Source organism: Dermacentor silvarum, chromosome 2 (assembly GCF_013339745.2).
Source record: "Dermacentor silvarum isolate Dsil-2018 chromosome 2, BIME_Dsil_1.4, whole genome shotgun sequence".
Taxonomy (NCBI): Eukaryota; Metazoa; Arthropoda; class Arachnida; order Ixodida; family Ixodidae; genus Dermacentor; species Dermacentor silvarum.
In genome coordinates, this window is record NC_051155.1 from 127,578,301 (window position 1) to 127,646,239 (window position 67,939).

General features: G+C 48.3%; 1 protein-coding gene across 1 annotated transcript; it reads left to right on the plus strand.

The window, feature by feature from the left end:
• Positions 1–8,170: 8,170 nt before the first annotated feature.
• On the plus strand, positions 8,171–41,525 carry LOC125943526 (endothelin-converting enzyme 2-like). Its single transcript, XM_049662884.1, has 5 exons — positions 8,171–8,399; positions 10,419–10,841; positions 24,642–24,883; positions 34,599–36,275; positions 39,398–41,525. The coding sequence occupies exons 1-5, from the start codon at positions 8,171–8,173 to the stop codon at positions 39,602–39,604; spliced, it is 2,778 nt and encodes a 925-aa protein (XP_049518841.1). The 3' UTR covers positions 39,605–41,525.
• The last annotated feature ends 26,414 nt before the right edge of the window (positions 41,526–67,939 follow it).

A 67,939-nucleotide genomic window follows, 5' to 3' on the forward strand; every position in this document is an offset into this window, starting at 1 on the left:
AGCTAGGAACTTGCTAAGCAGGACTTATTACCACCCGTCCGTGAATGCTCTCAGGAACTGCGCCTCTGCGCAACAGCCACGACTCTCCGGCAGCACAATCATTCGGAATGACAGTCCTCACTTGCATGCAGTCACTCACCTTTGAGATTTCAATAGTGCGGTTATGCGTCACATTCGAACGGAAACGACTATTCGGCATCGTACACACACACATACACACACACACACACACACACACACACATACATACACACACACACACACACACACACACACACACACACACACACACACACACACACACACACACACACACACACACACACACACACACACACACACACACACACACACACACATATATATATATATGTATATATATATAAGATGGTTTTGCCTGCTCTGCATATTATTTCTGCGAATGCGACTTTTATTTGCAGTATTCACTAGTAAGTGTGTTTGTTACTGCAAACACGTGCGCTTATTCCGGTCGGTAGTTCTCACTTTTTCAATTATTGCATTTAGAAGATTTGTTATTTTTCCCCTTACATTTATATCGTGAATATATATATCTATGTACCCTCTGATTTAATTACCTAGAAATGCATTAGTCATTCTTCGCGCCACGCAGTTAATAAACCTAGTTTATATCACTCTAATATTGTTTTCTTCGATCATTGCCCCTGATCAATATCCAGCAACAAGAAGCGCGCGTAAAATGACACGGTATCAATAATAAAATTTTCAACGTAGCCTTCATGGTGCAGAGATACCAGTTACTTTTAGAGGACAGTGGTAAAAACAGCAGTTCACATGGCTAAAACTACATTTGGTACAGGCCGTCAAGAGTCATGGGCACACCGAAGCAACCAAAACATTAAAAAAATGTACTGCACAGAGGTTCTGCGAGAATAACTGGGCGTCCCGCGCTCGCTAGCAGACGACGCGCTTGACAACGACAGCAAAATTGAAGACGTCGCGTTGTATAATCCATGCCTCAAATATATATGTTTGGCAAAATGGTGTGAACATAAATTTGCAGTTGAAATGAAGCACTATTTTAAGAGCGTACTATGCGCAATCGGCCTCGGCGCCCGCAGCGAAAGTACGTTGAATATGCCGCGGAGCGCGTCTCCGCCCCAATCCAGTTCGCTCGCAGCGCCCTCGCACTGTTTTTCCACACGCGGCCGTTCGGCCCACTCGACCATTGTCTAGTACACTCTAGTATAACCAGAAGCCGACTTCCGCTTCCGTTTCCACTTCCGCTTCTGTTTCCACTTTCGGTTCCGCTTCCGGTTCCGGAAGCCAGCTTCCGGCTTCCGGAGAACGCTTCCGGCGTTTTTCTCCCTCGTCCGTAGCTAGGTGCGCTGCGGTGCACAAGGGCGTTCGTTCCCGACCCGCGTTCTCTTTCTCTCGTTCCCGCCGAGCGCTCTCTTTCTCGTCCATAGCTAGGGGCGCTGCGGTGCACAAGGGCGTTCGTTCCCGACGCGCGTTCTCTTTATCTCTCGTCCGTAGCTGTGGATTACCAGAATGATCCCCCGGTGCTTCGCCCACTCATCATCATTCACTTCGTGGATATGCTGTGATTTTTTGTAGCGTTAGCTACACTGGCCTAGCCAAGCCCATTTCGCGCGGCACATCAAGAGCCGTGCTGCGCATGCGCAAGGATCAGTGATGTCACACGGCTTGCGCACCGGAGCCACCGGAGCCGGCACCTCTCGCGCACTCCGCCGCCGCCGGTCTGCGCATTCCAGAGGAGTGACGTCGTAGCCGTGGTAGACGCACTGGCGCCGGCGCGCGCTCGCTGTGCAGTCGCCGTCTGACACTGCGCTGGAGCCGCTGCGCTTCTGACTGGCGTTTGCCAGTGTGGTATAGCCATGGAGAAGGAGAGCGCAAATGCTGCTCAACAGCGCAGAACGGAGAAGCTTGACTCATCGGATCCCGAAGTAGTTGCCTGGCAATTAGCGGTTGAGCGTAGGAGGAATGAACAGAAGAAGGCTATATACATGTGCCACATAATACGTATACCGCGTGTGTGTCATTGGAGCAGCCGTAAGCATGACAATCAAGCTAATCCTTGACAATCTAGACAACCAGGAAAACTAAGAATAATCAGCTGAACCTTTGCTAACGCTACGTATATCCTGGCATAGCCGAGCTAAGCCACTGCAACTTTTTTTTGTGTCGCCGTCAGCGCCAAAGCAAAGACGCCAGCGTCTCGACCAGGAAAAAAAAAAAAGCACCGTGACGATCGGAGCGCTTGCTCGCCGGCCCCGCCCCGCTGGCTTTACCACGTCACCTTGACGTTCACGCTGGCGGCGCTGTCATTGGCTGCGGCCGTCCGACCGATCGGGCAGTCGTACGACTATATTCAACAGGTTGGTCGCATGCGGTGGCGGCGATCCGCCGCCGCGTGCGGCAGAATGCGTTGAGAACTTGTTGAGTGTGGCGGCCGATGCGGCGCGTCGTACGACGGAGCGCACGCAAAATCGCATCGTGTGTCTCGCCCTTTATTTGGATCGACCTTGCGCAGGCGAAGTGATGGGGGGCAGCGAACGACGCGCGGCATGCGCCGCTCCTGCTCCAGTTCGCGCATGCGCTTGGTTTTCGTCGCTTCCCATAAAATGGCGCTGCGCGGAGCACGAGTCACGCGCCCGCGTGTTCCCTCAGAGTAGACCAACCTGTACATAGAGATATCAAGAAGCACATACAGAAAAAGAGAAAAGTTTACAGATTCCTATCAGTAACAAACAGATTTCCTCGGGAACACTCACAGGAACTAGTGCAGCGTTGACACCAGAAGAACCCTCAGCAGTGTTTTTTTTATTTTGCGCTTCGATTTCAGAACATTCGCAGGAAAATAATTGCCATTGGTATTTTTAATAGTTCTATCAACGCCTCCTATAAAGGAGGCGTTGGCTCTATAATCATCATCATCATCATCATCATCATCATCATCATCATCAGCCTATATTTATGTCCACTGCAGGACGAAGGCCTCTCCCTGCGATCTCCAATTACCCCTGTCTTGCGCTAGCGTATTCCAACTTGCGCCTGCGAATTTCCTAACCTCATCATTCCACCTGACTTTCTGCCGTCCTCGACTGCGCTTCCCTTCTCTTGGTATCCATTCTGTAACCCTAATGCTCCACCGGCTATCCATCCTACGCATTACATGGCCTGCCCAGCTCCATTTCTTCCGCTTAATGTCAACTAGAATATCGTCTACCCCCGTTTGTTCTCTGATCCACACCGCTCTCTTCCTGTCTCTTAACGTTACTCCTAAGATTTTTCGTTCCATTGCTCTTTGTGCGGTCCTTAACTTGTTCTCGAGCTTCTTTGTTAACCTCCAAGTTTCTGCCCCGTGTGCTAGCACCGGTAGAATGCAATGATTGTACACTTTTCTTTTCAACGACAGTGGTAAGCTCCCAGTCAGGATTTGGCAATGCCTGCCGTATGCACTCCAACCTAATTTTATTCTTCTGTAAATTTCTTTCTCATGATCAGGGTCCCCTGTGAGTAATTGACCTAGATAAACATATTCCTTTACAGATTCTAGAGGCTGACTGGTGATCCTGAATTCTTGTTCCCTTGCCAGGCTATTGAACATTATCTTTGTCTTCTGCATATTCATCTTCAACCCAATTCTTGCACTTTCTCGATGAAGGTCCTCAATCATTTGTTGTAATTCCTCTCCATTGTTGCTCAATAGGACAATGTCATCTGCAAACCGAAGGTTGCTGAGATATTCGCCATCGATCCTCACTATTAATCCTTCCCAGTCTAAGAGCTTGAATACTTCTTCTAAGCATGCAGTGAATAGCATTGGAGAGATTGTGTCTTCTTGCCTGACCCCTTTCTTGATAGGTATCTTTCTACTTTTCTTGTGGAGAACCAAGGTAGCTGTGGAATCCTTGTAGATATTCGCCAAGATATTCACGTATGCCTCCTCCACTCCTTGATTACGCAATGCCTCTATGACTGCTGATATCTCTACTGAATCGAATGCCTTTTCATAATCTATGAAAGCCATATAGAGAGGTTGATTGTACTCCGCAGATTTCTCGATTACCTGATTGATGGCATGGATATGGTCCATCGTAGAATATCCCTTCCTGAAGCCAGCCTGTTCTCTTGGTTGACTGAAGTCAAGTGTTGTCCTGATTCTATTGGAAATTATCTTGGTGAATATTTTATACAATACTGAAAGTAAGCTAATGGGTCTGTAATTCTTCAATTCTTTAACGTCTCCCTTCTTATGGATAAGTATAATGTTGGCGTTCTTCCAGCTCTCTGGTACACTTGAAGTTGTGAGGCATTGCGTATAAAGGGCCGCAAGCTTTTCAAGCATGATATCTCCTCCATCTTTGATTAAATCTACTGTTATTCCATCTTCTCCAGGCGCTTTTCCCCTGGTCATGTCTTTCAAGGCCCTTCTAACTTCATCGCTAGTTATAGAAGGAGCTCTATAATACCCACCATCAAAAGATAATGGTTTTTCCTGCGTCGCTCGCGTCAAAAAGTTTCTTTATTATTTATTTGCGCGACCTTCCCGAAATATATACGTACCACTCAACAAATTTTCGTGGGATGCCGGCCGCTGGGGGTGTATGCCACGTCTATAGCAGGACAAGAAGAAGTAAAAGAAGTATCATCATTGTGCGCTACTGCTATAATCTGCAACCGTTGTTGTGCGGAACAAAATGAGCACAACTCCTAGGTTGGCCAGCGATGCACTTCAATCTCCAGTTTCTCCGACCCCCTCCACGCCAGTGCCTCAAGTTGAGAAGAATGCCTTCTGCACGCTTCCATGTATTGTGGTGTCCACAGCATCCTTCGTACTGGTCCTGGTGACGTTGGCCTTCCTCAGCTTCAGTGGCGGACTGCAGCGCGTTTCGGTAAGCCGGGTGCCCAGCTGCTGCATGCGTGAAATAGAGGCAATGTACCAGCAGCTAAACTTCTCTGCGAGCCCCTGCAGCTTCTTCTACCACCACGTATGCGATTCCTACGGCGACGATTCAACATATCCCGCCATCAGTGCTTTCAAGTATTACTTCAGAAAGGAACTGTACGAGGCCCCTGAGCACCGAGCTGGCAAGGCTTTTTACGAGTTATTCCAGTCTTGTCTCAAAGCCACAGTCAACGCACACAACCTCGGTGGCTCGACAGCTGCTACTTACATCAGCGTACTACAAGCCGATAGGGCTATGCATGCACAAAGCACACAGGAGATTCTCGCATTTATTCTCAGAATGACTGTCAAGTACGACATCTGGGCACATCCCATCCTTGCCATCTACGGTCGCGGTGGCTACCCCACATTTCTTTTCTTTGCCGGCATCACCAGTAAGAAGGAGTTCCTGGCAGTTGTCGTGAGAAAGGCCAAGCTTCACCTGGAACCAGCTCTCGCCAACGGGTACGCTATTATGCGTCGAGATTGCCTGGAGAAGATTAATGAATTATTGAGGATGAATGTCACACTGCATGTGATAGAGCAACTCGAAAGGGAACTGGATCTGGGAAATACAGAACTTCGCCTGTCCAGTAATTCTATTCTGGCTGAAATTGCGCCTCCGCTTACAATCGATGACTGGAACTCAATAGCGTGGAACGTCACCGGTGATGGCCTACCAGCAGAGATTTACCATGCGACGCCAGGCGCACTTCGCAAAATATTCTCAGTTGTTCTAAATATAACACGCAAGTCGACAATACTGGTTTTTCTGATTTTCAAAGCCATTGATATCTTCCTCACAGACCATATCCAAAAAAGTATGCGCGACAGTTCTAATAGGGGCGTGTTCCTATTTTGTGAAGAAACACTCGCGAACTATGGCATGGTTGCCGTTTTTGGCTGGCTCGAGCGAATGAATAAAAATCAAGACGACGATGCTGCTTTCCGCCACATGTTCAGGAATATGGTGCAAATAATTTTGAAGAAAACCAGCGCAATAATGCCACCGAAGGATCAGCAAAATATCTCTTCTTATCTCGCCTCCTTGAAGATGCTTTTGCCCAGCGAGGTCTTCCCGTTACAGAGGTCCATCCCTAATTTAACCGGTGACTACGTCAAAGATCGAATCGCGCTTTTCAGCTCAGGATGGGGTTCTATGTCGTACAAACCGCCACCCGGAGTCTCGAAGGAAATGTCGCAAGCCGCGACATCGAAGCTGATCCTTGTGGTAAACAGGACTGTAGTAGTCCCTATTTTGTACTACGGTGCACTCAACATCAGCAAGATCAAGGAACCAACGTTGATCATGTCCGCTATAGGAGTCAAGCTTGCGGACGTGATCTGGAACCACATATTTCTTTATCACAATTGGAGCGACGAAGCAACCAGGATTATCGCTAACTATAAGGTCTGTCAGCGCAATATTAGTCTCTTGAGCATTCGCAATATTTTGCGATGGCCCCTACTGAGCATTGAGACAGCAATTGAACTGTCCACGGTTCCTAACTGGTTCGACTTGTTCCGAACACCTACATTGTGGGCTACGTCTCGAAGCCGTTTGTTCTTTTACTTGGTGGTTCATCATCACTACTGTGACGGCCATGTAGCCAGGAAGGATATACGTGCGAGAGAGGTTAAGTACATCACCTCAGCGACAAAAGAATTTCGTCGAGCATTCCGGTGTTCCCAGCGGAGTACTTCAACTGCGTTGTGTTCCTTCGGTGCTAGGGAGGGGCGCTGAGCTATTGTAAACACTTTATTGAGCACTCTGGCATAGCGAAAATGTTTTTTTTTCTAGAGAACACGCATCAATGCAAATAAATTAGCCTCAACGCATTACTTCTATGAAATTTATTTCCACATTGAACTGCCAATGGCGCGTGCGCTTGGGTGCGACGTAGAGAACAACGTAACTAAGGGCGCAGCCAATGGAGACGTTTATCGAAACATGGGACGAACGGTTCTTCGTTTCGCCTAGCCATATACAGCTTTCGCTGTAAAATCCCAGCCGCACCCAACATTTCTTTACGGCGTGGTGACTGCGTTGGTTCTACTACACATTCCCTGCCTTCGCTCCCTAACCTCCTCTCTGCTATTTTATCTACCTCCCCTCTGGACTGATGCGCGTTAGTACAAATGTAAGCGCTGCAGCTTCTGCAATGCTTTTGCGGGGGACTCATGGATAATTACAACAGTGTAGAGGGCATTGTGGCGACGCGATGGAAAGGTCCTTACGAGTTCATCCCGTTGCCTTTCCCCTCTGCTGTGGTCCCGCCATGTACGGGGTGATCATACTTAAGTTTTATGCAATGTCGAAAGAACGCCTGTTCCGGATAACAATTGTTGTCCTTGAGCTGGATTATTCAGAGAGACGGACATTACATGCACGAGAAATCAAAACACCTATTCAACTCATCAAAACAGTTCGCTAATTAAATTCTTAATCAATTCCCTTGCGGCACATATACAATTTACAAATTGTAGCCGGTGAGATTCCGAGACGTATCGACTTGGAATGAATTTACAGAATGACAGCAGTTTGGAGATATGCGCCATAAAACTCGCCGTAAAAATGCATTGCTGTTTCACTTACTTATTTTAGCAAGACGGGCTTTTATGCATTCAAGCGCAAAAGTTACTGGAACGCCCATGCATTTCGTCCCACACCTTAGGAAATAATATTTCGAAACTGATGCGTCCTGGAAATTGTCCCGGTTGATGTGTCCATACTTTCTCTGTTCCACATACTTTGTAGGGCGGTTTTGGAATCAGCGAATATGCGAATCAGCGAATCACCGTCCGAAGCACATACATAAGGCCTCCGTAATTCCACAAAGGTCGGCGATATCGCTCGTTCAAGACAACGGAGCTTGGCGCGTTTGCTAGATCAGTTTATGTCCTAGTAAAGTGGGCCGGTAACATAGACGGTGTCTTGAAAACTCGGCCCATACCGCAGACCGTGTAGCTCGGGGTCGCATGAGTCAAGTGCGTCACGTGGGTTCGCAGAAAATGAACAGTTTTGTTTCATTTTTTTTGGACCGCTTCACTAATTCCTTAGTTTACATAGATTTACATGTGTGTTCTGGTTCGGCACATATTTTTTTTTCTCCTTCTGGTGGTGAATCGTCTGCGGAAAAGAAAGAAGAGGCCAGATGCGGAACGCGCCAGGTAACGTGGCAGAAGAAGACAAAGAAGAAGCATCGCTCTCTGCCAGTCATGGATCCCACGACGGATGCCTCTACGAAATTGAAGAAATCCCGCTTCCGGCGCCGTCGTTCGTCCAAAGTATCTGCCACCTCTCCGGTGGCGGACTCTGAGGGAATGGCCGAAGAGTCGACCCGCCAGACTGTAAACCTCAGCCGTACGAAAAAATCGAAGGCAAAGCGTCGTTCCCGCAATCTTCTCTCGTCGCCGGACATCGCACAGAGCCCGAGTTCGGAAGAAGGTAAGTGAAATACGGCTTTAAAAGCTTCGAGACTCTTCGCTTTTGAGCGGACACGAAATCTGATCGCGCCATCCGAGAGGCAGACGCGTTTTCTCGTACGTGACAGAATGTAAGGCGTCTAAATAGCTGCAGCAATGATCCAGTGTCGGTGCTTAGGGCGAATAATAATTATACTAAAATATAAAAAAAGTAAAAGAAGCTAAGGGGAAATTAAAGAAGCGCAAAATACTTGTGACATCGCCACCGTGGTGACAGCTCAGCATAAGGATCCAACAAAGAAGCGCGCGCTCAGCGGGTGACGCAGCAGCCCGGAGGCGCAGTTGAAAAGCGGTATAACCACCTTCATTCTAACAAAACAGCTCAGTTTTAGTACTCCAGGTCATGTCAACATCAGCTTACAGAAATGGGCAATAAAGACACCTTTTTCTGGATACCGAAGCATTAGGTTGATGTAAACTACGATGCTATAATACCCATTCCCCTAAAAAAATTGCCTTCACACAAGCACTTCTCGACGCTTTTGGCGCTAACAATATGTTTGCACAATATCGGAGTTTAGAGAATGTTTGTTCACTTTAACAGTGCTTCAGCAGCTTTATTATTATTGCGATAGCAATTATATGGACACTCCAAGCGGATTTCCGCCGTCGGCGTCGCCGTCGTTGTCGCCGTCGCCATGAGGTTTCGTGTAAGAGCAACGGCGATTAAATCGTCGGCGCGCGCCGTATGCTGTATGTGCGAGTGAAAGCGCGTGAAGGACGCGCGCTTTCACGGGGAGTGAACGCACGACGGAGAGCAAACGCGACTTCTGTCGCGCGAAAGGCCGTGGGGACACGGGAGGGAGGGGAGGGGATGCCTTTCGGGTGAAACTGCGACAATTTTATTCATCACATGGCAGTAGCGCACCCAGGATCTCTGCCAGGGGGGGGGGTTGACAGGTTGCCAATACCATCTAATTAGCACTAATTTCAATGTCTTCACGGAAAATTGGCAAAAAATGCGCTTTCTGCGAGTGTGCAGATGATTGCGCGTCTTGCATCTTAGTTACAGTACTCAAATGCGCAAGGGAAGAATAGGGGTTAAACAAAACGGGGGGTTAAGTCGGCCTCAGGGGGGGGGGGGGGGGTTACAACCCCCGAAACCCCCCCTCCCGTCGGTGCGCCACTGTCACATGGGCAGTATAGCTGCAGAAAGAAGCAAAATGGGCTCCTTCACGGCATGTCGTGCATACATGATTAATATGCCACCAATATGAGTCTCGACCATCGCGAAACCGTGACGAGCAATATAGCTCGTGCCGTTGCGTCTGAATTTTCACGGTATAGCTCAGAGCGCTTTTATAAACTGAACGCCAAGCTCGAAGTACTTGTCTTTTCACTGTTGCACATGATATTCTTGCAACACTAACTCCAGACCTCGGCCAAGCAGGTGCAAAGGGACTCTTTTAACTAGCTACGTCTCCATAAACAAAATAACGACGGGTCTGGCAGGCTTGTCGGAGCGAAATGCGATCGTTGGGTTCATGTAATAGCCGACGGGTCGGGCCAAATGAGCGCCGAAGTGGGTTACGCAAACCCGCTTGCAAGGGTTGAGTTGACTTGGCAAACCGGAAATTAGCACTAGCAAAGGATATATGAAGATTTCCGCGATAAATGTAATAAAGGCCGTATACTCGACTAGTTAACTGTGCCGGAATGCACTTCTGCATTACGTGACGTCCAGCAAAAGGCTTCGCTAGGGTAACCGGCAGTTTGTACTAAAATATACTAATAATACTGGCTTATACACTCAACGAGCATTTAAAATTATATGCCTAATATATATAATCAATGCAGGTCCTGGGACCATGAAAAGGCCCCCATAATTTTCTAGTGGTAACTTCTTGAATACTTGGTGTGCTCTCCTCTCCAGGAGTAAATAATTTTATCAGTGGTAGCCGTGCGTGAGTTTGCGAAGCAATTCGCAGAACTTTCTGGTGTGCATTTTAGATAAGATTGCATTGGCGCTGCCGTTTTACAGCTGCCACATCGAACGAGTTGGCTTCCGGACCGTCGTCACCGCTACTGGAGTCGAAGCCTGGGTTCAAAAATGAACCCGGCGAGCGTCAGCCGTCGTCCTTTGCCGACAAGATCAAATCATCGCTGCCAGACCCGACTGCGGCTAGCACCTCTGCGTCGCCACTGGCCGCGAAGTTGGAGACGACTCTGGCGCCACCTGGCAGAGACTCTACGGTAGGTCCGACGGGCTCAACGCGCGGATCCACGACTACGAAAACTTCGAAGGGTGCTTCCGCGGTTGGTTGCCGACCACCCAGCACCTCAGATGTCCAGACCGCACTACCAGGAACCTGGGGGAAGCCGGGAACTGGAGCGATGAGCACTGCATCGCAGAGGTTTGAAGTGCCAGAAAAAGCGGCAGAGCCACAGCGAGCCCGCGAAGCAGGTATATAGCTACCTACCCATTTGCCTTGTAGTAAGTAGCAAGTGGGAATGTAGGAAGAAAATGATTAAAAAGAAATTCTGGGGTTTTACGCGCTAAAATAGTGATCCGATTATGCGGCACGCCGCAGTGAGGGTGGGGTGTAAAGGCGACAGCCTTTTCGAAAGAAAGAGCAGGCTTCGTCGTCGGGAACAAACAACCCTTGATACAAAGAGACAATACCTAAGCTCGTCTTCAAGGTTTCTTTTAAAGGGACACTAAAGGTAAATAAAAAGTCAAGCTAGAGTGATAGAGTAATGCTCTAGAATGTGTACGTCGTCAATATAATCTCGAATAGAGCTTTAGTAATCGAGAAATTGAGATAAATGCAGGACACGATAAGTGACTACTCAGGGACATTCAGGTATTTAGCCGATGTCGAAGGTACTCCTCCAAAAAATTATGTCACGTACTCAACCACTCGGATTAATCAATTTCGTTGGATTAAAAGACAGAATAAAATGCTACTTGACTACTTCTATTAAATTCTTGGAAAAAAAAAGCCGGCAGATCCCACGCCCGGTGGGAATCGATGTTATGCGAAGCAGTGTGCGGGGAGCCTACCAAATTAACGAAACGACCATGAGAGCACCAAGAATTAGGCGGCCCTTTCATGACCTACATGACACGCATGTCACGACATTCATGTCATGAGTCTTCAGGAGTCCCTTTAGCTACACCTAAGAGACCTTAGGGCGAAAGCCTTACTCATACTCGTGACTATGACTTCTACCAACATCCTATCGTGTTTACTTCATTTAGTACCTACGTCCGAACCAATTTCAGTGTTTTTCAGTGTTAATAATTTTTTCGCTGAGTCATTGACGTTTTCTTCTGAGTCATGCTCATGACTATGACTTCTACCATCATCCTTTAGTGTTTCCTTCACTTGTACCGACGTCCGAACGAATTCCAGTGGTTTTTGAGTGCAATTTTTTTTTGCTGAGTCATGCTCATGACTATGATTGCTATCATCGTCCTTTAGTGTTGCCTTCACTTAGTGGCCACGTCCGAACCCATTCCAGTGGTTTTTGAGTGTTAATCTTTTTTCGCTGAGTCATTGTCATTTTTGCTGAGTCATGCTCATGACTATGGTTTCTACCATCATCCTTCAGTTTTTCCTTCAATTAGTGCCCACGTCCGAACCCATTCCAGTAATGTTTGAGTGTTAATCCTTTTTCGCCGAGTCATTGTCATGACCTACATGACACGCATGTTATGACATTTATGTCATGACCTATCACTTATGTTCGCATACACTCCTGTCATAATAAATCAATTTTGGTACCTACCAAGTTAACGAAACGACCATGAGAGCACCATGGCGTAGGCGGCTGTTTCATGACCTACATGGCACGCATGTAATGACATGAACGTCATGACATATCATTTGTGTTCGTCATATACTCTTGTCAGAGTATGCCAATTTTGGTACATCACAGGTTAACGAAACGACCATGAGAGCACAAAGTTGTAGGCGGCTAGATAGATGGATGGATAGATAGATAGATAGATAGATAGATAGATAGATAGATAGATAGATAGATAGATAGATAGATAGATAGATACGGTCAAAGTAGCAATATTTCGCCAAGAAATGCTTCGCATTTAAAACATTTTGGTGCTACCCTTGATAACGAGATTGGTGGTGTAAAGGTTTCGTTTTCACTCGACTCTGACCGCGCGCTTTCGAGTTTCAGTAGTTCTGTTATCGCGTAGTGCTGCGCTGGTGTTACTGGCTCGCTAAAGTCGCACTTCAAATTGCAAGCAGCAGAGAATGCCCCGTCCATGTGATATCGCGGGATGCCCGAACGGTCCGCGTGACGGCACGTCCAGACGGTGACCAGATTCATCGCCCGACGTCGCACTGCTGGAGTCCTTGCTGCTTTCGCGCCCCGAAAAGCCGGTGTCGAGGCCGCCGTCGTAGTACGCAACGGCGCCGGCAGCGCGAGCCCTCAGCAGCATGTGACGTTCATCGGAGCTTAAGTCGCTGAAATCGAGCCCAGCATCGCGAGCCAATGTGCCGTTGTCAGCGTCGTCAAGAAGGTCCATTGCGACGAGCGTCGAAGATCATCATGAGCCGCTATTCTGGACATTCCGCCATTTTCTTCGAGACGTGACGTAGACGCGACGCTTACAAAATGGCGCTGATGGCCCCGATTTGGTTTCGTCACGTGACGCAAATTTGACGTTTCGCCTAAGAAACTGTAATCTAGGCATTGAACAGCTTTCTTGATAAAGCAAAACAGTTTTCCTCCCCAGTAAAAATAAAGCAGCTAGCTCAAACCGTACGATTATTCCCTCAAAATCGTTTCTAGCTTCCGTCGTCTGCATGCGCACAGGCTGTCGTCCGCTTCATTAGCTAGGATGCGTGTCCTCCGAAAACGGAATGAGTCCTTGTATGTTGGCGCCCACGCGCTTGCTTTCTACCTTGATACAACATACGCGACCTACCAGTGATGATGAGCGCACGCTTTAGGCTGCGTTATCGCTATCTCGTGAAACGCAAGTGACTCAGCCCGACTCGTCTGGCTGAGAAGCGTCCGAATATCATCGATAGCGTTGCGCGCGCCAAAGGTATCCGCTCGCGCAACGCAAGCGCCGGCGCTGCCATCTCTTGTTCACTTCGCTGCTTACTCGCTCCGCGAGGCGCATTTCATTTTCCAGGGAAGCTGGGCCCTCGGACTGTGGCGCCGCCACACGGGAGAACGTGAACCATGGTGGCGCCTCGGATCTGTGACGCTTGAACGTATTCATATGGTTCGCATGAATGCAGGCCCCGTAGGCGTGCTTATGTGGCCTAGTGGTTTTCCTTCGTATCGCCATTTTCTTTTTTTTTCTTCTGTGTTCGGCGGTGCAGTCGGTTGTACCCAGGTGCCGTGGCGGAAGCCGCGGTGCTGGGCGCCGATGCGAAGAGGTGGTCGAAGCAGTGGTCGGCGAAGCGGTGGTCGAAATAAAAAAAGTTGTCGCAGTTTCACCTGAAAGGTGAAGCATCAATTGCGATAGCAAATTTGTAGAGAGCTATACGGAGTAATGATATTAGCTTTATCAGCTGTATAAACTTGGACATGCAGCAGCACCGGCAACACGCAGAACTGTTGTCGACGCCATCGGCGTTTTGCCCGCGTTCGCTCAAAATGCGTGCGGCGTTCGGTGACTGTTGCCGGAGCCTCTGATCATAGCCTCCTCGATACTCTGTGCCTGCCAAACGGCGCTCGATCGGCCGTCGCTTTCCCCTCTCCCTATTGGTCGTTTCCACCGAGAGATGGCGCCACCGACGTTGACTAGCTCATGACTCCTGCCGTGTGCCCGCGTCTCCGTCTCTCCGTTACCTCCAGCTGGGATCGCAAGTCGGGTGCATTGTTTTTGTCGGTTTTTCTCGTGCAGTACGGTCAAACCTCGCAACGTTGGTGCGGTCCACGCATTTTAAGCCTTCTTGGGTGATCGTGGACCTGAGCTTAACGCTGAGCGACCGGGATTGCTAGATGCTTTTGACGTGCGATCACGTTATTAAAAAAAAAAGAAAGAAAGAAAGAAAGAAAGAAAGAAAAAAAAAAACCTTCGAAGAGGCCACGCTCTTTCACAGACATCATGTGCGGGTTAAGCACCGTGAACTTCTTCACGTGGATACATATGTAACTTCGAGCAACGCATATATAGTGACAGAAGCGCCCTCGGGATTTTGTATGTCTGAACTGTTTGCATCTCGGGATTTTTTTTTTTTTGTATGTCTGAACTGTTTGCATCTCGGGATTTTGTATGTCTGAGCAGCATGCATCGTATAACAAAGCGTTTGCAATAAAACTATTTGCTCGCATATTGCCTATTCAAGGCATGTGGCGCTCTTTCTATAGGTCCTCAAATATTTGTTTCTATTTTTCCTGGTCGCCAAGGCACACGGACGTGGTAGAAAGTGCGAAGGTTTCTGGGTATAAATATTCACGTCGGCCACAACAGCTCACCTGATGCAAAAGAACTTGGGGAAAACTTGTCTGAAAGTCGTAAAAATCGTATGCTACTAAGGTGCGACGAGGCCCGAAAGACGGCTCACTATAAGAATGAAGGAAGAAGAAGAAGGACGGCTCACTATAGAGCAGCGTCGCAAGCAGTTTTTGACAAGATATAGCTGTAAGAACGCTTGAGACTTGCGTATTCTCTGCACTTTACTACGATAACTAAGAGCGTATTAACCACAATAAACAAACTCGGGCTTTTTTTTTTTTTTTTGCTACGTGCGACGCGCAATCCACTTTGACGCTGCAGTTGCTACAAGTGCGCTCGCACTTTCACAGACTGTATTCGAGACACTACCATGGTGCTCTACAGCGTTATAAACAAGGCTGTGGTCACCCAGTGGATCGTTGTTCCACCATCGCAGCAATTAAAACAGTCGGCGTCGCGCCCGCCGCGCAGACGGTAGGCGCGGTGGCACTCTACGTCGGTGGCGCCCTCAGCAAAATGAGCGGCGGCAGTTTGCAACTCTGCCGACGGCGCCTCCCTATTGTTCTCTCGGCGTCTTGACAGGCACAGAGTTTATCGAGGAGGCTATGCTCTGATATAAATAGGCACTTGGTGCCGCAGCTAAACGTCGCCTCCCTTCCCTCCCCCTTCCCCCCCTCCCCCACGGCCTCTCGCGCATCGGAAGAAGGCGCGTTTGCTCTACATATATGGTGATTGTAAAGGAGGAAAGAGACGCCTACTTCTCCAGCCCTTAAGGAAGCACGGCGCAGAACGCGCGTTTGTTCTCCGCCGTGCGTTCACTCCCCGTGAAAGAGCGCGTCTCTCGCGCCCTTTCACTCGCACATACAGCGTTCGGGCGCGCCACGATTTCATCTCCATTGACGTCATACGGAACCTCACGGCGACGGCGACGGCGACGCCGACGGCAGAAATCTGCTTTTGAGTGTCCATATAATTGCTATCGCAATAAAAATACTGCTCCAGTCAGGTAGACAGCTCCCTCCCTGATAGTGAGATTATATTTGGATCATCAAAACAGAGACGCGTTTATTTAGGAATAGCATCGTTCCCTTAACAGCAGCCACAGTTGTGCCTACACGTCAGGCAGGTGACCGTGGTCTGCATTTTCCTGTCCTTGGGCTATTCCTAAATAAACGCATCACTGTTTTGATGAACGACCGCCGCTTCGCGTCATCGCCCGGCACGGCGGCAACCGGGGCACAAAAAGATCCGAGGCGCCGCTGTGGTTCACGCTCTACCGTGCGGCGGCGCCACAGTCCGAGGGCCCGGCCAGCTGCCCTGGAAAATGAATTACGCCACCGCGAGAGGAAACTTCAAGGCGCCGCCTTGCGTACATTTATTTTTATGAATTAAAAAGTCGCCATCGTCATAGCCTTGATGACGCGCAAAGTCATTTTTATTGATTACAGTACAAATGTAGTAGTGAGAATTAAGTGCAAAAAGTCGCAGAAAGTTTGCTAGTTTCAACCAATATTATTTCAATATTATTTCAACTAAACCTGTCTTTCGATGGGGGCGAAATGCGAAAACACCGGTGTACTTAGATTTAGGTGCACGTTAAAGAACCTCAGGTGGTCCAAATTTCCGGAGTCCCCCACTACGGCGTGCCTCATAATCAGAACTGGTTTTGGCACGTAAAACCCCATAATTAAATTTTTTTAACCTGTCTTTAATGAAAATGATGGTTCGAAACACAAATGACAACACCACCCAAGAGCAATGCAAATGTGATGAGCACGCGTTGTGCACAAAAGATTGTCATAATGACGTTTACGAAACTGCCCTTCCTGTGACGCTCCTCAAGGAATATTCTTTCTGCCAATCAACAAGCTGATATGCCGGCTATCTTGGAAAGCCACCACTGCAGTGCCTAGAATATAAGTATATTCTAGGCACTGTACCACCACATATTCGCAAAATTGCAGATGCATTGCACGGGCTTCTGCACGCTACCGTCCAATTTCTTTTTAAAGTGCTAAAGTCGCAATATAAGTGCCAAGGACCACAAAAAAGTATTAGTCAATGAAGTTTGCAGCCCCACGTCATGTTTCGTCATTCTGATGAAAACGCAAAATTAAACTGCCGTTTCCCGGCAGAAATTTTAAAAGATCTGACCTCTGGACAGCCAATGAGAGAGTAAAGATGGCGGATAATGGCGGCCGTGCAACCGCCATGCGTGTCGAGAATAGCACTTTATGTTTACAATTCGGCGCACGCTTTTCCTTCCGCTTTCGCACTGCCGTCTGCTCTGTCATGCGTCAGCGTTTTCCGCAAAAAAGCCGTAGCGCCGTCTGCGGGCGGCGTTTTACTCACCGGCGGCACAACGTCACCATGAGACCATGACGTCACCACTCCTTGCTCGGGAGGGCGGGTGATTTACGGTACGCGGATGAGCGGTACGCGGACGCTTCAAACGCAATTTTCTCATAAAAGAAGTCTTTTCTTGGCACGAAATAACCGTTTCAATGTTTGTGGGATCGTATTTTAACATTCCACGTTGACTTAATATTTGCTTTAAGTGTCCCTTTAAGTGCGAAGCACTTCCCGGGCTGTCGGTGGTATCCGTAGCGTGTCTATATTACGCTCAAAAACTAGTTCTCAAAACATGATCAAAATAAGTGCAGAATTGATCAAAACCGGTTCAAAATAAACGAACATGATTCAGAATAACGTAGAAGACAGGAATAATCAAGCATTAATCAAATTAATTAGCAGAAACTTGTCAAAAAAGTTGTCGCAGTTTCACCTGAAAGGTGAAGCATCAATTGCGATAGCAAATTTGAAGACAGCTGTACGGAGTAATGATAGCAGCTTTATCAGCTGTATAAACTTGGACATGCAGCAGCACCGGCAACACGCAGAACTGTTGTCGACGCCGTCGGCGTTTTGCCCGCGTTCGCTCAAAATGCTTGCGGCGTTGGTGACTGTTGCCGGAGCCTCTGTTATAAATAGGCACTTGGTGCCGCAGCTAAACGTCGCCTCCCTTCCCTCCCCCTCCCCCCCACGGCCTTTCGTGCGTCGGAAGAAGGCACGTTTGCTCTACATATATGGTGATTGTAGAGGAGGAAAGAGACGCCTACTTCTGCAGCCCTTAAGGGAGCACAGAGTTTGTGGAACTGAACGGAATCTCCGCCCATCGCTAAGCGCTCGTCCCTAGCAGGCCATCGCCTCCATCACCAGCCTCCTCCATGATCGGATGAGACTCTTGCTGCTTCTTCTTCTCTTCCCTTCCTTTCAACATCTTTATCTCCTTTATCCCCTTCCCCTGACGCTGCGCCGTGCTCCCTATTGGGCAGCAGAAATAAGCGTCACTTTCTTCTTCAATAAAATCACTACTACAGAGCAGAACGCGCGTTTGTTCTCCGCCGTGCGTTCACTCCCCGTGAAAGCGCGCGTCCCTCGCGTCCTTTCACTCGCACATACAGCGTTCGGCCAACCTTTCCCTTTCCCTCAAGAACCACTTACCGGTGCGACGCGACGATTTCATCTCCATTGACGTCATACGGAACCTCACGGCGACGGCGACGGCGACGGCGACGCCGACGGCAGAAATCTGCTTTTGAGTGTCCATATAATTGCTATCGCAATAAAACGTTTCCGAAACGCCAGACTGGTACCAGCGCAGCGCAAGAGAGGTCGCCACCACCTCACATGAGTTCGATTGTTTCGCACTTCTCCAGGATTCACGTTAGTGGAGTTGCATTAGCGCTGGATTTGAACTACACAAGTTCGAATTTGACCAGAATTTGAGGTACATTAAGCGCTGGATTTGAGCAGGATTTGAGCTGGATTGGAATTGCATTTGATTTGGTGCGCAGAATGATCTTGAAGTCGTTCTGAGGTAGCGGCGGCACGTCTATCGGGGCGAGCTCTGCGCGTTCGATGCGGACGCGTCGCGCGTCGCTCGATCGATTTTTCTTCTTTTCTTTTCTCCCGTGTCTATGCACCGCATTCCGTGTGCCACGCGCACTCCCTTGAACCTCTTTCTCGTCGGCGTCTATGCTCGGCACGTGTAGGAGACGACGCTACCACTATACTTGAAACAGCCGTTTCAACACTCCCGGCGCGAGATGTGCTAGGGCCGCATTTCTAGAGGCTACAAACGCTGCACTGGTCACAAGACTACCTGGCCGTTCGACAATCTCAAGCGACAGGCACGAACCACCCCATCATCACAAGGAAAAGCCTCCATTACTTTTCCCAGCTTCCAGCCAACTCTTGGCATAGTTTCATCTTGTATAATAACTATACGTCATTTGTCTTTATTTGCGTTGGAGCCATAAAGGGTCTATTATGGGCGTTTCTGAGCAAAATAAGATACTCTTTATACCACTGCTTCTACAAGCTTTCTTGAATTTTTTGCCATTGAATCCACGTTTCAAGCAGCTCAGCATGTGTCGTGGGTTCTACCTCAAATGTTTTTAAATTTTACAAGGACAGTGACCCTCCGATCGTTCAAGAAATGAGCGGGAGTTTACACTTCTGGTTCATCCGGTGATCCAGTGTATCATTGGTTCATCCGGTGTATCCGGTGTATCATTTTAATTGCATCAATTTCCACAAGAGTGCCGTCAAACTGACTCGGCAGTGCAAGTTTAACCATCCTTCGTTGTGCACTGCAGCTGGGACTTTGATGGCCAAAGACGAGTATGCATAAGTCTACTTCATGTATGACTTCGAGCTTCAGTTTTCGCGATAGTTCTTGGCTAAGAAAAGTACGTTGGCTGCCGCTATCAAGAATGCCTCGTACATAGCAGCAAAGATTGCGGCCCGTCATACATGCTGTGAATGTCTGAAGTAGAATAGTAGCGTCAACTCCACAACGGTTCTTGCTGTCTATACTTGCATAGCATCCATCGACGCACTGCTGAGAGACTGCTTCGGTTAAGGAATAACCACCTGCGATCTGTTCTTAAAACATAGATGACGCATGTCTGCCGGCGCAGTGGGTGCAACTAATCTTGCGGCGGCAATGCTGGGCTCGATGTCCCTTCGTAGTGCATCGGAAACAGCTGTCGCTTGCCATGAGCAGACGCCTTTTCTCGTTGTGGTCCGAGGCGGAGTAGCACTCTGACGTTGCATGATGCTTCGCGCAAAAGACGCACTTTCCAATGGCACTGTTCTTAAGCACTGCTGCCGATGAAGCTGGTGTCTTTCGGCGACCGAATCGGGGCATCCGGTAATGTCTGCTGGAGACCTCTAGTGGACCGTGTGCTGTTCTCTCCCTGCAGTCAACCTCGACACGAAAATACTGCAGCAGATCTTCGAGGTCTTCCTCCACTGTTGGCCTTAGATTCCGATGGTTATTTGCCTTAAAGGGCTCCTAAACCACACAGTGGTCGAAATTTAATTGTTGTGTTGCAGTTATGCACGAGTCTACAACGAACACATAGCCGCGAGAATTTTTCGAAATGGTGGCGTAATAGCGGAATTACACGCGTTTGATTGTCGAAACACGGCCCTCACTCGTTTCGCTCTTTCCTTTGCTACTCTCCTCGTCGGCTGGTCTCTCCTCCTCGCCGAGTGATCCTCCAAATGTCACATGATATACGTCATCGCCAACGTGCTTCTCAATACACTGTCCACTTCCGGTTAAGGCACGTCCAGGCTAGCGGCAAATACACCAACGGCGAACCAGCCCCCAGTGCCGTAGAACGTCTGCCGCGCGAGAGGTGTCCAAAGTACACGGCATTTCGGCCGGCGCACCGCCCACCGCACGACCGACAGGCCAATCGACTAACGCAAAGCTGCGTGCCTCCGCCACCGGCGACGCAAACATCGGCTGCAGCTTCTGATTCAAACAAAATAATTTCCCCTAGATAAAGTGATGCGTAAATTGTAAATATTATGAAAAAAGTTGTCGCAGTTTCACCTGAAAGGCGAAGCATCAATTGCGATAGCAAATTTGTAGAGAGCTATACGGAGTAATGATAGCTTTATCAGCTGTATAAACTTGGACATGCAGCAGCACCGGCAACACGCCGAACTGTTGTCGACGCTTTCGGCGTTTTGCCCGCGTTCGCACAAAATGCGTGCGGCGTTGGTGATTGTAAAGGAGGAAAGAGACGCCTACTTCTGCAGCCCTTAAGGGAGCACGGCGCAGAACGCGTGTTTGTTCTCCGCCGTGGGTTCACTCCCCGTGAAAGCGTGCGTCCCTCGCGCCCTTTCACTCGCACATACAGCGTTCGGCGGCGCGCGGCGACGATTTCATCTCCATTGACGTCATACGGAACCTCACGGCGATGGCGACGCCGACGGCAGAAATCTGCTTTGGAGTGTCCATATAATTGCTATCGCAATAAAACGATTTTTATCAAACCTGAAACACGAACGAAAGCTCCGATACTTGTCGAGCCCAGCTGCAGTGCACGGCTACCGACGGCAGAAGACCGGCTAATATGTGCTCGCATCGCAGCCATATAAGAAGAGAATAAGCGTATTCTCTTCTTTGCGTACAATTATTGCGAAGAGCGACAACGGTAAGAAAACATTACGGCTTGTGAGCGTCGGCGATTCATTCCGAAGCGTCGTTCGCTTTAGCTTAAGTGAACCGGAGAAGGCCTAGCGACGATATCGGCGCCGTCGAGCGGTCGGCGGCGTTGGCGGTGAGGCTACCGCACAAATGGGTCGTGATCTCATCTTCTCTACGGCAAGGAAATCTCGCCGTTCGCCAGGAAAACCACCGTCGAACGGCCGCCCGCGAATGTCAAACAGCATGCGGCGAGTTACCGTACCGGTAACGTGGACGGGCCGACTCAGCGCTTCTCGGCTACCCGCTGTTGCTGCGGTTCCGGCCCGTGTTTATGCGACGCGTGCCGCTATAGACGCTGCCTTGCGCGCACGTCTAGAAAAGCCAACACTGTCGTGTCTCTGTTCGCGCAGCTAATCTGACCGCTAAGCACGACTGTGTTCGAACGTGACTGGTTTGGCACTTGCATTGCGGGCTGTAATTACCGATTCGCAAGGGCGGACAAGCGAGCAACACGACGAAGAAGAGTAGGAAGCGCGCGTACCTGCTAGCAGACAAACCGGAAGTCCTAGGTACTTGTTCGACCAATGGGCATCGTCACCGCCGTTGACATTACCAGATGCACCCTGCTGACATCGTTACGACCGCTGGGGATACCGGAAAGGCCAGGAGAGGAGGACGGCATTGTTTTTTTTTAATTTTGTGGCGCACCTGCGGCGCGTAGCGCTGCAGCGTTTGGCATCGTTGATCGTGACGGCATTCTGAACTCGATGCGCGTGTTTATTTGAAATGGCCAAAAATATCTGAGGTGGTTAGGGGCCCTTTAAGGCTTCTGTGTCTATGGTAACTTACCACGACATCTTGAGGGATGGCTTTCATTAACACTTCACCGACCATAGCTGCATATGATGATGCAGGAATTCCGAGACCTCTCAGTCCTCTCATAACGAAAAAAAAAAAAAAACTTTTCGCCTATGCTTTTCTGTGATTCATAACTCCGAGGCTTCTTAGGATTCTGTCAGACTAGTTATTACTTTTTGAAGGCGGAACAGTCACCCTGTCGCGTGACTGACCTGTAGGAAATCGTACATGTTCCACAATCCCGTGACATGGGTCGAAGAGCTCACCGGAGTGAGGGTACGCTGGTTCACAAGGTACTTTGCCTCGGTGATCTCGGCGTTCCCGAAACGTTCTTTGAGAATCTCAATGACACCCGTGTAACTGTTCTCGGTAGTAAGGATCCCTGCGATAGCCTTGGCTGCCAGGCCGTCCAGAAGAGAGCGGAGATATTGGAACTTGTCGATTTCACTGAGGCGGGAGTTCTTATGGACGTTGTGGCGGAACTGGCCCCAAAACGGCTGCCACTTCATCGTCGATCCATCGAACCTCAGCCGGTCCAGTTTGGGCAGTCTTGGTCCAAGTGGGTCAGTGGCACTCACTTGGGGTCTTCGCCAGAAGGCATCCCACTGGTAGGTTGTATTGGCGGCGGCTCTACACGAACACCTGTACCGGTGGCGGGAGGATTCATCATCGTCATCGTCATCATCTTCAACCTATATTTATGTCCCCTGCAGGACGAAGGCCTCTCCAGGAGATCTCCAATTACCCCTGTCTTGCTCTAGCTGATTCCAACTTGCGCGTGCAAATTGCCTAACTTCATCACCCCATCTATAGTTTTCTGCCGTCCTCGACTGCACTTCCCTTGTCTTGGTCGGAGGATTAGACAGCTCCAAAATATGGTGTCGCAGCAGTCCCAGGACACCTGCGACCTGCTTTTCATAGTCCAGTGAGGAATCGAAGTCAGCTGCGACCTCATCGTCGGACATCTCAGCAGGAAGCTTACCGCTGATCTTCGTGAGCTCATTCGAGCTCTTCTCGAGACGCTGAAGGATAGTCCGGAGCAATGCATGGTTTAACTCGTTGTATTCATTGAGGTCGCTGACCTCTTTTACAAGTCGCGTCTGCTTGAACTTTTCGAGCTGCCTGCATGCTCTTCAAGCGCTCCATGGCCCATCCAAGTCGAAGTCCTTCTCCCGGTTTTTCGGTACCAAATATAGAGGCGAGAGCCTTTTCGAATAAAAGAGCAGGCTTGGTCGTCGGGGACGCACAAGCCTTGATACAAAGAGACAATGCGTCAGCTCGTCTTCAGGGTTTCTTTTTCTTCTTTTCTTTGCTCCCGTGCCTATGCATCGCATTCCGCGTGCCACGCGCACTACTTCGAGCCTCTGTCTCGTCGGCGTCTATGCGTCGCACAGTGAAGCCAACGTTGGTGTAGCAGACGGCACTACCACTATAGTTGAAACAGGCGTTTCAACAGAGGGCTTTGGATTAAGTTTGACCACCTGTGGATCTTTAAGCTGCCGCCAGTGCACAGGAGACGGGCGTTTTGAATTTAATCCCTACTGAAATGCGGCCGCTGCGGTCGGGATTTGATCCCACGACCTAGCAGCGCAACACTATAGCTGCTAAGCCACCACGGTGGGTAACAAATAACTAAGTGTTTGTATTGCGCGACACAATTGTTGGCAAGTGTGCCGGCTCAACACGTGATAATGTTGTGGCAAACTGTAATGTCTTTCACCGACCATGCTAGCCGGGATCAACGCGTGCTATTCTGAAAAGACAATGGGTGCGACATCAACGTGCGAATAGGTATTTCTCATGCGCCGCCATAGTCGCCAGCGCGGCGAACACTTCCAGAAGAGATAATGAAGAGACGTTAAGAGTATTGATGTAGAAAAAGCAGGGGAGAGATTGATACCCCCGGATCTGTTACAGGAATAAGTAGCTGTACTAGGAGAAATATGCTAAAATGAAAATGATGTATAGAATACCAAAGTAACTCAAGCAGGCTAGGTGACTATTCGTCACGGACCCGTTTCAAAGGGGATGCCAATAAATCATCCTCATCATCGTCATCATCATCCGAATGAAGCATGCTTACACAAATGCCGCAAATTGAACAGAAGGTGAGTCGCCACTGTAGCTTGTTTGGCAGACCACCGGACACGTCATGCACAAGTTGTGTATATGGCACTCACAGGTGGCAACGCTGCGACTCCTTACACACTGGATTGTATTTTCTGTTCTTAATTTGCAATATATCGCAAAACTTTCAGTCATTATGGAAAGCTGATTTTGGTGTTCAATATCTAACAGAAAAAAAACTTTTTTTGCCTATGCTTTTCTGTGCTTCATAACTCCGAGGCTTCTTATGATTCGGTCAGACAAGTTATTACTTTTTGAAGGCGGAACAGTCATCCTGTCGCGTGACTGATATAGTGACCACATGCGTCGCTTCGTCGTCCTTTCAGGACCCCCAAGCCATCTGCAGAGCACCATACCTGGAGGTACCAAGCAGACCATTAGGGATAAAGAGGGCTCTCGCACAGAACCAGAGGGCTTAGGGACGTCCTTGCATGGCACTCAGGACTGGCATATACCAGGTGACATTGGTGGGGTGGGCAACCCTTCCTCATCGCAGTCATCGGCCAGCTCGTCACCGCTTCCAGCCGTGCCCTTCAACCTACGGCCAGCGGTCACCGTGGATGAGACCGTACCTCTTTTCCCTTCAGCCGCTGGGAAACTCGAATCGCGACCGCTTGAATCAGCCTTACAGGAAGTCTCGAAGAGGTAATGCCCGAGCGCAGTTGCTGATAAGTCTAGAATTACGTCACTCCTGTTGTATTCGAAATATATGCGAAGCGCAAGCCTTCCCTTAACGTCGAATCATTTGAGATTTGTGGCTCCCCAATAAGCACGGCCATGGGTATTTGCGCCCAATGCGCTGGTTCTCGTCATAACGTAGAAACTACAGCAGTATCAACCTTGTTTAAGGCTTAGTAGACAGAACACAGGAATGCCGAGTACTAATGGCTTCCTTTTAACCATTGAGGAATTCTGGGGTGGTATTCTGTTGGGAGTCCACCGAGTCCATTTCAGCCGCTGCTGATTGGCTGGAGCTGCACGAGTGAGGAGGAGACAGGTGTTCCAAGCCAGTCTCCTTCTCGCTCGTTCAGCTGCAGCCAATCAGCGACAGCCAAAATAGACAGACCACTAGGTGAGCTCTTACAGAATACTGATGTCTGCCTTGAGCGAGAGAGGTAGGATAACATGAAACATGTCCATTCCCGATCTCTCTGTCTTTCATTGCTAAGCAACGAGCAACGACAAAACTTTGAATGTGTATAACTTTACTTGGCTACATTTCGAAGTTGGGCGATAGCGGGTATCTTGCCAGGTAGAAAGGGCACGTGCTTTCCGCGAGGGCTATCTAATCAAGATGCAGGGAGTGTTCGTCGCCGTACACCAATGTAACCCTTCGATAGGCACCTGCTGTTACGCGATAGCCTTGCGGTGTCTGTAAATTTACCAAAATAAGCCGTCTACCAAATTATGACTATTTCATGCCGATATCATCAAAACCGGCGTCAACGCCAGAAGTAAGCTTCGCAAGTAATATTAGTGTATTCATTTGATTTATATCGTCAGTATATGCTATTTGCAGATTCTGAGAATGTTGCGGCTTGTGAGACGAAGGGATGGGAGACTTGAGTAGGCGGAGATACAAAGGAGTCTTTAAACGATATATACAGGATATAGCAGAGAAATATCATTCACAGCAGAAAATGTAGCTGCAAATGTAGACCGATGACGTCGAATGGTGGTGACTATTTTTGCTAACAATGGATCAGTCTGGCTTTAAGTGCCCTTGCCGACGCAAGCTTACCGGTCCGTCGTGAGGTGGGTGTGAGGTGGGTGAGAAGAAGGTGAGGTGGGTGCGACGTTACCCGCGCCACATTCCTTCTCGTTAGGAAAAAGTAAGGTTTTGGAGGTTGATGCCCTTACACCTTTTTAAGTAGAGTGAGGCACCTTCGAGTCATTAGTACTGGGTGCGGGCTGGGTCCTTCACCCCGTCTTGCGCATAAGAAGGCACCTCGGAGCAATGCGGCGAAACTCGAGTCACCGCTATTAGGTTCGAAGATGTGTGGCACAACAACAATATATTTCGATTGTTTCTACAACAATTTATAAGCTTATATTGGTCGGTAGCAAGCCTGCTGTGGCAGTGTAAGTAGCAGTGGGCTTGTTATTGAACTGGAACTCCCTTTTGTATTCCTGACGGTGCAATTGCTTGTCTGCATAAGATACAGCAGAGTCCAGGAAACGAGTTTGTGGTAGGGGGACAAGAGAAATAAAAGATGGTGAAAACGTGAAATGGTGCTTGTTATGGGTTACAGCCACTAACGATGCCTCAAAATGACCTAGTCCTCAAGTTGTGCTCGCATGCTGCAAAATAAACACTGGCTTCCCTTATACACGTGAGGCGAAAGCGAAAAAAAAAGTTCTCGTTACCAGCTCATAAAGTATAGTTTATTGCCTTTGCCACCACAACATGTTTCCAGGTTGCAGGCATAAAAATTGAAGCTGGAATAATTAGGAGAGTCGCTGCCTTTTGGTAATCCTTGAGTGTATATGAGAGAAGAGTCGTAGTGTTTTGTTGTGGTAACAGTTCCTTCGCAGACGCTTTCCACTCTTGACGGGAGAAGGGGTGCAGTAAAGCCTTTCTATAACAAAATGTTAGGGGGATCCAGAATTTCTTTCTTATATCAGCTACTTTGTTAAAGCTCGACAAGTGTGGCGAGATGGGCTTGTTGGTTCACCTTGAATAGCTGTAGTTGAGCGCTTAGTAAAGACGAGGACCAATGAAAACACACACACACACACACGGACACACAAGCACCCGTGTGTCCGTGTGTTTCCTTTTAAGTGCGAAGTTTGAAAGTTTGAAAGTTTATTTAACATAAGTAAATAATACAATTAGAAAGTACACACTTTTGGGACCCAACAAATTTGTTAAAGGGTCCCTACCGTACTTTATGTGTGCGGGCTGTCGGCGTGTTGTGTGATCTTACGTTGTGGTCACGCGCAAAAACAGGGTAAAAAATGCAGAATTGATCAAAACCAGTTCCAAATAAACTAACATGATCCAGAATAATGTAAAAATATAGGAATAATCAAGCATTAAGCGCATCAATTAGCAGAAACTCTTGAAAATCGTGAAAACCTTGTAATGTGATCTCATGTCGTCGTGGTCATGCGCAAGAACAAGTTCTCAAAACTGGGTCAAAACAAGTGCAGAATTGATCAAAACCGGTTCAAGATAAACTAACACGATTCAGAATAATTTAAAACTTAGGAATAATCAAGCATTAAGCGTCTTAATTTGCAGAAACTCGTAAAAATCGTTTCCCAAACGCCAGTCTGGTACCAGCGCAGCACAAGAGAGGGTGCCACCACCCCACAAGTGCTCAATTCCTCCTCACTCCAGCGCTACTCCAGCAACCGATCAGCGCGCGCCGTGTGGCAAGAGAGAAGGAACAGGGCGTTATAAGCAGTTGGCGCGCTCCGGAATTTGCGCCATGAACGCCAACCTGCAGGCACGCATTGAGCGACAACGCTGGCTCATCACTGCTTCGCACTTCCTCGTTTCACGTTACTGGAGCTACATTAGCGCTGGATTTGAACTACACAAGCGCAGGAATTTTCGTCTTCGTCTTTAGTAAGCGCTCAACTACTGCTATATGTTATAAGTGTTGTTAAACCTCACGGCCAATATTGTTCGCAGTAGGGTGTTTGGTGTTGCGACGAGTTGCAGAGCGCCGCGGACATGGTGTGAAAACTAGTCTTTTGTCAAAGTTTCAATTCATAAGTTTTTAAGGGAGCTTCAAGCTTTGATGACAATTAAGACTGCGATGTTATGGCGATTAGTTCATTATAACCAGTTTTGTTACACCGGAGTTAGCCTTAAATCGACATGCTACCTACCTTACAGGTTCAGCGATAAGTCTTTATCAATTTGCTCAAGTGGCGTTCTAGCTTACTGAAATAAACCTCTAACCTTAGCAATTTAGGGATGTTCTTGCCTGCAAGAGTTGTAGAGATCGAATATGGTGGTAGTCTGACATCATTTAGAGGGTGGCACTCTTAGCCTACGCCGCTGGTGCGTTTCGGAACGGGTAGCTGGCCTACGCCACCTGGGCATCACACGGAGGCTTAAGCGGGCCCACGCCGTCATCTGTACCTTCTCGACAAGAGTTACTTCATCTTGAGTTGCGAGGACAAGAGGTTGGAAGGACGAAACAGGTCAATTATTCACATAGGAGGAATAAAGCAAACTTCTTTACAGCTGAAGTCGTACTCGTACTGGCAGAAGCGCAGAGTTCAGTACATCGTAGCACGTAGCTCCGTCTGACCATGGAGTACGAGAAATCAATCTGGAGGAAGACACTTGCTAGCACGCAAGATGTCTCCTTATATCCCCCCTTTGCTCCTTAAACGCCTAGGCCAGTGAAAGCGATGGTGGCCCGAGCGCCCGAAGTCACCGAAAACTCCTCCACCTTCAGGGCGAGGGCGTGCGCAGTCACAGGGGCGCATTTTTTCCACGTATAAGATATGGGAAGTACTCACAGACATAGGCGGTTCACGGGCCCAGAGACACGAAAAAACAGGTCGTGGACAGGGGGGTTCAAACTTGTCGCAGTTGACACATTTCGGCTCATTGAATGACCCAGAAATTGGCTATTTCTTTTGATGCTTGGCTTTGGAAGCTAGCGGCCGTAAGATAGCCGCGTAACACGCACTTTTCAAGTGGTTTCTTGATCTCGTCGTCGTGATCGGTCAAGCAGCGTGCATGAACCACCGCTTGACAACTACGTATTCTTGGTCAAGCGTACCCCACAATGGCGTCACAGCTAGTCTGTCCGGTGGGGCGTACTGACAGCTTCGCCACGCTAAAGCGGGTTGTTGCAGGAATTCGGCAGCGGCTCGAAGTTATCTGACCCTGCTGACCGATGGTAACGGAGCACTGAACTATCCGCGGCTTCTGAGTGGTTTACTGTACTGCTATTGTGAGGGTTCTCCGTTTCGATTGCAGGCCATGTCAGCTGCAATCTCCTGAGGGTGGGATGTACTAGCCTTCATGTAGTGTGCGCTGGGTGTATACTAAAGAAGCCCAGGATGCCGAAACTGTTCCGTAGCTATTGCACGTGCCTGTCAATGGACCCAGTCTGCGCGACCAGCATGGTCACCCCATTCCTTGACTTACACCATATCCGGCAGTTCCACCAAATTCGGTCCACGATTAAGCAATTTGTCTTGACGGATTCATTACGCCGTTTGCTATTTTTTAACGTCAGTGGGCGCTTACATAGCCTCTAGACACGAGTTCCCGTGAGTAGAAGGGTGCTGAAAAGGTCAGAATAATTCATCTGGTCCATAACACCGAGACTTCGCCTAGCTAGTGGATACTTATGAATATCAAATGATGCGACATAAACTATAGGACAAACGGATACAAACAATGTACGCCACAAGCACCGCGGTCCTGTACTGTGTATTTTCTTACAAGAAAGAAGGCGTGCACAAGGGTGCCTTCGCCTTTACGCTTGCTTCAGTTCCCACCGTTGCATCGTTTGAAATAAAGTTTTTCAACGAGCGTGCGTGTTTCGTGTCAGTGAGTGTTTCAATCGTTTAAAGACGCGAGCTACCACGAACTAGGGGAGCCATATGCTGTCGTATGCTGCGAGAAGCAACGGCCGGCCAAGCCAGAGATATGGGCAGCCACCTGTGTGTTAGGATATAGAGTCCAGGTATTCATAAATGTATATAGAGATGATGCCCCAACCTTGCTGCCGAGGTGAGCTGAGTTGTGTCGTAAGCCCAAAACACACCATTCATTTCCCTTGAGGACGGCGAGAGGGTCAGTAACGGCTACTTATTTGCTTTAAAGCGGGCACGGTGGTCGCCGCCATGTTGGGACATGGCAGAAAGTACCAGCCATAAACCGCTAATGCGGCAAAACGTCTGTCTGCTAAATAAAAAAAAAAGCGGCAAATACCACTTTTACATACGGGCTATAATCCGAGCCTGACTCCAGCAGGGCACTGACAGATCCAAGCATAGCTCCAATTAACATTGACGGTGAACAATTTCGCGATGGTATTTCTATGTCACTTTCGCCGTAAATTACGCACAGTAATGGTGCGTGCATGCTATGAAGCGCATTTCAGGAACGCGCGCATGACGAGCTAGAACCTGTATTTCTGAAACGTGTACGCCGGGCCCTTGAAAGGTAACGCACAACGAATACAGCGGCAACGATTCGCAGGTTCTGGACGATAATAGAAAAAAAAAAGACAAGTTACGGCTATCAGCACCGATCTCTTACCAGTGCCGTTCTTACCAGTGCCAGTGATCACTTTTTATATCTCTCTGCAACTAAAGGACAAGAATCAATATCAAGAAGCGACATTGAACAGGGCGTAATAGATAAAGCGAGTTTAGCAGCCCAAGTGCGAACAAAAGGCATCAGGGAGATAGGCGAAGACGGCGTTTTCGTTCTGCCCGCAATTCAACGATCGAACTCGCCTTATCAGGATGGCTCAAACCCATTACCTAAAGTCCCTATATAAGAAAAGTACCGCCATCCTTTGACAAAAGCCGCTTCTTTCTCTCCCGTATCTCCGATTGGACGATGATAGCGCGCGCTTTTCACTTCTTTATATTTTCTTTTTTTCCGCCTCAGAGCCATGTTGAAAGTCCTCTGCGCAGCCGCAGTCGCCGGCGGCGGCGGCTAGGTGCGCCACCGTCGAATTGGCTTTCGCAAGCAAAAAGTAAAGAAAAAAGCAAGCGCTTTAGGAGAGGAGGCGGCGGAGGAAAGAGTAGATGGCGGTACTTTTCTTATATAGGGACTTTACCATTACCTTGCGCAGCGCCTCCTCTATTTTTTCGATGCCAGTGAAATTGCTCCCTCTGCAATGGGAGCTGTTGGTTCGCCTTAGTTCAGTGAGTTGCCGCGATGTGACGCTATCTAAAGGGTACGACTGCTTGCGTCACGCGTGCGTCTGAGCGCGCGCCGCTGCTGTTCCGGGGGAGATGCGGTAGACGCTTCACCCGTCTGTCAGGATTAATTCCTCCGACTTCCGTCGTGAGGCGCCACCCAGACAGTAATCTCTTCCAAGACCGTAAAGCAGGGGCGAGCGCTAGCCGATGGGGGAGAGTAGAAAAGGGCGATAGGAGAGGGTGGTGAACGTGGAATCGGCCGTATCTAGCTGGCATTAAAAAAATAGAGGAGGCACTGCCTTGCGCATCGCAAGCTCATCCCGTCTACCAGTGCTAAGCCAACACCACCTAGAGAGCACATGGCCTACGCACTCCAATCCATGACTTTATGCTACCTGGCCCGAGTGCCATACAATCTAATAGGGATGCTCCCGCGTTAGCAACAGTGATTTTGACGTCACCGCTTTCGTCATGCCAGCTTTGGCAGTGGAAATTTCGGGCCGGTAGCATGACGTCATAGATCGGAGTGCGTAGGCCTGTGCTATCTAGGTGGTGTTGGCCAAGCGCCACTGCTCAAATGCTTACGGTCATGGCCAGCGGCCTACCCGTGTGACGGTTGGTATACATGCCCGCGATTGAAACGAAACTGTTTCTGTCGTTGCAGCCTGACCTGTACTTAGGGCCCACAACGGCCGCTCTCGAGCGTGACATCAGCGCAAGCATAAGAATCGCTAAATATTTGCATATTTCTTTGGAGTTGCTTTCAGTCCGCGAAGTTCTTCTCGCTCCGGCTTGGAACGCTTCTAATCCAGCCCTATTGATATGCTGCTTCCAGTTCAGCTCCATTTTATGGGGAGTGCCATTGTAGTTTCTGGAGCAATTTGCAAGTGTATTCATTTGTTTCTCGCGGCAGGTGTGATCGCGTTTCGTTCTGCGGACTCTGCCTCAAATTGTCGCCTACCGTATCAGGGCATAGCTGAAAGTGTCTTCTTTGAACAGAAGCACCGGCTGCACCGGTACACTTCAACCGGCGAGCACGGCTTCGCGTTCGCCCGTGGGGCCTGCTCCTCGCGTGAATGAACCGTTGCCCATCACGAGGGTCTTCACGGCGGGCTCAGCAACGGTGGGGCATGACAGCGATTCCATGAGCCCAGGTCCCTTTCAACGGCTCTTAAAGGTAAGGAAATTTGGAGAGGGCTTAAGTCTTGGGGCAGTCGTATGCTAAGATTTCAAGACAGTCATCATAAGTGGACGTCCTTTATTTCGTGACCAACCACGTCCTCTCTTTATTCTAAATCCTGTGATTCTGTCGCTTTCACTCGCTTCACCGAAGCATTCCTTCCAAAAACATTCCAGCATGGGCATTGGACCTGCAATTTCTTTTTTTTCAACGACATGTATACGTTGGAAATGTGGTTGGTTTAAAATTGGTTATATTCGTCGCAGAATTCTGGCTGAGCACTACGTGTCGTGCCCGTTGTGATGTTACCGGTGCTAGAAAGGTTCTCTGACACATGTACAGTCGTGAAATATATGCTATTTCGGACGGTGTATTTCATATAAGCGTACTAAATAAGATCTACGTGAAATAGCTCGGCAGCCTTAAGTTATGAGAAATGACGACCTGCGAAACGTACTGTGCAATCGGTGCTCTACTATTTCATATTGGCAGTGACCGTGGCAAATAAAAATAGGGCCCCTTCTCTTCTAGAGTCCTTCTCGACGTTTCAGTTTATTGTTATTTTGGTTTTAGGCCACCGCTCGCATGAAATAGTCGTTGTTTTCGGTTTCTTGTGTTAATGCCACTAACGGTATATTTACTATGAAATCTTTGTTTTTCAGGCACACTAACGCGTGTATGGAAGTGAAATCGGTTACTGACTTTGAATAGCTTTGCTTACAGTATGGGTAAAACAGCAGTACAGTAAAAATATTAAACACACAATTAAAAAAAAGCAACTAATGACAACTATCAAATTTAAATTGAATGGAATATGAATTACGAGATACGTCATAGTAGCACAAACATGCATAATAAAACAAGAAGCAGAACATCTATTAGAACTTAATTCATTGTACTTGTCGAAATTCTTTTCGGTTAGATTTGAAACGTGTGCATGGGTGATTTGTATGATCGCGGAAGATGTTATAATTCGTGTCCCAGTGAATGAAGAGGTTCGTTCTTTGCACTCTGAGTGCCACTGAAAAAGAATAGATTTAGCCCTAAAGACCTGCGCTGGGAGCGCATGGCGTTTGTAAATGAATGGGTATCCGTGAACTGATACAGAAACCATTGATTAAGCAGTTAGAAGAGTTCAACAGCTCATTCATTGGCCAAACCATTCCATTACACGCTAAAATTATTTTCAGAGGTCCTCATGGAAACAGAAGTCACAAGCCGCATAGAATATTTCAAAAAGAAAACCACAGTATTATTACCAATACAAGGATAACATTTGCATGATGGCAAATTGATAAGCATTCCCACATCGCATTCGTCTTTTGATTGTCGAAGGCAGCGCAATGAGAAAACTTAAAGCCAAATTGTAATTTCATGCCAAAAAATGAGGAGATAACCATCGCCGTATCACGTACGGAAATTGGGCAGATCCTCCGTCCTGTGAGAATCGAAGTTATGCGAAGCATTTTGCAGGTAGCTGGGTCGGTCGACCCTGTAGCGGTCGACTCTCTGACTTTCTCAATGACTTCGAGCTGGGGCTTATTGTAAAGTTCGGTCATGCTGAGGCTGAGAAAGAGCGTGGGCTTGCCTGCGTGCTCGATCACTGCGGACACGTTCCTCTTACTTTGCACCCACTAGTACCCCAGTAGCATGCCATCCTCGAGCTGCTGAATTAAACTTCTGAGGAACGGAATGTCCGAGTTGACGCACTTCTCGACGAAGCTTCGCACTGCGAAGGGCTTCTTTGTGAGCGTCAGGGGCCGATTGGACATGCACGTGGTGAGAAACTTTCTCTTGAAACACTGTACGTACAGAGGAAACCACCAGCCGGCGTTCCTGCAGCCGACATGCCCGGATCTTTTTATTCGTGCCACCTGGCTCGAATTCAGGTAGTACGCGAGAATCGGAGGTGAGAGTCGGATGCCATAGCTGGAATAACGACGATGCAGCGACCACGCCGGTAACACGAACACCCAGCAGCTGAAGTTGGTATGCACCGCCAGCCCCACGGCGTAGGAGGCTAGATAGATAGATGCACTCAAAGTGCCTGAAGTTAACAAAGAAGGCTTCGCATTAAAATTGTGTGGCTATAGCGCAAGGGCTGTCACCAGACGGGTCTGTCATTGACGGCACTATCAGCACGCTTCCAGAAGCACCTGAGCTATGATTATTCTTTATATTGCGTTCGTAGGTTGTAGGAAAGCGCCAAATAATAAAAAAAAAACTTGGCTGCGCGCTCTTCCCGCAGGCGAAGCCGATGCGAACAGTCATCTCTGCACAGCGAGCAATAGCGGAGGCCGAATGGAAGACGGTCGGCGTAGTGTGCCTCGTCATCGTGCTCTTGCTCGGAGCCGCCACGACAGCCGTGCTGATGGTGCGGCACACGGTTGGCACGAGGCCGCGCATATGCGACAGCGACGACTGTGCGGCGCACGCGCTTTGGTTACGCGGTCTTGTGAACCGCAGCGTCGATCCGTGCGAAGACTTCGCCGCATTCACGTGCGCCATCGCGAAGCCGTCTATCGGCTTCTTCGGCTCGGCAACCGATGAAGAACTGCTGGACGCGTGGTTCGCCCGGGTGGGCCCTCTACTGAAGGGAGCTGCGGGACGACTGTCCGCAGCCACCAAAGCGTTTGCCGCCTTCGGAACGTGCATGGACGAGGACCTGAAAGACGCCGTGACCGCCATGGGCCTGCTGCGAGACTTCATGCGCAAGCGCCACATACTTTGGCCTGATGCGCCGGAGGACAACGTCTCGCCTCTCGGCGTTCTTCTCGACCTCGCTTTCAACTGGCGGATGACCTTTTGGATGCACGTACAGCTGCAACGCAACGTTCTAGGTGACCGCACCGCCATGCTGCTTAGCGGCGGGAACTTCGTGAAGTTCTGGGCGTACTACCACCGGGCGGTTGTCGCGGACGACGCATACGAGAACTATTACAACAGTTTCGCGAGGCTTTTCGCACCCCCTGGCTTCCCATCGCCTCAGCCGGAAGAAGTAAAGAAGATGACCGTCATGATGACGGATGTTCTCGAGAAGTTCCTCGCCGTAAGAGAGCGGAAGCGACCCAGCCCGGCCCAGTTCCGCCTGCGAGACATCGCTTCGTACACACCGAACATCACTTTCGACACTTGGAAAACGGCGCTCGAAGAAAACGTGAACATTCCGCCCGAATTTACCGGCTCAGATGTGATCGGCGTTAGCGATACAGCCGTGCTCACTGCGGTGAATGATTTTTTCGTGAGGTACAGTCACGGCGAAATATTGCGCCACCTTGGGTGGTGGTTCGTGCAGACGTTCGCGCCCATGGGAAATATGTCTGTGCTCAGCGCATACATCAAACGGCGCGCAGACTCCCATCGGAGGAGTGTGTTTTGCGGAACCGAGGTAGAATCACTGTACGGAGCACTGATAAGCTCTCTCTATGTAGACGCCCTGCTACCGCACAAGATGCGCAGTGACGTTGGCGCGGTTCTGGACAACGTCAAAAAGACTGCCGTGAAGAAGTTGGCCGCAATCTCGTGGAGCGACGAAGAATCGAAGCTCACCGCTCAGGTGAAGATGGATCAGACGAAAGTCCGCCTGTGGCCACCTAAGTGGATGCTGACATCGTGGGGACTGAACGAGATGTACGAGGCTTTCGTGTCACGAGGGGACACGTTCGTTGGCTTCTGGCTTGACGGGTTCCGCAATCTTCGTGAGCTGAAATCAAGAATGAAATATGACGAGGCGCTCGACTTACCCACCAACTCGCTGCTACCGCTGTTTGACTACGACCGCCTACTGAACACTGTCGTGGTTTCGGTAGCAGCACTTGCCCCTCCGTTGTACTATGGGCATGGTACTCCTGCCATGATTTACGGGGGCCTGGGGTTCGCGTTCTCGCAGCAGCTCGTCAGGGCCTTCGACAGCGCAGGAATAAGGGTAAGTGCTTCAATGTGTATGTACATCAATGTACTTAAGAGGCTTCTAGATATTCCAGCTTTCATCTCCTAAGCAGTATACAAGATTTGAAGCTACCTGCGTATTGCAGAACCTGTATTACAGCGAAGCTGTTAATGCGACTATAAGCGCTCGAAAAAGTTATATGCGAGTTTTCACGGTTTTCTGAAAAACGTAGAACACTCATATTGTTTATGTTCAGCAATAATGTGGCGACTGTTTGCAGGAATGTGCAGACCAATTTTGAAGCGTTTGTGTCAATTAGTGGTTAAATCAACATTGCCAATATCCAGTTTTCGGCCGTATAGAGGCATTATATGAAATGCTTACAGTGTCTTTACTTCTCAGGGAGGAACCAAAACAGCACAGATCTTAAATGAAAATTGGGCCGGGCCCATTTTATGGGTGACATGGGCCTAAAGTGGAAATTGTGCGGCTTATTAAATTTTTGGGGGACGTTATTACTGAATATTCTATCTCCCAATTTCCAGACGTGAGGAGCGTAGTAGCTTTTCGAGGCCTGCTCGGTGAGCTGTGCCAGGCACATTATTCGTGTCGCACTGCCGTTAGATGACTTATCCCAATCTTCCTAGAGATTCCTGCGTTACACAAACTTTCCATTTAGTATAAATGTGGGGCATCTTAAGTGAAATGGGTCGTAAAATTTGAACTCTTTTGGCTTAGTTAGGAGCATTGCAATAAATTCTTTGTTTGGCGACAGTAAGGGGACAGATAATATGTGATGTGTAAGCAAATTTCAAAGTGGGTGGTAATTCTGTCCTTGGCAATAAATTACGCATGGAAGTGCCCTGAAGCGTTTAGGGTGTGCCTTACAAGCGGCTCAGAATTTATCCCGCTACCCTGGCATAACGACAAGTGCCCCCAACATCAAATTTAACAGAAACGCGCAGAATGCTGTGCAAAGTTAAATGCGAGTGTATCAAATACAGCCTTTGTAAGAACTTTCTTAATCAATTGTTACAAAGGGTCATACGGCCGCTATAAGTTAACCTTCCCAATATCCCGACATCACTGTAAGTTACCACAGGCTCATATTTCGTGGAAATGGTGTCATGTTAGGTTCAATGTTTGGCAGGATTCTCACGTTCCCGGCCTTATTCCGGGCCGGATATCCCGAACCCACCTTGGTGTCAGTCATTATTTGAGAGCCTCATAAAAGAGGTAAAAGCTGACCCGGCAGCCGCTCAGTGCGATAACACATGTCCCTGTGGGAACCCCGTGGCTGTACCCGTGGCTGTACCACCATACACACATGGGCTGTACCAGCGCCTAAAACATGTGGCCAACATGTGTAGTGTTGGCGTTGTTTTTTCAGCGCCACAAAATCTCGCAAGAATCTGCGGGTTGGTAAACAATGCCGGGGCAAAAGCTACATGCATTAAGGAGCATACCACCCGCTTTGTTAACTGCATTGTAGGGGGTGATCTATACAAGATTCCAGTTTCTTGTGGAAAATGCTATATTGGGCAAACAGGCAGATGCCTGGATGATCGGTTTAGGGAGCACCGGACAGCGGTAAACGCTCTAGCAGGCGCTGGCTACTTGGCTGACCACTGCCGAAAAAGTAATTGCTGCCCGTGTTTTCGGAACACGAATGTGCTCACACGGTCCGCCAGGTAGTTAGACAGGGAAATATTTGAGACGTTTTGCATTTTGAACGCTGCTGCTGAATGCGTAAGCGCGCCATCTTTGGCATTCACTGATAAAGAAGTGATGTACCTTGAGAAGAACCTTGTCAACGCTATGTAATGGCTCGTAGTGGGCGCTTATCGGCTTCATTGCGCATTTTGTATTCTGCTATGTGGCACGTTCGTTTATGCGTTTGTCTGCGCGTTGATTTGAGCATACGGTGGCCTCTTTGCATGTTTTTCTGAATAAGATTTGTCAGTAGAAGTATAGCGCTCTGTCCTGTTCCAGCTTTTTCCCGGTAGCATCGTTCGTGCTAGTAACTATGTCACAGCAATTGCATCAACCCCAACTAGCCTAACTATCTTCGTTAATTACCCCTACTTGGTTATATGCACAAAATTACATTGAAAATGTGAAATCAGGTTAAATTGAAAATTTCTGTCTCGGTTCGCCCCACCTTACCTGCATAAAGACATACTTCATGCAGCGTTTTTCTTGGCTGCTATTTCTGAAGTTCTTCTGTGTTTGGAAAAAACTTGTTTGTTGTTTCTTGTTTGTGCCAAATGGAAACGGTGCGGGCTGAAGGGTTTAGCGCGCGCCCAACACAGATTTGCATGTGCAATTGCGTATCGACAAATAAGGTCATTTCGAGCTCTATGCTGTAGAATCACTATCGTTTTGCAGCCTTCGGAACTCAGCAAATCTGAAATCGAATATGAAATCAGCTCTCAAATTGAATGAAATCGACAAACTGGTGAAGACGCCATAACCAGTTCGGACCCTGCGACCACAATTGTACGCGCAAGATAATTTCTCGAAATGTAAATTAATTATTCAAACAGCTATTTTTAACATGCTTCGCATTCATCTTATTACTGATCTTTAAGTATTTTTGAATGCATTTGCTCGAAAATAATATTTTCTCCAAATTCCCCGGATAAAGGTTTTGCATTTATAAACGTGTATTTGCTGCGACCATGCGTCATAAAGGCCGGTATTTTCTAGCGATGCGTCATGCTTTATTCTATACTAGTCTTATCATCCACCACTCACGGCCGGCTGATCCCGTTGATAACGTGAGCGGACCTGTCGCTGTGACCACTGACCAAGAGTGAAAACCAAGGAAAGGCATTCGCATCGGAAAGGCATCGGTAGAAAATACTGGCCCAGCTCTTCTCTTTCGTTGTCTTGTACAACAATGATTTCCCCAGGTGTAATTTTGGCATGGATGACGGTTTTTCAAGTAGTGACATAGTCCATTCCAACATCTTAGGCGTCGAGTCCACATTTGTGAATGTGACAGAGATCATAGAAAAGTGCATGATTCCTGATCTGTTTTCCTGCCGTGCGTGTTGATTCATGCTGGAGATTGAATAATTCTGAGAACTAAATTTTCGAGTGACATATACTTTGGCGCCTGAAGGACCTTCCATTCGGTATATACATTTGCGCAGATCGACCCTAACGGTGCCGTGGGGCGGCCGTGGGCGTCGGGCCGCTGGGTGGACGCCATCAGCAAGAAGGCGCGGTGCGTGCGCCATCAGGACCCGAAAGCCTCCACCGACGAAGACCTGTTCCCGGAGGATCCCCGCCCTCGAGGTTGCACACAGTGCCCTGGTTTCCGCGGTTGCCGCGGAACGGTTCTTGCGAACGACGGTTGACCTGAGCGAGGAGCAGGCGTTCTTCATCGCAATCTGCCACGCGATGTGCTATCCTGCTCGTCGAATCACTGGCGCCATAGCCGGTTTCGACTGCAACAAAGCGATGCGCAACTTTCCTGCGTTCGCTGCCGCCTTCGGATGCAGAGAAGGTTCCCCGATGAACCCCGCTCTCAAGTGCTCCTTCTTTCAGTGAGGAATTCATGTGCCGGAATGAAGCCTTTGCAACGGTTGACAAAACTTGAATTTGCCTGTTTCATAACATACGGAACGCTCGAAAGTGCCTTGACTGCTTATTTCAGAGGGACATTGAAAGCTTATTTGCCTGCCATTGAGGGCAAACTCCGAGAGATATATGACGCCGCAGCCCGTTGTTGTGTATGGGCTTTGTTTACTTAGATGCATTTGAGCGTTTTCGTGGACTCGCAATGTTCGGCGAATGGTGTGCTTCACACTAGTATTGATTTTGATGAGGCCGTGCAGTGACTTGCTTCGCAGTCGTCTTGTTCCGTGAAATACCGTTTTATGTTATTGGCCACTATTTTGGGGGCTACTCGATGGCCTATAGTGATTTACGACTGGTTTAACCACCATTGCGCCCACGCGCACGTCGGCTAGAGTTATCAGCATTGCGCTACCTCATTAAAGGCGATAAGCATGAGCTACCGAGGCAGCATCTATACACCTTCGTCGAGTGGCCTTGGAAACACTTCGCAGGGGTGGGTAACTGACGCTCCATGTGACGACCTGCTTGCTCTTGCGCAGTTTAATCAGCTTCGCGGTAATTAAACTCTTGAGTAAAACGTATTTTTGGAGTAAAGTAAACGGAAACGCACCCCCATTGTGTAAACTAAAAGTTACTGGAGTCACTACTACGAGTTTCTACTGCGAGTTTCAACTGCGAGCTACTACGAGCCATTTAAGACTACAGCTGGATACGCTCTATCAGATGTAACGCACGCGCAAGCGATCTGCCGAATCTCCGTGACGATTTCAAGACGCGTGCAGAAAAGACGAGGACCACAACGTAATCGCTTGGTGCGTTAGTTATAGCCGCGATAACACTGTGCCATTGATTCGAAGCGCATTGCGTTCTCTTGAGTTTTGCCCTTTCGTTTCGCCTTTGTCGCGTCTGTGCCTGAGAAATCATGTGACAGTGCTTTGGCTAACTGCAAGCACAGCGCAAAAGATGCCTCTGCAATCGTCACTTCTTCCTCTTGAGGCGCACCTATATATAGTAGCGCCCCATTAAGCTTCGAAGAGACCTCTGGTGTTTGCTAGGCCACCACAGCTTAAACGCGCAAGCTTCAAAAGCTATTTAAGTGAAGGCCGCCGCTCCGACAAACTAGTCAGTTCATTAAGCTTTGCTCTGAAGCTTTTCACTAACGCCTTTGATACAATCTTGCAATTCAACGCTTTCCGTGTGGTCACTCTGCGGCAGAACTACAGCTTTATCAGCTGTTCTTGGTGGACCTACACTCGCCTACAAAATATAGCGGGGCATGCAAGTGAGTGGCCGCGCACCCCGGAGCGGCAGCGCAGCCGCGCAGCGAAGCCAACCTGTGCACGCTCAGTGAGCCGCTATAGATGAGTTGCTTCATGTCGTCTGTTTCATTACGCCGGCCCGCCAACCCTGCGCTATGAAGTTTAGCGAGGTTTTCGTTAGGTAGCTTACTGTGTTCCTGGTAAACCAGCCGTGCGATTCTGTGCTGGATGCCGAAAGGCAGCGGTTTCAGCACGTAAAGCCCAGTACACTGTGTCGCACCCGCCATGGCAACGGTTGGCCTCCCGCCCTAAGAAAAGGTTCACCCGACGTCGTCGAAGAAGTACTATTTCTTTCTCTTGCTTCGTGTACGGCATGTCTCTTTCGATATGTGGAAACCAATTGGCATCGTGCCTCGAAAACTTGTATGAACATGCAATTTGTCCCCCGTATGATATACAAAATCAATCAATAAAAGTACCCTTGAGGGAAACGAAATGTGTTGGAAATGCTCAGGGGCGCGATCTTGTACGCGTTCCAAAATGGAACGGAGGCGGTCCGTCCCATCGAGCCGCACCCGATTGGTCAATTTGATCGTCACGGCTCAAATTGACCAATCGTGTGCGGCTCACGGTTCAAATTGACCAATCGTGTGCGGCTCGATGGAACGGACGGCCTCCATTCCATTTTGGAACGCGTAAAAGATCGCGCCCCAGGATTTCCTATTGGCCTTTATCGGCAACTGCTGATTATTTCTTTTTAATATGAAACATTCATTGGCTCATCCAAGACACTTTGCGGAAGGTATAGGTAGGTAACGTTCCTGTCACGCCTCGTTTTCACATAAACAAAATTGAAGTGTCCGTTTGGCGGGTCGACTGAGACGGGATCAAGACGACTGGCGCATGCGTCACGTCACATAGCACAAGCTGGAGCACGTGTGCGGGATCTAGTTTTCATTCGGCCACAGACTGGCCTCTTTCCCTTGCATCACGTGAGAGTGGGGGAGTATCAGTTCCTCCAACTTCCTTCACTCGTGGCAGCTCACAATTTGAGGCGCTGTTTTAGACTGCACCGCCTTCGGAATGAGGCCTACATTCCCGAGTGTTTCCTTTGTATGAGAACGTTCAAAAAGATTCTATGTGACATTGTACCCCTTCGGAATCGGCGCAGGTGGTAACGGAAACACTGCGGTATAGGCGAGTTCCCCTCTTGACCCTAACTTCGTGCCTTGTGTTGTCTCCTGACGGTCTGTTAGTATTAAACGGAAAACGTGCCAAAGTTAGTTTTCACGTCTCTGCTTATATTAATTGGGTGCATCCTCGCCTTCAATCGGCGTAAAAATTTCATCCGTCTCCACATTAAAGGTATCAATCATTGAAGGAACATTTATAACTTCCCGTCTGCTGCATCCGGGGTGGTTCTTAGTTCTTTTCGTTGTTGCGTCCACACTCTTCAAATAGAAGAATTGAAACTTAGCTGAAACGACGCGTTGGCGATCCAACGTCGCCCTCCTGGTCACGTGTATTTCGTTGCCAATTCGCGCGCGCGCAAGAAATAAAAAAAAAAAAAGTAAAAAAGTAGACGAGCGAAATTGAAGGCGGTAATGGAAGTGTAGCGCAAGAAACGAATGACCATGCCATGATTAGTGGAGTTAAGTGATTAAAGGGATATACTGTAGGACAGAACGGGAAAGTCGCAACCGAGAGTAAAGAAACTTCAACAGGTTTTCGTATCGGAAGATGTCACTGAAACCATTTTTCAAGGTGCCGTTTCCAATTGCTACCTGCCCTAGTCAGGCAGGGACAGTATATATATAGTTTACGGCTTTACCTGTGGTTAAATGCGCTTGAATATAACCCAAGGTAGAGCGCTACAAAGAAAAAAAAACCAACAAAAAAAGCCAGGCAGTATTTCAAACGAAACCGCTCTTATTAATGCGCTTTAATGCGCTCGTGCTACACTTTCGGCGTTTTAGGAGGAAGCGGAGGTCGAAATATTAGGCAAGAAAGCAAAAAGCGTTTCTCCTGCCTTTTATACACTCTTTTGCTCACCATGATTTCTGCCTATTTTATATATTCACAGGCGGCACCGAATAGCCTACTAAGTGGTGATTCTTCTTCTTTGCGGTGTCTTACGTGCCAAAACCAGTTCTGATTATGAGGCACGCCGTAGTGGAGGGCTCAGGATTAGGGTTCTTTAACGTGCACTACAACACAAGAACACGGACGTTTTTGCATTTCGCCTCCATCGAGATGCGGCGCCGCGGCCGGGATTCCATCCCGCGATCTCGTGCTCAGCAGCGCAACGCCTCAGATGACTGAGCCACCGCGGCGGGTAATTTGTGATTGCGGTACTGGTTTATTGTAATAACGTGCGAACTTGGGATGGTTGGCACATGTTTTTAGAAACGAGTAACAACGAAAAAAAAATAGGACGTGCAGACTGAGGCGCTGACTATCAACCAATATTTTATTGCGCAGACAGCAGTATATACAGGAGCTTGAACAGTAGGAGTGGGATGTTCACATACCAAAGTAGGAATACGTTGTCTGGAAGATAGCTTCCTGACAACGTATTCAATTCCTGAATACGTTGTCAGGAAGACACATATTTATTTAAGAGGAGGACAATCTACGTGCAAGATACGCGAGTTCCTTGGTGAGGAGCGATATGGAAATGCTGGTTTATTATTATTTATTACAATTTTGAACATGATGCCGGAGTTCTTACGACCATGAGCTGAAATTCTTACTGTGTATTCATGTTGTAGAAATAAACAATGTGCTGAGAGCGCGCCCGGGCACGCACGCACACATGCACAGACATGATTTGCTGTCAGCTATTAACGGCTAGCTTTCGGGGAAAAGCGTTAGGTGGGAGACACTATCGTTGTCTTTAGTTTTGTATTAAAATGAACGATATATAGTATCACTGAGTATTCTGCATGTGCACATCGGAGGTGGTTGTACAAATTCGCTAGTCAAGTATCATAAAATGGCGGCGTCACGTAATAAAATACCGCGATGTGGTTAAACGTCCAATAAAGCCGCTGCTTGTGAAACGGTGAGTACGTTATCGTGACGGTCAAATTTCAAGAAAACCACCACCGCTGTTATTGCAGTTGTTTCTGTTGTGGCATCACACACACACGGGAAAAGAAATGATTGTCTGCCCCAGGTCTACGCTGTCGGTGATAACTCCCGTGTAGTGATGCTAGTTGTGTGCTTCTTTCGTTTAGTTTTCTGTCTGGTGTGTGTTAATATTTGTGTCATATGCTCTTTTGTCAGCATTATATTTAGGGTTCTTCGTTTTTGGGTAAGACTTGAAAATTCCCGTGTTTTGGCAAACTGAATGAATATTACACAAATCGGTTTAAAGTCGGTTCCTCCCCGAAGTTGGCCCCTTCGTAAGGGCGTTAGGACCTAACTACAGTGAGGGGGCTCTTCACTTAAGCCATAGCAACATGTCGACGGGTAACAGCAGCGGATTCACAACCTTTTTTACTATAGCGAACTCTTCGGTATAGTATCATGGCGGAAAAGCCTTGGGCTCGTAATTGTGGGGTCGTAGGTTCGTACCTCGTTGTGTGATTCTTTTTTTTTTTTAAAGGCTGCTGCGTTATTTTTTCTCGTTTGACATCTGCCGTGCTTTTTGTTTTGTCCCGTGATTCACCAACCCGCCTGATACGGGGGGGTTTCTGCCAAGGGGAGCGAAGCGACCCATTGCGTAGCCCGGGGGCAGGGTGCTGGGGGCCTTAAATAGATGCCGTTACAAAACTGAAAAGCTGGATGCTTTTAAAGCGACGCTTTCTTTGCCGCTGCTGCTGCTACAGCAGCAGCAGCATACGTAGCAGCAATAGGGATAACAGCGATAGGGATAGGGAAAAGGTGACGCGAGAAGCCAAGGAAACGCTATTACTATAGGCACGGCAGCGGTTGCGGGAAAAGTGGATAAATTTAAATTCAAGGTGCGGTACGGTACGTTTCTGCTGTTTCTGAAAAGTAAACACCATGCAAATTTGTCAAGCGTGCAACTTGGGCAGGGCGTGCAGAAGCACAGCCGCATTAATTCTTCTTTCTGGGGTTTTATTTGCCAAAACCAGTTCTAATTATGAGGCACGCCGTAGTGCAGGGCTCCGGATTAATTTTGACCACCTGGGGCTCTTTAACGTGCACCTAAATCTAAGTACACGGGTGTTTTCTGCATTTCGACCCCAAAATAAATAATAAAGAGAAATGAAAGGAACGATAAATAAGGAAACGTCTTTCGCTGTCCTTCGTCGTCATCACCAGTTTTACGTCCATTATAGAGGAATTTGAGCTCGGCGTTGGCAAGCATTCTCATCACTTTTTTCGTTGCGGGCATTCGTCACAAGGTGGAAGCCCTCATGCTCTGCCGCCGCAGCGAATATTAGATGACTATCACTTTAAAGAAATTTTCTACTAAAATAGCCGCACATTAATTTAAGAAATTCTATTCACTTTCAATACTGCGCATTGTTAAATGGTTTGTACGAGATGTGCTGCCTAATTTCTTACAAAAAATCTTTGCCCTCGAGTATTCCGGCTTTTCACAAAGTGGACGATTATCTAATGTAGATGGTCGATAATTACAATCACTTTTTCTGTAGTACGCTTATAAAATACTAAAGTTAAACTACTGAGAATACTCGACTAAGCTACAGACTACACAAGGCTTCGCAACACAGCATTGACTAATGAAGCCTACAAAGAAATGTTGGACTTGCTTGAACCACAAAACGTACCAAAAATGACTGCTTGTCTAAGATCGCATTTCGCAATTGAGGCGTCAACAGTTCCTCTTTCTAACGTATGGCGCACTATATACTTACAGCCCAGAAGCTAACCTCTGAAAGGAAACATGGGCCTTGCTCATCCCACTTGTCTGATTCCTTCCCGCGAGGCAGGGGACGGTTTCAGGGCAGAGTCCATGGGGGGGTCATCAAAACATCCGCAAAAAAAACGGGGGGGGGGGGGGTCTCACTGCATTGTTATATCGTGTGCGCTGAAGTGCTCGAATTCTCAAGGGGCCCCGGATCCCCAGCCCCCCACCCCCTCTGGATCCGCCAGTGCCACCAGGGTAGACGATTGTCTTCGGAGGCTTCAGGTACGTACAGCATTGACATCTGCTTCATTGGCCTGAGGTTCGACACCCGGATTTCCAGAGAAGAAAAAGAGAAAGGCGTGCAAAGTGAGCAAGGGTACAAAATTGAATGATATTCTGCTGTTATATGTGCCCAAATCACCATGTAGTGGTTATCATGGCGGGTAGGTGGGCGGTCAACCAAACCAGCGTCCAACTTGTTACCTTAAATGGAGAAGGGAACGGGCTAACAGAGAAAGAAAACAATTCACCGACGATTACCATGCTCACTAATGCGAAGTTTGAGCGCAGCTGTATACGTGTTTTCAATTCGCGATATATTGGATGGCGCGGACAATCTGTCCCGTGCGGCACGTTGAAAACGGAGCGAAATGTGGCGCGACTGCACCGCTAATCTGGAAGTCGCGACAGCCAGCGCGTGGGTGACGCGTGGGCGCGATTCACAGCAGCCGCCGCAGACAAATCTATCAGCCGACGCGCGCTACTCTGGCGCCATCTCGGAGCCCTCCGTCGAGTGCCTCATTAAAGCTGCTGGGGTCTCACACGTGCTCTTGGGGCAAAGGAACGACAACACGGTAGTGCAAACAATCAAACGGGCATTTATTTCACCTTTCATACACTAATGCACGCTAGCCGAATTACTACCCATAGAACATTCACATGGGCGCGTGACAAATCAAGGCAGTCGAGCGAATGTGTTCGCCCGCATGCTAGACACCAATGCCTAATCGTTAACGTGTACGGTCACGCGAACGGTGGCGCGTTCGAACGATCCGTGTTCGTCCATACCGGAGTCCTGCTCCTAGCCTCGTCGACACGTCTCGCGAAGCGTTGATCGGGGCATGCTGGAACGTCCTCATCGCTTCACGACCCCACCTCCAAGAGGAAGCGCCTTCTTCATTTTGCCCCCGAGTAACCCCGCCGTTAGGTGGCGTTAGCAGCGCAACACTCGCGCCATCTCTCGCAATACGCCGCAACCACAACGACCTTCGCCGCCGTAAAGGCACGCGGTGAAGCCGGATTACAGGAGACGGAGAGCCATGCGGGGAAAACATCAGGGAACAGGGGGCGTGAGAGTCGCGCATCCCCACAAAGCAAATGATTTTTTCAAAGTGAATTGCATCAGACAATTCGCAAAGTATGACTTACACTCTAGCTGCACACACGATAACTTTGGATTGTAATTGGAATATACGACAAAACATAATTCTGTTATGAGGAAACTCAAAGAAAGAGCCCTTTTCCAGCGGGTGTTTCAGGTCTGTCTGAGTGGCATCGGCCGCTAGGTGGCGGTGCTGTTTTTGAGTGAGCACAGAACGGACCCACGAAAAAGTCCGACCAGCTAGAGGCTAACAGCTTCGCTGTAAAAGAGGAACAGGTTTAGTAGTGCGCGCACACAACATGACGCACTGTAGAATGACCAAGGAAAGTTCTCCAACGGTCTGGCTTCTGTAGCAACAGCAGATGCTGAAAACTTTCTCTGCCACGTGCGTCAGGCTTAAGATCCTTTTATAAGGATGCCGTGTTACTATTCCGTAGCTGAGTGTGGACAACAATTGCGCAAGGACGTTGCTGCAGCATCAGTAAGTTACAAATATCCATGCCTCTAAATTATTTTACGTATGCCTTACGCAAATCTGCCGAGGAAAAGTCGCATCATAAAAAAAGAAATGTCACAGTTTCGCCCTAAGGGCGAAGCAATGAATGCGATAGCAACACAGCAATGTCATCTACGAAGTAAGGTGAGCGGCTTTGGTAGCAATATGAATTGTAGTAAACATGAGCTGATTAAGTAAGCAGGTGTGCTGCGGCGTAAGTAGACCGACATGAAGAGAGACTCGATGACCACGAGAAGGCGCGTGTGAAACGGTGGTGTTGATGAGAAGCGCTTCCCGTGGGCAGCGCGTGCGGAGGGACACACCTGTAGCGCTGCACTGCCGATCCGGGCAGCATTGCACGTGTAGCGTGCGTTGGAAAATGTGGCCCGACTATTACTAACTGAATGAACAAGCGTGGTGTGAGCGCGCACAAACAAACATGAATAGATCACACTGAATGACTGCAGACAACGACTGTCAAAACACTGGCAGCAAGCGCATACGCCGCGCAGCGGGCGAAGGTACGTGCGGTCTATCGCTTTAACGGAAACTGAGTGGCGAATGCACGGCGCATAAAGGTCAGAGCCGTGTGGACGAGCGCGGTTGTTGGCAGAGTAGAAGTGCGCCCCCCCCCCCCCCCCGCTCCCTCCGGCGCTGGCTTCCCGCTTCCTTGCTTGCGCGTGGGAGATTGAGTGCGTTCGCTCTCCGTGATAGCGCGCGTCCCCGCACTCTTCCGCTCGGGCATACGGCGCGCGGCGAAGATGTTATCTATAGGGAACCTCACGGCGACGGCGACGGCGACACCGACGGCAGAAATCCGGTTGAAGTGTCCATATAATTGCTATCGCAATAAAATAACTACGCATAATACGAATACAGGATATAGAAAACTCGCCATGAGATAATAGTAAGAAAAAGGCAGTCTTCGGAAGCGTGATGAGCTTTAATCTCGCGGAAATCGGAGCAGTCGCATCACGCGCCACTGCGACCTGCGTCGCCAATCGAGGAACGACGCTTTTGCAGCAGAAGCATTGTAGCAAAGCTTTCTGGCTCTCGTCACACACACAATCGGCCCCAAAAGCGAAAATGAGCGGCATCGCTTGGAACGGGTGATTTACAAGCAGAGTGGGAAGAGTCAGGGCAAAGGCCAAGCGTGAGCGCCGTGATAGAATGCGCCGGCCCTTTGTGTAATGGTGGCGAAATTGCCGCTCGCTGGCGTTGCGTTCAACTACGCGACGCATGCGAATGAAAGAGTCAAGAATTCTCTCGTGTCGCCCAGCATTTCGTTGACAGTCGTTGAGGCCAGCAAAATTAACCCGGGCAGCAAAAGCATTTCCACGCTTAAAACAATTTAAGGGTGTGCGCTGAGAAGGAAAGCTCGTTCACCACGTCAAAGTGGCTTGAACGCACTAAGCATGAATTGTGCCACACAATACAGATATGTATATATTGGGTGTTTCTGCTAAGACTAGGTTTTACAATCGTATGTGGCAGATAGCACAATTATAATCCATGAGCGGGAATGCCCAAACAGGCGGGCACTATTTGGACGAGAAATGTAAATGCGTAATCGACTAACTAAAAAATTCCCAACTAAGTTTTAACTAATTATTTTACTGCACCTATGTCAATATACCAACTGTAGCCTGGGAGTTTGCAAGATAAATCCAATTGGAACGAATTCTCAGGATTACACGAGTTCTGAACTTTTATTTCCTGAACGTTGCGAATAAATATATAGGTGGTCCAGTTACTTTTGTGCTTCACTTCGTAAAACGGTGCGTTGTTAAAGAAACGTAAACGGAACGACAGTCCATATTTACAGCAAATTTTGTGGTGCACCTCTCGAAAATGACGTCATCCACAGAATTCTTTAAGAATGCTTTTCAAGTGGATATTCCTTGCAGTCTCGGGAGATGAAATTTTTAATTTGCAATCTGCGGCGCAAGTTAATTAGTTAAAGCTGAATTAGTTCATTTTTGTTAATTGGTCGATTACGCATTTTGATTTCTCAGGCAAGTAATGTACGCCTCTTCGAGTAGGCCTGCTCAAGGACGAGAATTGTGCTATCTGCCACAGACGAATTAAAAAAAATTATTTATGGTCTTCGCACAAACACCTGGTATATATTTTTTTGAATTGTGGGAGACTGCTCCGTTCTGAAAGCACTAGAAAGTCGTTCTGCCGCTAGATGCTTTGAGCCACCGGCGAGAACGTATTTCTTTGCGTGCAATGGGTTTCTTTCTTTGCATAATGACAGGCTAACGGCTACCCATCCGGCCTGAAGTGGGCCAAATATTGCCATTTCAGGCCATGGCGAAAATGCCGTTCCATATGGAAGTCTGTGCCCAACATTGAGAAAAATCGCTGCTGCGGTAGAAATCATGCATAAACTATCGATTACGATGATCTAAGTGAGTGAATAGCTTTCTTATCTCCGTGAGTGGTCTGCGGATCAATGAAATGCAGCGGATGTACTAGCAAGACTGAAGACATCTTGCTTAAAAGATTTCATATATTTTAATGAATCTATATTCATTCATGTTCGTTTATTTTATGCATACAAATATACACAATTTATATTCATTCATTTTAAAAACATGAGTCAGACAAACGAAGTGCCAATGAATAGCCGCTCCGTTTGTCTGTCTGCTATTTTTCTTCGCTGTGCATTGCTTGTGCACGTGTTTGCGCCTCCAGGCTGTACCTTTAATGTACCAACTCTCCCAGCAACAAGTTCTGCATGAATGAATTTATTGTGGAAGATGTGGACGGGTGACGGAAACGTTTTTCCGTTGAGAAATGAATGATGTCAATATACGTTTCCCTAGGTGATATCGCTACTGATGGTCCTACTGAAACCACAAGGAAGCACGCACACTGCATCGAAGCGGTCATTAACCAAGTGCCTCTCGAAGGAATTGCTTGCGCAGCAGTCGGAAATGGTTGCTTAGGTTCGTGTCGAGACCGATGTCAAAACCCCACGAGCAAGTGCGTGCAAGCGCTGCTGCAACGAGACTAAATGCATACGGGCACACACATGAAAGCTTTCATAAGTAAGCTTCCGTGAAAAAGCACCGATGTAGACGTACATAGTAAAGCGCGCGCGCTCACACGCGCGCACATACACTCAAGCCACGGGTACGGGCACTCCTTCTTCCCGCTCACGCATCTAAGCACAGAAACGCTATTCCTTCGTAAAAAATATGTCCGCTTTGTAGTATTATCATATTATACTCAACTTGAGTCGAATTGGTAAAGAAAGCCGTAGCGCCCCATTAAAGCCACCTCCTCCTCTCCGTGTAATATGTAACACGACGGCCGAAGTGTTCTGGCTCACCTGGTTCCCGCAGCATCGCCCGCCATTCTCGCACAATATTAGTATTGCGATAGCAATTACAGGTACACGCCAGGTGCACTTTTGCCGTCGCCGACGCCATGTCGAGTCATATGCCCTCATTTGTCATGTCATATCCCCTCCAGACGACATTTGACCGGTGTTGCATATTAACGCGACAGCGTTAAGGGCCCCGTGTCGCAGAAAATTCGGCGTCGGTGTTAAGTGGCGGAAATAATCATGCCGAACCACATCATCCCGACCCACCCCGACCACACAGGCCCTACGCGTGGGGCAAAGCGTTCGTGAGCAAAAGTTAAAATTGTCAACGTAAGATCCGTCAGAAAAATTGTAAAGTATGATTGTAAATGTAAGGTATGATTGTAAAGTAAAAATTGTAAGTATATGCGAGAAAAAATCCTGATAAGTGGCCAGGGATCTTTGAATCATATCGCGTTCCACTCTTAAAGGCGGACCTTAAGCGTCCTCCAATTCTGATGGTGTTTGGCTGCACTTTAGTTCTAGGCAACATTGAGGGGAATGTTGAAAACCGAGCCTTCCTGAATTTTGGACACGCGCGCGCTTCGGGGCCACAGCAAACAATTAATACAATAACAAAAAAGGTCCTAGGGGCTTCAGATTTTGATATAAGACGGAATAAATTGCTCCTGTAAAAATGTTTTTCCAGCAATGCATTTGTGTTTAAAAGTGAAGTCGACATTAAGGGGATCCGTGTAAGCTTGGTCTTTGTAACCTGGCTTTCCCAAGTTGAGTGTTGCAGTGAAGCCTACTCATAAAGAGAAATGTGATGCGAACGAAGCCCGATAACGCCATCGCGTTCCACTCTTAAAGGCGAAGCTTAAGCGCCCTCCACTTTTCTTTAAATTGCTCCGTCAAGCATACCGCGCTACAACCGTAGCGTTTTCGTGTGTCGCGAGTAAATTATACGCAACAAACCAGAAAATATCGACGACATCGGTAGGCGATGTCTTCTCGCGAGGGACACCTCGTAGTATTTTACGATTAGCAGTGCGCGTAATAACCGAATGGCGCGCAATTGTACGCGCTTTCGATCAGCACCCCAAGCCAACGTGCCAAAAAGAAAAAAAGGAAACGTCGTTTGATTAGCAACATATTGTTGAAGAGACGAGCCGCCGCGCGAAAGACGACGAAGTGTGTCTGTGCTCTTGGTGCGAGCGATTGTGGGCCTGGCTGTCTGGCTTCTGTGTAAATAGCCTGTAAATAGCCTCTTTCGTCTGTGTCCTTCCACACGTAACATTCTGGTGGAGGTTAGCGATCCCCGTCCTCACCACGGAACTCCGAAGTGGTCGGTACATCGAGCTTGTCACCATGCCCCCCAGTGACGAGACCGCCTCTGCAACGGCTTCGGCTCGCCCGACTACGCCTATCGTCACGGTTGCCCAACATCGCGACCCTGGTGTGTTCTCTGGCCTGGAGGGACAGGATGTTGACGAGTGGATCAAGCTCTATGAACACGCCAGTGCTAATAACAGGTGGGACCCAACCATTATGCTCGCCAATGTCATCTTTTATCTCGGCGGCACCCCACGCGTGTGGCACCAAACGCATGACGACGAGTTCACCAGTTGGGACACTTTCAAAGAACAGCTTCGGGAACTGTTCGGCGACCCTCTTGGGCGCAAGGTTGCCGCGAGGAAGGCTCTTGCGTCTCGTGTGCAGACCTCTACAGAGCCGTATGTTTCATACATCCTCGACGTCTTGGCTCTATGCCGCAAAGCTCACGATAATATGTCCGAAGCAGATAAAGTGGCTCATGTGCTAAAAGGCATTGCCGACGACGCTTTCAATTTGCTTGTTTTCGGCAACGTCTCGACTGTCGACGCCATCATAAAAGAATGCCGTCGCCTTGAACACGCTAAGAGCCGCCGTATCACACCCCACATCACGCGGCTACCCAACACTGCTGCTACGTCGACATGTGAGGGTCGACCGCGTCAGGCCACCACCTGTGACGACGTAACCCGAATTGTTCGTCGCGAGCTCGAGGCTGCCTGTTCCTCAGCTTTCTCCACGACGCCTCCTGATCCGCCAGCTACCACGATTGCGATGATTCAGGCCGTCGTCAGACAGGAATTTGAAAACATGGGTCTGAACTCCGTGTGTTCAACGTCTCAACCTAGCGTTCCCCAGTTCTCTAGTGGCCCTCCTCGCCCTCGGCAGTCCCTTATTTCTGCCTCATCTCGCCGCAACCCGTCCGAATGGCGTACCCCTGATGACAGGCCGATCTGCTTCCACTGCTGTCGCATCGGCCACGTCGCTCGTCATTGCCGCAACCGATGGCCACCTCCTCCTCGGACATACGCCACCGCTTATCCCCGCACCTTCGGACCTTCTGTTCCCTATGCCTCCCGCCATGAACCCACTGTCGCTGATGCCCCTGCTCCGAACCGTCGCTACAGCCGCTCGCCCTCACCTCGACGCCACCAGTCTCGTTCGCCCCAACCCCGTCGATTTTCGTCGCCGCTTATCACCTCCCGGATGCCGCCGGAAAACTAGACACTGCAGCTTCTGGAGGTGAAGCTGCGTTGTCGACCCTGCCCTCAAATCCTCTGCTCACGTTGCCTACGAACCAAAACCTTCTTGACGCTGACGTCGACGGCTATCCTGTCACTGCACTGATCGATACAGGGGCCCATATTTCCATTATGAATGCTGCCTTCCGACGACGACTCAGAAAGCTCCTCACCCCAGCGTCGGCACGCGTCGTCCGCGTCGCGGATGGCGGTACTGTCCCAATCGTCGGCATGTGTACGGCACGTGTCAGCATCGCCGGCCGCCACACTCCTGTCCTCTTCACCGTGCTTGCTCATTGCCCCCATGACCTAATTCTCGGACTCGATTTTCTTTCTGCACATTCTGCTCTTATTGACTGCTCTGCCAGCACCCTTCGCCTTGAGTTGCCGATTCTCGCAGAACCTCCTGATGAACCCCAGTGCCGCTTACGCCCCAAAGGCTTTATTCGCCTACCACCAAAGTCAATAGCCTATATTGAACTGTTGTCTTCCCCACCTGTTCCTGATGGCGAGTACCTCGTCACTCCTCTGCCCGACATTCCACTACAGTATGACGTCACCGTGCCTCACAGTATTCTTACCATTACTAATAACTGCACTCGCATGCCTATCTTCAACTTTGGATTGGCAAAACAAATTCTCCCGCAAGGTATTTGCCTTGCCAACGTTGACTGCCTCGGCGACCATCAAGTGGCAGCTTTATCAGCCGATGGTTCTTCCGAGCTTGGCGTGCCCCTCGCGCCAGCCTCGGGCGCCGATCCCAACATAAAGAAAATGGTTGCGGCGGACCTGTCCTCTACTCAGGCTGAAGACCTTTCCAAAGTGTTATCGGCCTACAGAGATATTTTCGACTTCGACGATCGCCCTTTAGGCCAGACGCTCGCGCTCAAGCATCGGATTCCTACTGGCGATGCTACGCCTATTCACCGACGACCATATCGCGTTTCTGCGTCGGAACGCCGAGTAATTCAAAATGAAGTGACCAAAATGCTAGATAAAGACATCATTGAGCCTTCTTCGAGTCCCTGGGCGTCACCTGTGGTGTTGGTTAAGAAGAAGGACGGCACGTGGCGCTTCTGTGTAGACTACCGCCATTTGAACAAAATTACTAAGAAGGACGTCTACCCGCTCCCACGAATCGACGACGCCCTTGACTGCCTTCACGGTTCCAGCTAATTCTTTTCTATTGATCTTCGCTCTGGATACTGGCAGATTGCTGTCGACGACATGGACAGAGAAAAAACCGCGTTCGTAACACCTGATGGCCTATACCAATTTAAAGTAATGCCGTTTGGGTTATGCAATGCCCCGGCCACCTTTGAGCGTATGATGGACTCCTTGCTCCAAGGTTTTAAATGGTCCACGTGTCTCTGTTACCTCGACGACGTCATCGTCTTCTCGCCAACGTTCGACTCTCACCTTGAGCGTCTAACAGCTATACTTGATGTATTTCGAAAGGCGAAGCTGCAACTCAACTCGTCCAAATGTCGTTTTGGCCGCCGCCAAATTACTGTTCTGGGCCATCTCGTCGACGCTTCCGGAGTGCAGCCTGATCCCGACAAAACTCGCGCCGTCCGAGACTTTCCGGTTCCGAAGACAGCCGCAGACGTTCGCAGTTTTGTTGGGCTATGCTCGTACTTTCGTCGTTTTGTTCAGGATTTCGCGGCAATTGCTAGACCCCTCACTAATCTTTTGAAGAAAGGCGTACAATTTTCGTGGGGTACTTCAGAAGCCACCGCCTTCTCTCGTCTCGTCACTCTTCTCACCTCACCGCCCATTCTCGCCCACTTCGACCCTGATGCCCCTACAGAATTGCGTACAGATGCCAGCGGTCATGGTGTAGGTGCCGTCTTAGCCCAGCGTCAGCGTGGCCAGGATCGCGTTATTGCTTACGCCAGCCGCCTCCTATCACCATCGGAGCGCAACTATTCCATTACGGAAAGAGACTGCCTTGCTGTTGTCTGGGCAGTTGCGAAGTTCCGCCCTTACCTTTACGGTCGCCCTTTCTCTGTCGTCACTGACCATCATGCTCTCTGCTGGCTCTCATCGCTCAAAGATCCTACAGGCCGGCTTGGTCGATGGGCTTTGAGGCTACAAGAATTTTGATATTCCATGGTGTACAAGTCTGGCCGCCTGCACCAAGACGCTGACAGCTTGTTGCGTTACCCCTGTTGACGACTCTGACTCCTCCAATACTGACAGTGCTGCTTCCGCTTTCTCAGTATCCCAGCTCCTTCATTTCGCCGACGAGCAACGTCGTGATGCCTACACCAGAGCACTCATCGAACGTTTGGAACACTCTCCGGCCGATACTACTCTATGCCTCTTCGTACTCCGCGACGGTACTCTATACCGTCGTAACCTTCATCCGGACGGCTCCGAGTTCCTACTTGTAGTCCCTAAACACCTCCGCTCAACCGTTCTAGAAGAGCTTCACGACGCCCCAACGGCAGGACACCTCGGCGTCTCTCGAACCTATGACCGAGTACGTCGCCGTTTTTTCTGGCCGGGCCTTGCCCGTTCCGTACGGCGTTACGTCGCTGCTTGTGAACTTTTCCAACGACGCAAGAAGCCTTCCCAGCTCCCCAATGGTTACCTGCAGCCACTCGACATCCCTGCCGAGCCCTTTCATCGTGTTGGTTTAGACCTTCTAGGCCCCTTTCCGGAATCTACATCAGGAAACAAGTGGATAGCCGTCGCTGCGGACTACGCGACCCGCTACGCCGTAACACGCGCTCTTCCGACCAGTTGCGCTACTGACGTCGCGGACTTCCCCCTCCACGATATCATTTTGATGCATGGTGCTCCGCGTCAAATGCTCACCGACCGTGGCCGTACGTTCTTGTCCAAAGTCATTGACGACATCATGCATGCCTGCTCAATACAGCACAAAATTACCACCTCCTACCACCCACAAACGAACGGCCTCACTGAGCGTTTGAACCGCACGCTTACAGACATGCTATCGAAGTACGTTTCCGCCGACCACCGTGACTGGGACCTCGCTCTACCTTACATTACCTTTGCATACAACTCTTCCCGTCTCGAAACTGCTGGCTTTTCCCCGTTTTACCTATTGTATGGTCGAGAACCGACGCTACCACTAGACACTGTGCTCCCGTTCCCCACAGCTTCAACTAGCGATTATGCCTGTGATGCAATCGCCCGTGCTGACCATGCTCGCCAACTTGCGCGTGCTCGTCTGCAAGTGTCTCAAGAAAAACAGAAACAACGCTACGACCTCCGTCACCGTGATGTGCATTTTGCGCCCGACACCCTCGTGTTGCTTTGGTCACCATCGCGTAAAGTTGGCCTTTGTGAAAAACTGATCTCCTGTTACACAGGCCCATATCGCGTGCTCCGCCAAGTGACCGATGTCACCTACGAAATCGTTCTAGCCACGCCCACTACGTCCTCCGCTGTGACCACCAGTGATATTGTCCACGTCGCCCGGCTCAAACCCTACACCTCTCCAAGCACCTTGAATATTTAACAGCACCGTGACGGCGCTTTTGCCGTCGGGGGGGGGGGGGGGGTAGTATTACAATAACATCGAAAGATGTTGAAGAGACGAGCCGCCGCGCGAAAGATGACGAAGTGTGTCTGTGCTCTTGGTGCGAGCGATTGTGGGCCTGGCTGTCTGGCTTCTGTCTAAATAGCCTGTAAATAGCCTCGTTCGTCTGTGTCCTTCCACACGTAACAATATCGTGTCAACAAACGCATCGACATCACAACGCCTGATTTGACCTAGTGTTTATTTGACTTATTCACGTGTCGTTGCTGATGTACATACCACTTTCGAAACTGGTACCTCCTTTCGACGTGAAACCAACCGTTCGTCGTAGTTGCAGAGGGGGGGGGGTTGAGTTGGAAGCCTGCGACTGCTATTTCCGTCTCGTGCGATCAAAATCGCATCTCTGGTGCATGAAAATCGCGTTCTGTGACGCGACCTTTATTCACAAGCATCCACAATTGCCGAATGGTTGGCGTCTCGAGGTTGTCGCGCTGGTCTCTGACGTCATACGCGGTGTAATACAGGGGGTCTCGAAAGTCGCAGGGGGGAGCGAGCGATCTCTAATATTAGCAAGATTGTTTGCTCCCTTCTGCATAAATCCAAATAATATCGGGCTCTTATGTTCATGCCCGCATTGTCTACATCTCGAAGGCTTTCCTGCCGTGTTGGAAAACTGTTGCAGTGGCGTTAATAAATTTTCAAGCTCAACCTGCGCATAGCGTTCAAAACATGGACGCACAAATAGCGGGGACCCGCGGGTTTGGCAGCGCGTACTCGGACGCAACGAAAGCGGTAAACCCCGAACCAGTGACTATTACAGCCGAACCAGTGACTATTACAGCATGGACCAACGCCGAGACCTTTCGTTCTCCAGCTCTTACAGGGAGGGACCCTGAACCCCTTTCTATCGAAGTCCAGGAACGCATTTGAAGGTAAATCAGACTATTTCAGGAATACAGGGCCGCAAAACGTTCTTCAATGCGCTCACCAGAAGCGGAGTTATTGGTGATCATACTTACCATTCGCGGTGCTTCCGCTCCTTCAGTTATTTGCACTGCCAAGGCTACGGTGGAGCGGCGTGAGCCGACAACGCTCCGCGCACCTTGACGCGCAGTTCAAATTTGATTTTGGATGTTGAAGTAAACGCCACTATTTCCGATTTCCGGCGGCCGAGGCATGTATGCTACGTAGCAGACCGCATCTACGTGTAACGGCAGTGTTTGCTTTGTACATGGCAGGCCATATTGCGCGCTCACGCTCATATGCTCATGTTTGGCTGTGCTACGTGGTGCGGACCGCCTTTGTCTTGCACCAGCTTGACCGACGGACATTATAACCACATACAACTTGGGCATATTGAAGCGCTATCAATAGCTCATTACGAAGAAAAGTCTACCAAGGCGTCTATTCAGGGGCGGCCATAAGGAAGCGTGCGCTGGCAAGCGTGCGTGTGGTCTGAACTTAAGTTCGCGTGGTCTGAGGCTATAGTTGAGTGTTCAAAACTAGTCGAAATTAGTGAGACCCGAAGGCTACGATACTGATAAGCGGGGTGTGCAAAGTTTAAGTCCTACGTGGGCGGCCGCGGCCGAGCGTGAGCAGACGATAGTCAGCTTCTTCCGGAAGTATGTAATTAATCTCGAAATTCGAAAGCAGATTGTCTCTTATTTGAGCCAGTTTCATCAGTAAATATACACATTGGCAGTAGAAAACAGCGCGCTGATCCAAACACCCTTCTTGATTGATGTCAGCTATTGGCCAATAGCAGTCGTGTATGGGAATCTGCTATATTACGAAATAAAGCGTCCAGAATAGAGTGAGGAGCGGGCTTCTGTTGACAAGAGACCGTTGGAGGAAAGGTGACTTCGCGCTTCGCTTGCGAGATCCACGTGCCACGAACGACTGCAAAATTTGGCTGAAGTGTTCACAGCTGCGTATGCTATCCGAGGACTGTTTTTACAGCAAGCCCGGGGGGGGGGGGGGGGGTTCAGGCCCCTTTTAACAAAACCACTTGTGACTGTGACGTGGCGTAAAGTGCGGCAACATTTGTTTAGCTGCACTTCCCAATGGTATCCGTACCTTTCAGCACTCAATATTCAGTAGATTTCCGCCATGTAAGTAATTAGAGCCTGGACTCACAAACTTTTCGTTCATACGTGCTCTCTGCTATTGACCTGTAGACTTTGATAATTCTATGTCTATCTTCAGGGTAGGCTTGTATTTGCTCTTACGAGCAGTTCTCGTGTAAGAGGCTTTTGAGAATACGGGCACTGGTTACCGGTAGGCAGTGTTACGGAGGAATCGCGCGTCCCGATATTTTCGAATCTACTGTCGCCTGTTTGTGCTCGAACATATCTTGATGGTCATCCAACTGCGCTTGACGTAACGCACTGGCCCGTGCACAACATAAATGCTAGCGTACGTAGCACGTTCTATCATGCAAACTCATTACTGTGTTATCAATGTTTGTGCATATTGCGCAGCTTCACAGACGACTTGTTAGGTTTCGATCATTGGATCAAATATTTGCTTTCGTCTGTTTTACAGAATGTGTCATCGCGAATCGAGAAGTTACAAAACTTACCCGAATTTCTGAATTGACTTGTCTTCTAGCAGTAATAACGAGTCCGGATCTGGAAAAAAAATCTAAAACTTTTCGTTAATAATTTCTATTTGCCGTTTGACGGTTCTTTCACTGTAGTTATTTTACTGAATGTCAAATATGTCAGGTACACGTTTTTGCGTTGCCTTCTAGATTGCAAGCCGCTCGAAGAGGCGTCGTAATATTCCAGCTAATATCGTCATCTTTAGCCGCTTCTCCATTTTGCAGTACACACGTGGACTGGAGGTAACACAACATGAACGGAACTTCTTAGATGGGTATTTGAGAGACATTCAAGCGGGATGCAAATGTCCTTAAAAAAATTCGTCGGCCCTTCCACTCCGTGAAGATGGTTAACCAGCGAAGCTGAAACGTGCGGCCCTGGTGTTTATCACTGGGTTAATCCCGATGCTTGCGCTCGTCAAAAGCAAAATGTTTCACCACATTTGGATCGCTGTGCAGGTCCTTTCCTTTGCATCGTCGCCTTCAAGCTTAAGCCGAACTGATCCGCCTGGTTCATCTGGACATGGGCGGTGGATTCCTGGATCTTCGGGCACGTATAAACAACAGTTCTGGCCACAAGTCTATGCTCCTGATATCATTGCCGAAATTGAAACGTCCCATTGGCCCCACAGCTGTGTGACGTCGACGGAAAACGCTCTAAAAGGCACGGATTCTCTGCATCACCTCAGAGTGCACGGCGGCGCTCGTCAGAGCAACATGTTTCACCATGTTTGGATCGCTGTGCAGGTTTGATTTCACAGACTGTTTGCTACTGTTCGTTCGAATTATTTCACTCTTTTCATGCTGCCGAACCCTCGTAAATGTGTACAGATTGCTAATGACTGTTGGACTGTTCTTCTACTCCGGCTTTGTGGTGACGTGGAAAGCGATCTCGGTCCCACTGTTGCGGAGAAACTAAATGTCATTCTTGACGAACCTCAAGAGATAAAGAATGCGGGAAAAAAAAGATGCTACCCTTTCAAAATTGAATCGGAACATTACGAAATTGGACAAGGTCTTGGAGCGAATGAATTGAATGAATTGAATAGAAGCGAATGCATTGAATATACAAAAACTGGAAGAAACAGTACATTTGGAAGAAGTTTTGTTCATTCAAAATAAAAAATCTTGTTGACTTCGAAGACCGATCTCGCAGAAACATCCTCTTAGTTTTCGGTATTAAAAATCACGTGAAAAAAAAGACAGGATCTTGTAAATAATTTTGTTCGAAATGTTTTCCAAGAAACGCTTATCGTTAGAGTCAGTTCAGTGGAACGTATTCATAAGATTGGAAGGCCGGGAAAGAATAAGACAAGACCTGTGATTGTGCGCCTGTACATCTATAATGAAAATATACCCCTGTTTAAGAATTGCGCAAAACTAAAAGGTACAGGCATATCAATTTCCGATGATTATTCTCAAGAAAGCTTGCACATAAGAAAGAAGTTGTGGCAGTGAGGATTAGGGAATAGTGTTGCAAAGGACAAACTGAAACTTGTTCACGACAAGTTGTTTGTGAACGGGAACGTCTATTTATGGGACAAGGCTAAGAATTGTAAAGACTTGCTCCGTAAGAATACTAAATCAGATAACTGACGCTTTTGTACTAAAGAGGAGCCTGCGCAGAAGGTTCTTCGTATTGTCTGTTTGAATGCGCAAAGTGTGTGCAATAAACCAGAACAGCTTGAATGCATTTTACTGTCATATGACCCCCACATAGCCGTCATCACAGAAATGTGGCTTCACGCTGATATCCCAGATAGTTGCGTATTCCTACCTTCATATTGTTGTTATCGGAAAGATCGTGAAACAAAAGGAGGTGGTACAGCAATTCTTGTAAAAAGTGGACTTCCTTCCTTTCCGCTACCAGAAGTTAATAACGGTCACTAAAGCGTTTTTTGCAAAGTTGAATTCAGCGTCAACACTGTCATTATTGCGGGAGTTTACAGGCTACCAGGATCCGCACCAGAATTTTTGTTAGAACTCCATGATTACTTAGAAAAATACCACGATCAGAATAGAATTGTTGCTGGAGATTTTAACCTTCCTTGTATTAACTGGGTGGAAATGAAGTCTGGTTCGTTTATTGTACACAGTTCTGAAGTGTTGTTTGACATAATGCTTGCATATAACCTTAACCAAACGATCCTTGTCCCAACGCGTGTCACAGATTCTACTCGCTCAATTTTAGACCTTGTATTTTGCTCAAATCACATTCAGGATTGTGTAACGCAGGTTCACTATGTCATTTCAGATCACACTCTTATTTATTTTACTTTTATCTTCACGCGAAGGGCGGGTTCTCTTAAACCGAAAACCGCTGGTTGTGAAAAACTATTCTGCTCCGGATGATGTCCAAATTGCGCTTTATTTAGAGGACTGTCTTTTCTCTTTTTGTGATGAGGACATTGAAGTACTATGGACCAAGTTTATATCGTGGTGTCACCACTGTATAAAAAACTTTATTCCAGGCAGAGTAAAAAAGGTTTTTCGAGAGCCCCTTGGATCACCAGACAGCTGCTGCTGATAAAACATAAGTTAAAAGTCGCAGGAAATTAAAGTGCGCTGACGAAAAGGTCCTTAAGGACTAAAAACTATGTTGAGAATAAAATGCGTGTCCCGAGAACGTTATTTTACTAAAACACTTGGGCGTTTTGCATCAGAAAGCCCACGAAAATTCTGGCAGTTCTTGGGGGACAAGGGCCATCGACGAATCGAGTAGGTGGCGTTGGGCAACACTATCATTACAGACAGCAGGCAAATAGCGCCAATGTTTAATTGTCACTTTCAAAGCGTGTTTTCAAAGCCGGACAACGACTGTGATATCACTCCCGCAACAGATCAATCAGGCGGTCTGTCCATATCCTTGGAGGGTGTAGTTGAGCTACTCTTACGGTTAGACGTAAAGAAGTCAACAGGTCTAGATAAAATTCCGGCTATTTTTTTCTTAAAAGATATACACAGCTGATAGGTAGATTTCTCTTCATAATATTTAATAAGTCCTTAGAAACTGACAGATTGGCTCCTGGCTCGTGTTATCCCGGTTCTTAAGAAGGGTAGCCCGGTAGAAATTAGTAATTATCGACCAATTTAACTTACATGCATTTCTTGCAAGGTGTTAGAACATATTTTGGTGAAATATTTAAATAATTTCTTGGATAAACACAATATCATACACAATCACAGCATCAGTATAACGACGGGGCTTTTCTACTAACACGCAGTCAGTAGCAACCATTAATGAATTTGCCAAAGTTTCAGATATGAATGGTCAGGTGGACATAATATTTTTGGACTTCTCCAAAACGTTCGACAGGGTGTCTCACAATAAACTAATCATAAAGTTGAAAACAATTGGTGTACCTCTCGAAATTATCAACTGGGTTATATCTCATTTGACTAACAGAAAACAATATGTAGACATAAACGAATCGTGCTCTGGAAATTTAGATGTTTACTCGGGAGTACCGCAAGGATCTCTGATAGGACCGCCCTTGGTTAACCTCTATATCAACGATATGGCAGACTTTGTCAAATCAACTGTTTCTGTTAAATTGTTTGCCGATAACTGTGTCATTTTAAAACCATAAATTCTGCTTCTGACCAACTTGAGATGAATGCGAATCTAAAACTACTGGCAGAATGGTGTGCTAAATGGGATATAATTTTTAATCTTGAAAAAAAAAACCGTACAGATGCGTCTTACTAATAAAAGAAACCAACTGGTGTTTTGGTATAACAAAAACGGTAACATGTTCAAACAAGTAGAGGAATATAAGTATTTGGGGATTACCATTACATCCAGGCTTAAATGGACCATGCACATTGATAACATATGCCATTCAGCTCGTAACAAATTAGGCTTTCTAAAACACAAATTAAGAAGATCATCAAACGAACTAAGAGACAAGGCGTTCAAAGCCATAGTAAGACCTTCTCTTGAGTATGCAAGTATTGTGTGGGACCCTCACAGATATAGAAAAGATAGAAAAAATTCAAAGATGAGCGGCTCGTTTTATATATAACCGCTATAAACGTCGGGACTCTCCGTCTACTATGTTGCAGGAAGCAAAGCTGGAAGGCTTAAAGACCGCAGAAGAATTGCTAGAATTACGTTTCTACGCCGATTTTATTTCTCGAAACTAGGCATTCATCCCAAAGAGTGCATAACTACACAATCATTTGAAAAATCCCGTCACAGTCATCAACACTATATTGAACCTATTTTTTCTCGCACGGATGTTTATAAGCATTCATTTTCCCCCAAAACACTAGCATATTGGAATGGATTGCCACATGATTCTCGCAGTGGTGCACCGACGGGGGGATTCGGGGGTTGTAACCCCCCCCCCCCCCCCCCCCTGAGGCCAACTTAACCCCCCCTTTTGTTTAACCCCTTTTCTTTCCTTACGCATTTGAGTGCTGCAACTAAGATGTAAGACGCGAAATCGTCTGCACACTCTCAAAAAGCGAATTTTTTTGAGAATTTCCCGTGAATAAATCGAAATTCGTGTTGTTTAGATGGTATGGGCAAACTGTCAACCCCCCCCTGGCAGAGATCCTGGGTGCGCTACTATGAATGATATGGACCGTCAGAATGCATTATCTGTGATATGCTATATTGCTATCGTTGCGCGTGGCTTCTTTACTTTTATGACTTTTTATCCGTGCAATATCTCGCTCAGTTTTGTATAAGTATGTATCGTCCATTTTGGTGTCTCTTTTTCAAGGTCGAATATTTTTGTCTTTTTGTATTCTGCCTCTCCTGCTTGGACCATATTCGGTCCGCAGTATGTGATAAAAAATGTGGTTGATCCCTCTTATATAGGAATCGGTATAGAACACGAAAGTGAAACGTGTCTTCACAGAAGTAGTGTAATGTTTATTGCACATTGATATATAATGTCTATTGGTGTTTTGTGGCTAAAGCGCCCTTAGGCGTTGATGCACCCACGCTGACGCCTGGTGGCACGTCTCCTCCAGCACGACTACCAACGTCGATGACCATGAGCAACCGTCGTGCATATGGAAGCTGCACTACGCTGCACACGCTAGCACAACGCGAAAGACGAAGCACGTAACTGACACACTAATACAACGCGCAAGACAAAGCACGTAACTGAATCGTCACCGAGTCAAATCAGCGCGTACAGCGCGTCGTAATTGCAGCCTCCGCGATCAACTTCAGAAACATTTTCAGAGCTAATTGCGGAGGCCACGCTCCGCTGTGCTGAGTACGGTGAACGCCACCTAGGGCGTTGGTAGTGCTTCTTGATGCCAGCGTCCCTTCGAATGCTGGCATCGAGGCGTCGTAGTGCTGAGACCACCGAAGCGTTCACTGTCGGTGCGCGTTAGTGTCATAATGCAGTACTTCTCTTTTCTGCTCGTAGGCGGCGGCACCGCCCCGAGCAAGAGCGCGGGTACACGGAGGAGTGTTAGATATATAAGGCGCGTCTGTGTAGCTCTCTGCAAATGCGTTTGTGGCGCAATGGGTTAAACGCTCGGCGATCTATCGTCGCGGACCGAGAGGTCGTGGGTTCGATTTCCAAATTTTGCATGTTTGTGGAACTTTTTCTTCTGGTTTCTTTCTTTGTATTATATTCACTGACGTATTTCCGTGACGGAAATACGTCAGTGAAGTCTTGGTGAACCCCGGCATAAAACACTTTCGTGTTAATAAAAAAATTAAAAAAGTGTTTCTCAATTATGAAGTTACACACACGTTCGGCTGCGACGGAGAGAACAACGTCACTGACGGTATGCCCGCAGTCCGTCGTTGTCGCTTGCGTTCGATGTCTCGAGTTTGATCGGCGGCGTGGTTAGCAGTATTCGCCCGCCATTGCCGCTTGCGATTCTTCGACATCAAGTTGCTTCAAAATTATATCTGCCTGTTACGTAAGACAATCAATGGCTCACACCCTCGTAAACGCGGCCTCCCCATCCCGACGACAGAAGAGAAGTTAAATTCTACGCTGGAAGGATTAGCGGCAACGCAGCCAGCTGTGGCAAAAGACGACGACGCTCGAGCGAATGCTAATGATGATAGTTTTCTGCGGACAGGCGACTAATGGAGGCTTTTTCGTTTCGCCTAGCCATATAAAGCTTAGCTTTAAAAGCTGTTTCTCAGTTTTTTTTCTCTATCCGCAAGCTACTCTTTCTCTGCACGCTAGAGATGCCCAGTTGGTGTAATGTTACGAATGGTCGCTTCCTGGCACATGAAGCGTAAAGAATTTTACTCCCGCTGAAGTGTGAGGAGGGGGGGGGGGTAGTGACAGTATTTACAGAGGTCATGTACATTTATATAAGTTTGCGAGCCTTATAACGCGCTTTTGTGTACAAGTACTTGACACGCAATAAGACTGAAAGTACTTTTCAGAAGAGGACTTCTGCGAATTTCGTGCGGCGCGTGCGCAGCAATGAAATCAAATCTTGATATGCGCTGAGGCGAAGCCACCTTCTTTCACGCGCGCTATGCGTTCATGTGAACAACTACGTTCCATATGCGCTGAACTGCATCGTGTCGAGTGTGAAAATGGTACGATATAAAGTTAAGGAAAGAACCTCGGAAGCACGGGCACTTGCCATGTTTACGCTGAGTGAGGCTGCCGAAGTGCGTGTCTGGAATACGCCTCAAGCACTAAACATGTTTGTCCTAGGAGTTTAAAATAGGTTTTCCGTGAATCTATTTCTCGATACTAAACGTAAATAAACCGGCGTGTGCAAGACAAACACTTCAATTTCACGTCCTGCAGACGGTTTGATCGGGTACGAAGAATGCGAGACGGCTGCGTAAATATCGACTGAGAATATCGCAAGGGCGGGTTTCGAAAAATGCAACTAGGTGGCTGCACGTTGAGTACTGTGAGCTTTGAAACGGACCAGGAAACATTCTATAAGAAGACGCAGTCTTTCCTACAACTAATTCCATGGCAGGGGCCTGGGAGCAGTGATTCTGTTAGAGAACAGTTTACCCTGGCGCACAATTTTTCAATGCACACTGCCACCCGTTTAGAAAATTCTTCGCCAGTCAGCCATATTACCAGTCTTCGTCACAGCTCATTCGCATGATCAAATTGATACCGTCTGTCACATGCCGGCGAGAGCAACGTAACTTAGCAGACTTAGGCCACCGGTACCATTAGACATAATAGGAAATCGTTTGGTGCGCTGAAAGAGATAGAATGCTTCTGTTGCACAGTTGGAAAAAAAATGTGGTTGATCCCTCTTATATAGGAATCGGTATAGAACACGAAAGTGAAACGTGTCTTCACAGAAGTAGTGTAATGTTTATTGCACATTGATATATAATGTCTATTGGTGTTTTGTGGCTAAAGCGCCCTTAGGCGTTGATGCACCCACGCTGACGCCTGGTGGCACGTCTTCTCCATCACGACTACCAACGTCGATGACCATGAGCAACCGTCGTGCATATGGAAGCTGCACTACGCTGCACACGCTAGCACAACGCGAAAGACGAAGCACGTAACTGACACACTAATACAACGCGCAAGACAAAGCACGTAACTGAATCGTCACCGAGTCAAATCAGCGCGTACAGCGCGTCGTAATTGCAGCCTCCGCGATCAACTTCAGAAACATTTTCAGAGCTAATTGCGGAGGCCACGCTCCGCTGTGCTGATACGGTGAACGCCACCTAGTAGTAGTTGGTAGTGCTTCTTGATGCCAGCGTCCCTTCGAATGCTGGCATCGAGGCGTCGCAGTGCTGAGACCACCGAAGCGTTCACTGTCGGTGCGCGTTAGTGTCATAATGCAGTACTTCTCTTTTCTGCTCGTAGGCGGCGGCACCGCCCCGAGCAAGAGCGCGGGTACACGGAGGAATGTTAGATATATAAGGCGCGTATGTGTAGCTCTCAGCAAATGCGTTTGTGGCGCAATGGGTTAAACGCTCGGCGATCTATCGTCGCGGACCGAGAGGTCGTGGGTTCGATTTCCAAATTTTGCATGTTTGTGGAACTTTTTCTTCTGGTTTCTTTCTTTGTATTATGTTCTATGACGTATTTCCGTGACGGAAATACGTCAGTGAAGTCTTGGTGGACCCCGGCATAAAACACTTTCGTGTTAAAAAGGACCCTAGTATAGACGCCTCGTGGACCTACTTGTG

Excerpts from the sequence above, each read along its gene's own strand:
- LOC125943526 (XM_049662884.1), top strand. The coding sequence starts at position 8,171 with ATGGATCCCACGACGGATGCCTCTACGAAATTGAAGAAATCCCGCTTC. Across the intron at positions 10,842-24,641 it reads ACAGCGAGCCCGCGAAGCAG|GACCCCCAAGCCATCTGCAG; the intron begins GTATATAGCTAC and ends TCGTCCTTTCAG. Across the intron at positions 24,884-34,598 it reads CGGTCACCGTGGATGAGACC|GCGAAGCCGATGCGAACAGT; the intron begins GTACCTCTTTTC and ends CTCTTCCCGCAG.